General features: G+C 40.9%; 1 long non-coding RNA gene across 1 annotated transcript; it reads right to left on the minus strand.

Moving 5' to 3' along the window:
- Window positions 1–18,821: 18,821 nt before the first annotated feature.
- On the minus strand, window positions 18,822–50,387 carry LOC122539357. The gene is made up of 3 exons (XR_006309054.1): window positions 50,218–50,387; window positions 34,918–35,024; window positions 18,822–20,182 (listed from the first exon to the last, which is right to left on the minus strand). It is a non-coding gene; the product is annotated as an uncharacterized LOC122539357 (long non-coding RNA).
- Window positions 50,388–72,089: the final 21,702 nt, after the last annotated feature.

Raw genomic sequence — 72,089 nt, forward strand, 5'->3', positions numbered from 1 at the left:
GAATCCCTCTATAATGTATTCGCTAAAAACGGATACCCTCACAATTTCATCAACAGATGCCTAAGGGAAAGACAACGGAATGAGGACATGCCACAACCCAAAGGACTAGCCACGTTACCATACATCAAGCACATTTCTGAACTGACAGCCAGACTACTACGACCACTAGGACTCATAACAGCACACAAACCAACAGCCACTCTCGGACAACAACTCACGAGGACAAAGGACCCGATACCCAGCATGAGCAAAACCAACATAGTGTACAAAATCCCATGCAAGGACTGCACAAAACACTACATAGGACAAACAGGAAGACAGCTAACAATCCATATCCATGAACACCACCTAGCCACGAAACAACACGACCAGCTATCCTTAGTAGCCACACACGCAGCTGACAAGCAACATGAGTTCAACTGGGACAACACGACTATTATAGGACAAGCCAAACAGATAACAGCCAGGGAATTCCTAGAGGCATGGCACTCATCCACAGATTCTATCAACAAACACACAATATACTGGCCACTGCAGCAGACAGCTGGAACTGACAACCGGAAGCGGTAGAGACAAACCACTATAAATGCCAGAGGAAACATCACAGAAGCGCTTCAAAGGAGGCTCCCAAGCACTGAGGATGTCACCTAGACAGGGGACGAAATGTCTGCAACACAAATTCCCAGCTCGGCGAACAGAACCACAACAAAATCATATTGTGACATTGTATGGCAAACATTTTGATATTGATACGCAGACTGGGAAAGGAAGAGACAGTATACAAGCATAAAAACAAATTTAGCAAATAGGGTCAAAGGGAGAGAAAAATGGCAAAAAGGCAAAATTAATGCTATTTACGTAAATGTGTTTGATATTTAGAAGAAAATTAATAAACTAATAACACAAATGGAGGTTAATTATCATGGTCTTACAGCCATTAGCGAATATATGGCAGGTCAGAGTTAGAAGACTTCAGATAACTAACACATTTGTAGCGCTGTAGGAGATTACAATATTCCCTCTCTGTGGAAAAGAGTTATTGCAGAAATGTTGAGCTCACCAGAGAATCTCCACCAAAGCAACAGTTTCTCTCCATTGGGTTCATTTGAGACATTAATTATCCATAATGTTACTCATAAACTGCGGATAATCCAAACATATCGAGCACATATTTGTCTCCATCCTCATCATATCCAATTATGTTGCTGTCCAAGATCTCCATGCTTCTTGAGATTCTCAATAGTTCTGCATGTGCTTATTGTTAAGTTTCCTTCTATTAGTTGTGAGTGCTGCTGGCTAGGCCAGTATTTGGTGCCCATTCCTAATTGCCTTTGGGGAGCTGGTGGTGAACAATCTTCTCAAACTACTACAGTCCTTGTGGTGTAACTACATCCAAAGTGCTTTTAGGAAGAGAGTTCCAAGAGTTTGACCCAGTGATCTTGAAGGAAAAGCAATGTAGTTCCAACTCAGGATGATGTGTGGTCAGAAGGGGAATGTTCAGGTGGTGGTATTCACCTCAAACTGTTGTCATTGTCCTCATAGATGGTAGTGGTCAAGGGTTTAGACAGTTTTGTCAAAGTAGACTTGGTGAATTTCTGTAGTGCCTCTTGCAGAAGATATACATGGCTGCTACAGAATATCAGCAGTGATAGGAGTGTGTTGAAGGTGCTGGCTGAGGTGCCAATCAAATGGATTGCATTCTCCTGGATGGTGTCAAACCTCTCGAGTGTTGTTAGAGTTGCAATGCTCCTGATATATCTTGCACATGGTGGACAGGCTCTGGGGAGACAGGAGGTGAGTTACTTGACATAGAAGTCCCATCTTCTGAACTTCTTTTGTACCTACAATACTTACATGGCTGGTCCTACTCGATGGTAATTTCAAGGATGTAGATAGGATATACATTGTAGGTGTACGAGAAGAACAGATAATATAAGGAAAGTAGCAAAAACTGGACAAAATCATTTTGTTTCAAATAGCGAGACAGAGAGCAAAAAATGATAGGCATGTTGGACATGTGTGATTGGCTCTGATGGGTGAGTCAGTGAGGTAAGGGAAGATACATTAATGGGTTGAGAAACAGTTCAGTGCACTGTGAGAATAAGAAATGAAATGGTGCTACACAGATATAAATGACCACAAGAAAGAATCATGTGGAGCTAGTAACTGCTCCTTTAAAAAAACTCAACTTACACTGCAGTGATCCTGGGAGAATTTTACTTTAGCAGTAGATAATGTGTGAACCATAGCTTCACTTACGTGTATAATTACCAGATCAAATCAAAGACAACGTTACTTATGCAGCAAATGTTTTGATTTGGAACTGACAGCTTTTCACTTTTAGGAGACGGTAAGAACTCACCTGTATTTCATAATTCAATTAATGAAACTGATTACAAGCATTGGCTGACCACTAATTGGGAGGATCCTTGCTAGACATTCAGTGTCCTCCCAATACCAACAGCTTTTGCTAGATAGATTTTATTCCATTCCCTACATACAGAACAGATATTGAGGGATACTAAACTTTCATCAGTGATTAGCACTGCTGCCCCACAGCACCAAAGACCTAGGTTCATTTTCACCCTCGGGTGATTGTCTGTGCAGAGTTTGCACATTCTCCCCATGTCTGTGTAGGTTTCTCCGGGGTGTTCTGGTTTCCTCCAAAGATGTACAGGTTATGTGGATAGTCCTGCTAAATTGCCCATAGCATACAGGAATGTGCTGAGTAGGTGGATGAGCCATAGGAAATGTAGGGTTACAGGGATGGTGTGAGACTGGGTGGGATGCTGTTTGGAGTAGACTTAAAGGGCTGTAGGGATTCTATGGTACCTCATCCATTAGATCCACTTTCCGCTTATTTGATCTCTTTCAATTGTCACTTTTGTTATTTGACATTTTTAGTGATTCTGTCTTTTCAAGCTGGTCTCTTTCAAAACTGTTGCCATACCCACCAGCTTCTTAAAATACCCTCTTGTCCATTTTTCTTTATTTATGACAAGTCCATCTCCAACCTCGTCTTTCTCTGCAGAACTCTTAACCATGTTATCATCTTATACATCCTTATCTTTTCCATTGGTTCATGTTTGAATTAGTCCAATCAGGTTTCCACTTCACTGAAGCATATCCAAAACTACTAGTGGCATTATCTGTGGCTATAGTTTAAATGATTTTGATAAAATCCCATACAAGGGGTCAGCATGCAAAATTAAAGCACATGGGAATGGGGATAATGTACTCAAATGGATGGAGAACTGGTTGGCAAACAGTAAACAAAGAATAGGAATAAATGGGTGTTTTTTTTTTCTTTTCTGAGGGGCAGATAATGACCAATAAGCATTTGGTTTAGTTCAGTTGGCTGCATTGCTTGTTTATCATGTAGAGTGATACTAAAAGTGTGAGCTCAATTCCTATATCAGCTGAGCTCATCGTGACAGGTCCCTTCTTCAACCTTATCCCTCGCCTGAGGTGTAGCAACCCTTGTGTTAAACCACTGCCAGTCAACTCTCTCTAATGAGAGAGCACATTTATGGTGCTCAGGGTTCATGAAGAATTTGCTTCTACATGCTGCAGGGATCAATGCTTGGACCCCAGCTATTCACAATATAGGTAGATGAGGAACTAAATGTAATATTTCCAATTTTGCAGATGCCACAAAGCTGAAGGGTGAATTAAGACAAGGATGCAGAGACATTTCAGTGTGATTTAAACAAGTTGAATGAAAAGGTAAATGCAAGGCAGATGAAGTATAATGAGAATAACTACGAGGTTATACACTTTAGTCGCAAAAAAATAACAGTATATCATTACCTGAATGGCATAGGTTGGGAATGGGGGATGTTCAATGAGACCTGTACGTCTTGTGCACCAGTCACTGAAAATGAACTTGCAGGTATAGCAGGCAGTGAAGACAGCAAATATATTAGTTTTTAAAATAAGAGGATTTGAGTGAAGGAGCAGGGATGGCTTGCTGCAACCTTATAGGGTGTTCTTGAGGTCATACCTAGAGAATTGTATGCAGCTTTGGTTAGCTTATCTGAGGAAGGATGTTCTGGCTATGGTGTGAGTCCAACAAAAGTTTACCAGAATGATTCCTGGAATGGCAGGACTGATATACGAAGAAAACTTGCATAGGTTAGGACAATATTCACTGGAATGTAGAAGAATGAATGTGGATTTCATAAACACCTAGAAACTTCAAGCAAGACTAGACAGGGTAAATGCAGGGAGGATGTTGCTGGCGATGGAGGAGTCTAGAACCAGGAGCACAGTCGAAGGATGTCTAAGGATAAGGCGTAAACCAAAAAGGATTGAGAAAAGGATCAACTTTTTCAACCAGAAAGTGGTGAACCTGTAGAATTCCCTGCCACAGAAAGTGATTGAGTCAAAAAAAATTGAATGTTTTCAGGAAGGAGTTGGATATGGCTCTTTAGATTAAACGGATCAAAGGGTATATGGAGCAAGTGGAAAGAGGATGTTGAATTGGATGATCAGCCATGATCATAGTTAATAGCTTAACAGCTTCAATGGCCTGAATGGCCTACCTCTGTTATAAATTTTTATAAGTAGTCAATCTTGCCAGGTCATTTCAGGGATCAGTTCAAAGTCATCATATTGCTGGAGGTCTAGTTTCAGGCCATGGAAGGAAGGTAGATTTACCTCCACAGAGGACATTCATGAACCTTAGAGACTTACAGCAATGAACAATAGTTGTTCTGTCCACATTGCAGTGAATAACTTTACATTTGAGATTTATTAATTGAATTTAAGTTCCAACCATTGTTGTGGTGAGATTTGAGCCCTTGCCCACAGAACATTAACCTTGGCCCTCTGGATTACTAATCATACAGCAGTAGTTGCAGTGGCATTACTACTACACCACAAGTTTCCATAATCCTCTCAGAATCAATGTGGTCCTCTCCTCCAGACCTGATCATTCTAATATTCTCCTGGGCTGTCTCATTGTCCAGCTTCTGAAACATATCAGCTCTTCCTGAAATCTTATCTGTTCTGCAACAAATCCTGCTTATCAAATGCTCTTATCCCCACTGATCTATAGTGACTTCCAAGCCATAAACATATAAAAGTTAATGGTCATGGAAAGAACTGTTTTCCCACAGTCACAACACCCAGAGCATTTCCCAACCCTTCCATAGCTCCACTTGGCTCTCCTCTAAATTTTGGAATGACCCAGTGCCAATTTTGTTTGATTGTGCTGCTGTGGCAGGGCTGCAATGAATTTCTGCACTACAAAGAATAAATTAATGCAAGCCCAAATAATTACCTGAGAATATACTTTGATCCATTTTTCTGGGACCGTAGACAAATGTAAAATTAACCAAGTTGCTTCTGGCATAAGGAACCTGTTTCAATATTCCTCCTCTCGTCCTCTACTTCTTTCTCCAAGAGGTAAAATAGAGTGGATCATTGACAGGAATTTTCATATAGAGTTTGGATCGTAATATTGAGTGATTCATCAAGAGAATGCAGCATTCTAACTATCGAAATGGTAGCATTCTAAGCTTTCCCTGCTTAACACCTCAAAAGCCGTAAATGTCACTGGCTTTATCAGCTATTTAATGTGGGTAAGCAGCGTGTTCAAAAGCAATCCTGTCAGAACATTAGGTAATCACACACTGCCAGCTTTAATGGTCTTTAAATACATGATAGTGAAGATCATACGTACAATACACAAGGGTAAGTTAAGAGAGAGAAAAAGAATTCTGGATGCTCTATCATTTAGATAGAGATGTGCCAAGATGAATTTCTGTCTGAATTCTCCAACCTTACACTCGCAGGAACTATTGAAGTAAATGATTCAACACATGAAGGTGTTATTTAGCCGTTGACCAGAATCTTAATAATTAGCAGTACACAACACAAGAAAACCTTGAAATGAAAAAATAACTAACACAGAAGACTTGCAGGTCTAAAACAAAAAAGAAATCAAAAATCTTGCAGATTTTCAATATCATAATACGCATATAAGTGAAGAACTAGATAAACAGATGATTGATGTTTTGATTAAAATAGACCCTGGAAAATACTGAAGACCAGATGGATCTTGGTGTGCATATACACAGATCCCTGAAGATAACAAAGCAGGTAGATAAAGTGTTTAAGAATACATATAGGATTCTTGCATTTGTTAGCTGCAGTATACTAATGGAAAAAGTGTCATCTGACCTATCCTATTTCTGCCTCTCATGATTGTATACCCCTCTACCAGGTCCCCACTGACTCTCAGTTTAGGTTCTCCTGAGCCACTCAGCTCCTGACCTCCATTCAGCCTTAGTTCTAAAGTAGACAAGGCGAGAGTGAGAGTGACAGCCCTTGATATCAAGGCTGCATTTGCCCGTGAGTATTGATCTTGACTCTTGAGTGTCAAACAAAATTGGAGTCAATGGGATTTGGGGAGAAACCTCACACTGCTACATGGAAAGAGTCAACTCAGCTCCAGAACATCTCTGCCAAGGTTCCTCAGTCGAACATCTTCAGCTGCTTCTTCAATGATCTTCCCTCTACATAAAACCAGAAGTGGGGATGTTTGCAGATGATTGCTCAATGTTCAGCACAATTCATGACTCAGATACTGAAGCAGGCCATGTTCAAACACAACAGCAGCTAGTGAATATCCAGATTTGGGCTGACAAATGGCAAGAAACATTCATGTCACACAAGTGCCAGACAATGACCATCTCCAAGAAGAGAGAATCTAATCATTGCCCCTTGAATTACCATCACTGAATCCCTCAGTGTCAACATCCTCAGGTTTACCATTGACCAAAATTAAACTGAACTGGCCATATATCTTGTAGCCATGTAATTACAAGAGCATATCAGAGATTAGGAATCCTGCAGCCAGTAACTCATCCTGACTCCTCAGAGCTGTCCACCAGTTACAAGTTACAATCCAGGAATTGATGGAATACTGCCCACTTGTCTGGATGAGTGAAGCTCCAGCAACACTTCAAGAGGCTTGACACCATCCGAGGCATCGTGGCCTTCTTGATTAACACTGTATCCACTGCCTCTATCACTAGTGCTCGGTAGCAGCAGTATGTACCATCCACAAGATGCACAGCAGAAATTCACAGAAGGTCCTTAGGCAGCATCATTCAAACCAACAACCCTTACTAAGTAGGAGACTAGGCCAGCAGATACACGGGAACACCATCATCTGCAAGTTCCTCTCCAAGCCACTCACTCTCCTAACTTAAAAACTCAGGGCCTAAAAGAGTGGTTGAGTTAGAAACTCATCCATCCCAATTATTGTAGGAATGTACTCTGCTGAGTATTACCATCATCTACTTTTGTTACATCAAAGAACAACTTTGAAAGCCTCTGTTAAATTATCTGAAAGAAAAATTGGTGAAATTGCAGTAGTTAAGAAAAGTATTTGTTGGTGCCTTCTACAATCTTTCAATGTCCCAATGCTCTTTCAAACTAATTAAATACTTTATTTGAAGAGTAGTCACTTTTGTAAACTTGGTAATCAATTGGCACAGAACAAGATCCCACTAACAGCATCGAGACAATTCCAAAATAGTCTGTCCTAATAATGTTGATAGAGGCCAGGATGCCAGAGAGTTCTCCAGTGTTCAATGCCATGTGAAATTTTCCATTAATCTCTGAGGGCAGATTCAGGCATAGTTTAAAATTCCATTCAAAAACCTTGCTTCTGTCAAAGCAGCACTCCTTCGGTATAATCGATGTATTCATCCCATCTTTTGCATTCAAGGCTTCAAGCAGGATAAAGTAATAGTTTGAAATGTAATTCCAAACTGGATGCAAAGGTGTATCAATTAGCTGAGGATAATGCTCCAAAAGAAAACAAATTATAGGAGAGACGGATAGCTTTAGATTAGATTAGATTAGATTACTTACAGTGTGGAAACAGGCTTTTGGCCCAACAAGTCCACACCGACCTGCCGAAGCGCAACCCACCCAGACCCATTCCCGTACATTTACCCCTTCACCTAACACTACGGGCAATTTAGCATGGCCAATTCACCTAACCTGCACATTTTTGGACTGTGGGAGCAAACCAGAGCATCCGGAGGATGCTTTTATGTAACACAGGGAGAATGTGCAAACTCCACACAGTCAGTCACCTGAGGCAGGAATTGAACCCAGGCCTCTGGCGTTGTGAGGCAGCAGTGCTAACCACTGTGCCACCGTGCCACCCACTTTCAGCCCCTTATGTACATTCTAGCTCTTTGCAAGAGTGACTTAGTTAGACCATTCACCACCCTTTTCTTCATAGTTCTGTAAAGCTGACTATCCAATTAATTATCCAGGTCCTTTCTAAAAGACATGGTTGGATCTGCCTGTATCACACACTCTGGTAGTGCATTCCAGATATCAACCTCCTTTTGTTGCAACAAAATATTTTGTGCTCTTGTCACTTTTGATTCTTCTGCCATTCACCTTAAATCAATGACTTTCAGGTTTCAAAAATCCAAAGAATTGCAGATGCTGGAAATCAGAAACAAAATCAGAAATTGCTGGATAAACTCAGCAAGTTTGGGAGTATCTGCAAAGAGAAAACAGAGAACGATGGTCCAAAGGGGATCAGGAGTCAAGTCTGGGAGGAGGGAAGGAGGAAGCATGTGTTGAGTTGGGAATCAAGGATGGCAATGTGGTTAAACTCAAGTTTTAAGGGAGTGAGTATGCTGTGGAACATCAGAAAACTTGGTGAGTGGTGGAAGGAGAGGTTATTTATAGTGACCACAACCATGGTCTCCACAGGCAAAAAGTGGAGGACCAGGATAGATAACACTGAGGTAGGAATGTCAGAGGTCGGGGCCAAGGAGAAGAACTGGTGGCAATGTTCAGTGTGATGGGTCTCCACAGTGTGTGCACAGGTGGAAATGAGCTGTCCAAGTATTGTGAGGTAAAAGGAAGCTTGGAGAATTTCTGGAGAATACCTTTCGATCAGGTGGAGCCTGGTATTTATAGGGTACATTGCAAGCTGAGTTCCCTGCCATCACTTGTTGTTCACAAGACATGGGCTGCACCTGGAATATGCTGGAATATCCTCTGTCTCTATTGCATCTGTTCTGATGATGCCAACTTTGATGAGAGGGTCTCCAAAATGTCCACATTCTTCCTCAACTGAGGATTGAGTCATAGAGATGTACAGCATGGACACAGACACTTCGGTCCAACCTGTCCATGCCGACCAGATATCCCAACCCAATCTAGTCCCACCTGCCAGCACCCGGCCCATATCCCTCAAAACCCTTCCTATTCATATACCCATCCAAATGCCTCTTAAATGTTGCAATTGTACCAGCTTCAACCACTTCCTCTGGCAGTTCATTCCATACACGTACCACCCTCTGTGTGAAACAATTGTCTCTTAGGTCTCTTTTATATCTTTCCCCTCTCACCCTAAACCTATGCCCTCTAGTTCTGGACTCCTCCATCCCAGGGAAAAGACTTTGTCTATTTACCCTATCCATGCCCCTCATAATTTTGTAAACCTCTATAAGGTATCCCCTCATCCTCAGATGCTCCAGGGAAAACAGCCCCAGCCTGTTCAGCCTCTCCCTGTAGCTCAAATCCTCTAACCCTGGCAACGTCCTTGTAAATCTTTTCTGAACCCTTTCAAGTTTCACAACATCTTTCCAATAGGAAGGAGACCAGAATTGCACGCAATATTCCAACAGTGGCCCAACCAATCCCTGTACAACCACAACATGACCTCCCAACTCTTGTACTCAATACTCTGAACGATAAAAGAAAGCATACCAAATGCCTTCTTTACTATCCTATCTACCTGCCACTCCACTTTCAAGGAGCTATGAACCTGCACTCCAAGGTCACTTTGTTCAGCAACGCTGCTTAGGACCTTACCATTAAGTGTATAAGTCCTGCTAAGATTTGCTTTCCCAAAATGCAGCACCTCGCATTTATCTGAATTCTACTCCATCTGCCACTTCTCAGCTCATTGGCCCATCTAGTCAAGATCCTGTTGTAATCTGAGGTACCTCTTCGCTGTCCACTAGACCTCCAATTTTGGTGTCATCTGCAAATTTACTAACTGTACCTCTTGTGCTCGCATTCAAATTATTTATGTGAATGACAGAAAGTAGAGGACCCAGCACCGACCCTTGTGGCACTCCACTGGTCACAAGCCTCCAGTCTGAAAAATAACCCTCCACCACCACCCTCTGTCTTCTACCTTTGAACCAGTTCTGTATTCAAAAGGCTAGTTCTCCCTGTATTCCATGAAATCTAACCTTGCTAATCAGTCTCCCATGGAGAACCTTGTCAAACGCTGTACTGAAGTCCATATAGATCACATCTACCATACTGCCCTCATCAATCCTCTTTGTTATTTCTTCAAAAACTCAATCAAGTTTGTGAGACATGATTTCCCACGCACAAAGCCATGTTGACTATCCGTAATCAGTCCTTGCCTTTCCAAATACATGTATCTCTAGTTTCCCACAGAGTTCTAGGGTACTCCTGATCAGGTCCTGGGGTTTTATCCACGTTTATGCATTTCAAGACATCCAGCACTTCCTCCTCTGTAATATGGACATTTTTCAAGGTGTTATCATCTATTTCCCTACAGTCTATATCTTCCATATCCTTTTCCACAGTAAATACTGAAGCAAAATACTCGTTTAGTATCACCCCCATTTTCTGCACCTCCACACAAATCCGCTTTCTGTTTTCATTCTCTCTCTCTCCTTCCACAAAAGTGATGGAGTGCCCCTTGTACTTATCTACCATGCCACCAGCATCCACAGCCAGAGGACCATGAGCTGCTATTTCCGCCACATCCAGTGGGATGCCACCACCAGATACATTCCCCACCTGCTTCCCTCCTGCCCCCCACCCCCCAAACATCCCTTGTCAGCTTACTGTAAGGACCTTTACCTCTGGGACGCCCTGGTGTCCCCGTCCTTCACTCCCAGCATATCCCCACACCTCCATGGCATCTACCCTTGCAAACACAGAACATGTAACACCTACCTGTTTACATCCCTGTCCTCACTACCCAAGGTCCCAAACTACCTCCCAGATGAAGCAAAGGTTTACCTGCACTTCATCCAATCTAGTCTACTACATTCATTGTTCACAATGTTGTCTCCTCTACGTTGGGAAAATGAAGCATAGACTGGGTGACTGCTTCACAGAACACCTATGTTCTGTCTGCAAATAAAAACCCTGAGCAACTGGAAGTACACCACCATATTCCCTGGCCAACATTTCTGTCTCAAACCTGCTGCAGAGCTCCAACAAAGCACAGTGCAAGTTGGTAAAACAGCCTTCTCAACTTAATGTCGAGTTCAACTATTTTATGGCTTGAGCACTTTTCCCCATGCTTCTCCTCACCCCCACACACCAGGTCTTGTCATCACATGGGCTAGTACTACACACTACCCGTTGTCAGCTACTAACAGCGACCCCTGCCCCCCTCCCATGCCTGCCCCGAGCATCTATTCATTCCCCTAGGCTGACCTTTAACCATTCCTTTATCTGTCCAACTGTTTTTCTGCCTTTTTTGGCTCTATCTCCACCTACCATTTACTCTCCTCCCTCCCCTCACTCCATCTTCTGTATAAAAACTATCCATTTCTGAGCTACCATCAGTTCTGAAGAAGAGTCACTGGACCTGAAATGTTAACTTTTATTTCTGTCCACAGATCTTGCCAGACCTGCTGGGATTTTCCAGCAAATTCTGTTTTTGCTTCTTTCAGTTAATGATCCAAATGTATTGACTTTGTATTATCAGGCAAGTGAACTTCTTTCATACAAGAATACGTGAAGTTCTTAAGCAAAGCTACTGTAAGGAGAATTATTGGGCATTTTCTCTGATATAAATTGATGAATGTAGTAACTGGTTTGTTGCTTTTGCCTGTATTTCATGCTCTGATGCTGCATTTTCCCACATGATACTTCACTTCTGCAACAGGAATGAAAATTAGATCAAAAGAAGGAAGAGGCGATCTTCCTGTTACTGTTTCATGGGAGAAGTTCAAACATAACTCAAAGCTTGGAAAAATGTCAGGATTGGGTGAATGATTTGTATTATGTCCCACTCAATTTGTCTGTCCACTGAAGTTAATAAGTAATTTTGGCTTTGTTTTAAAATCAGAATTTCACCTGACTCTGTGATTCCCACTGTTTTCCATTAAAATTGGTATTCATGTGCCTATGAGTAACTCATAAATGCATGTCTTCACAGGCACCTTACATACATGTTCAGTATTGACACGGATTTTCCAATGGCCTCACAGTCACTATCCCAGAGTAGATGGGAGCTACTCATCGGGACCTTGCAGATTCTCCATTGTAGCAGGCACTAAAGGAATTGCCTGGGAAATTGAAGATTCCATTAGGCAATTTATCTGCATCTGCAATTCTCCAGAAGTATCCATTTGAATTGGAGATTTTGGAGGGTTTCGAGTAAAGTAAATAAATAACTACTCATGAACAGTTAGACTCTCAATACATAGTCCAACTGTTCCTGAGTAGATATTCAAAAGATTCCATACTTACCTCATATATCCGCCAACTCCACTTTCCCCTGACTCATGACACCCTCAACCATGACTTGGCAATCCCAGGGTCTCAATACCTCCCAGGCAAGAACGCCCCAGGTCACTTCACACCCAACTCACCATCGTTAACCGTATGCCTGAGACCACCACCACCGACCCACCCAAAGGTCCCATGTTGTTATCTCTTAACATGAGTTTCCCTATCACACCCCAACCCTGCTGCCACCACATCCACTCCAGACCTTACATCCACCACGTGAATGTCTGGTCCATTTTTTATATAATGGTAATCAGCTCCTGCTTCGTAGAAAAAATGCATGTCCTTTAATTCAAACGAAACATTTTTGTCAAACACTGGCAGTATATGTTTGTTCTATAGGTGAAAATTTAAATAAATGTGATGACAAGAAAAATTGATGCACATCTAAAAGTAAGGTTAGTTTGAAAATGCTAATTTCTATCTATAATTCAAAATAAGACAACTTCCTTTGTTAAAGTGAGAAGTACTTGAACAATGTTAAAACAGTAAAAGTATGATCATTGGACACCATTTGCACGAACAGCATAAGGCTGATTTCAATATGAATATTGCAATGTAATTGTCTGCTTTACACAGTTTTATGTGTTTCATGATCCTTATTAATTTTCTTCCCTTCCTTCAGCTTGTGACATTGTTAATTTTGTACGGGTATACAGCCACTGCTCTTCTTCCAGTGCCAGAATTGCTTTGACTAGGAGTATTAGAATGATCTTTGATCATAAAGTTCATCAAAACCATAGCCAATTGTATCATTGACATCATGTCTGAGCAGGCAAATTTACATCAAAGAATCTTGTGATAGCAATCAAGTGTTCAAACCCTAACAAATTTTATCTGCTCTAACCCAACTGAGGCAATTGGTTAAAATTTCAATTGACAGTGATGGTCTGAATACGTGCAATATTATCATCCAACATGATCTGAATGGATGCGTGAGGCCTAATGGAATGAGGGAACAAGCAATAGATATATTAATTAAGGATGGGAATTGGTTGTATAAAATATGGGAAGCAACTTGTCAGTGGGCTTAGAGTTTTATGGCTTGTGATTAACTGAAATAAAGCTCTCATTAAATATGTGGACTTGGACTCTACTCAAAACTAAATGTCTTTCTAGTGTAAAACATTGGTGTTAGAGAATGATTGAGTCAAAATGTAAAGTTCTGGGCTATGATTACGCACTTCTGTTTTCTGTAAGTGAGCCTTATGACCAGTGGAAGAATGAAGTAAGAGGAAACAATGGCCTTAGCACTTTTGTTATCATACAGAAGAAGGATATGAAGCGAAATTTATTTTGAGTTGGAGTCTGATAATTTGAATAAGGATGAAGGTTTCGACAGGTTAGGTTTCACTTATTTATTTGCTGTCATCAGATTTTGACAAATTTAAGAAAGACTGAGTAGATAAAGTATTGAAGAGTATACTGTGGAATTAAGTAGATTTTCTGAAGACCACAGAAATTTCATTTGGAATTTCCCTATTTGTGCTGATATTTAAGCTACTGGACTGTGCCAATGTATCAGGTATGATCAGCCTTCTAGTTTTGGCTGGAGTTAATTTTAGGCTATTAAAAATCATTTCCAGGAAAGCATTCCTTACAAGCTGTACTCTTGGAAAAAGGGAGCAATTGGTCATTACAACAAAAAATGGTGAACACGATGTTAATAACTTAAAAAGAAGGTCTAGATACAGGTTGCAGGTAGCAATGTGAAAGGAGATCTGTAACTAAGAAAATTGAGGACAGACATGCTTTTGAGAAGCAAAGAGAATTTAGGATTTACAATAAGAAAATGTACACCAGAAATACTCAGGGTGTAGTCAATTGATGTTTCAACTGTGATTCAAAACACATTACATTATAAACAGTCCCAAATAGTATAACAGAGCATTCAGAACTGAACATGAAATGGAAGGTTCAGAGAAGCTGTAGATACAGATCAAAGAGAAGGTATTGTGTTGGACATAGTAAGTTTCAGCCCAGTGACAAATTTGTTTGTGGCAGAATCTTTCAATTGTACAGCATTAGGAGGTGGAAACACATTTCCAATATGTAGACTAAACTGGTATGCTGCCTAGACTTTGACTAATAAGGATTGAGATGAGGTCAAATAATTTGAGAGTCCCATCATAGAAAAATTAAATAAGTGTTAAGGTACTAAAGGTGGCCCTCCAGCCCATTGAGATTGCATTTCTTCAAACAAGTATCATCACTGAGTGCCTTTCCCTATAACCTTGTAAATTATTTCTATCCAAGTAATCATCTACAGCCTTAGTGAATGCCTCAGTTGAACCTGTTTCTGTCACACTTGCAAGCAATGCATTCCATAAACTAATTAATCACTGTGTGAAAACCATTTTTCTTGCAGCATATTTGCCCCTTGCGCAGATCACTTTTAATCTGTGCCCTCTGGTTCTTGATCGGTTTCTCCCAATCTACTCTGTCCAGCTGCTCAGAATTTTGAAAAACTCTATCAGATCTCCTCTTAATCTTCTTTTCTCCAGGGAACCGTCCCATAATCTTCAATCTATTTTCATAACTGAAATTTCTCAAGCCTAGAACCATTCTTGGAAATTATTTCTGCACTCTCTTTAATGTGTTCACAAGCTTCCAATAATGTGGGGCCGACGAAAGTACACAATATTCCAGCTAATATCTAACAAGTGTCTGAAGTCAGTTTCAGATCAGTCTATGATGACATACTAAAATCTTTAAAGTGTGGTCATTCCTTGAAAAACAGCCAGAACCAATATTTTTCTTAACATAGTTGTAATGTCTAGTGAAATATTACTATTATTAAGTTGGCCATAAAATGAAGAAACACAATTGAAACTAGATATACGAAATGGTAAGGCTATCTTGTTTTGAGAATCTGTGAATTTGAAATTAACACAATTGGGACACTATGGTATTCCTTTAACAGAACACAACCATTCCATTGAAGAAATCAAGAAAATATTATTGACATCAGAGGGTAGAAATTTAGAGGTTAAAACATCAATTATATAAAAATTACTGAGACAATTTAACCATCTCTTCTATAAAAGGTTAAACGTTTAGTGTAAGGAAGCGGAAATAAGGGATGGGCAGCTGCCAGAACAGATAAGTAATCGATATGAGCTTTGTAAGAAATACTGAAAGACACTGTCACAGCATACAGTAAGTCTTCCCTTCGCAAGAGATTTCAATGAGATAGTGACTGTGGATTTAAAGATATGGGATAAATTAAAATAAATTTCCAATTGACAACCAGATTTTGTTAATTAACAGTCATATTTAGTAAAAAACAAGAAAATAATTTTGTCATGGAGAAATGGAAAAGGGACCACCTACAACATTTCTCACGAAGGAAGGTGGTGGGAATTTGTTAACAATGAATTTGGAACTGTGTCCAAATATGAACATAACAGTTTCAAACAGCACCATAAAACCTTTCTGGCAATAGTGTATGTGAAAGATCCTTGCAGCTATAGTCAAAATTGTTCATAAAATATTGGGAGATCAGCAGAGCTATAAATTATCATCTGCATTTTATAGGCTGTAAATACTAAGAATTCATTGCATCTGTTTGAAACTTATGGAGAGGAGTTGGTGAAGTGACGACTCCAAAACATGTAGCAGACTTATGCCGAACCTGGCCTTCACACAGGAATGATCATTCTCAAAGTTATCCAAGGTCAAAAAAATTCTTTGTTAGTGGACTAACTATTAGCCTTTTTGATTATTTTCTGTCCTTGGGGCATTCCTTTATGACCTGTTTGGTCTCTTTCTTCAGTCGGGCAGTCACCCGTTCCCTGTCCACCTGGGGAGTCCAAAACTAGAGGGCATAGTTTTGGGTTGAGAGGGGAAACATTTAAAACGACCTAAGCGGCAACTTATTCATGCAGAGGATGGTATGTGTATGGAATGAGCTGCCAGAGGAAGTGGTGGAGACTGGTACAATTACAGCATTTAAAAGGCATCTGGATGGGTATGTGAATAGGAAGGGTTTGGAGGGATATGGGCCAAGTACTGACAAATGGGACTAGCTTAGATTATGATATCTGGTCGGCATGGACGAGTTAGACCGTAGGATCTGTTTCCATGCTGTATATCTCTCTGACTTCATGACCTATATTCTATTTAGTTCAGTTATGTTTGGAGAATTCACGCCTAAGCTTTGCACACCCTAACTGGAAAATCTTAGACTCTCCTCGCTGTCTGAATGACCATGTGTGCAAAGGTTGCCTATAGCTGGAGCAATAGCACCTCAATTGCCATGTTTTTGGTTCTGGAGCAGCAACTGAGGCTACAATGGTGCACTCAGGAGGCTGATATTTTCATTCATCTATTGTTTCATTATGTGTTCACCCTGCAACTTATGGAAGAGCAGGTAGAAAGGGAATGTATGATTGCCAAACAAAAAAAAGTGACCAGACAAGCAATAAGGGAATTTCCCCAAGTGCATACAGGAACATAGGAACAGGAATAGGCTCTTCAGCACTGCCAGACTGTTCTGTCATTCACTGAGATAATGGCTGTTCTGTAGCCTAACTCCATATATAACTCCAAAAACTGTACATTGTACTCTATGTGTGGTCTCATCAACACCACATACAGTTAAAATAAGACTTCTCTGATTTAAACCATAAACTTGTAGCAATGAAGGCTAATATCCCATTTGCCTTAATTACTCACTGCACCTGCATGTTAACCTTTTGAGTTTCATATGCCTATGCGTCTTTGACCATTCCTGACTTCTATGCAATTGGCTTCTCCAAGGAGCAATAAATGATGTGCGTGGCAGCTCGGTTTTTGACTCTCAAATGTTTCAGGACAGTGATAAATATCATTTGTGCAACCTCATACTGGTTCACTTTGTTTTCCTGTGATGGTGCCAGTGTTGCAGCCCGAGCTGGAGGATTCAGAAACATAGCTGGCTTCCAAAGGAGCAGAATGTAGTTCATCAATAGGAAGGGCAACCACTCATTTAATATTAAATGGATCTGTAATCATTAGGTCCAATTCCTGGAGATGTGTGCCCACTATCCTGACAGCAGCTACAACTCCCACATTATGGAATATTCTCAGTGGGTTTAAGGTCCAGATGCCTTACAAAGCTGGTTACTGGGAGCAAGAACTACCCATGGTTGATATCATCTTGCACGACCCCATTCTTCAAGCAGAGCCATAGTGGAGCAAATTATGGGGCTGCTGAAGATGCAGTTCCACTGCTTGGGTCAGTCAGAGGGGATCCTGCAATATACTCCAGACAGTGTGCTGCATCATCTGAGCACAATGTGCTCTGCACAACTGGAGCAGGCTAGCCAGCAACAGGGGCAAGAAAGTGGAACAGTATATGTCATGCAACCTTCAGCTAAGTGATGTCAGCAGCATGTGTTTGTGGCTGTTGCACCAATACATTGCCAGTGAAGGGCAACTCTGGAATGCCAATGGTTAGTTATGTTTTCAGCCAGGGTTTGAAGATGGTATGGGTGCCATGAATGGCCATCTATTCCACTATATCCAGGAGAGTTGGTGAGTTACTACCATGAGTGAGAGAATCGGGGTTGTGTAGGATGAAAGTGGCACTATTTGGCTGTGATAGATAAGTAGTGAGACAAAACAGCAAGAAATCTCGGCTTCATGGAGCATCATCCTCCATTGAAATTGACAGAACCATTTGTCATTATGGAGGTGTGTGGTTTTAATTGAAAAATTGAAAAAGCTATACAGAATGTTGAATAAATAGATTTACACATATGTAAAACAGAAAAAAAAAAAACTTTTTTTAATATTCATTTGTGGGATGTGGGTGTCACTGGCTGGCCAGCATTTATTGCTTGTCCCTATTGCCCTTGAGATGGTGGTGGTGAGCTGCCTTCTTGAACTGTTCAATTCATGGTGGATAACAACAGCACAGAGTAGTTTTGTTGAAGGTTCGCAGAGCTATGGTTTGCAGTCACTTATATCTCTGACTTTTTAAGTGGTCTGGATCACTCCCAGCCCAGGTTCTGAACACTGGACATTTTACTTAGGCTGTAATAAAGAGACAGTAGGCAGGTGTTCAAGGGCAAAAGAATCTCTGCATTTATTTGTTTACAAAAAGGTAACAACAATACAAGAAATTTAAGAAAATTATCACTATAAATATACGGAAAAAGTAGTACTTTAAAACACACTATCAGTTAGATTACCACTATTAGAGTCACAACTATTTATTATTACACTGAAAATACACCAGTATTTAAATGCACTATTAATCAGAATTCCTACCAGTAGAATCCTAATTCACTAATGTCTCCTGTCTCCCACTGCTAACTGTGTTGGAACTTTGGGGTCTCGGAGTTTGTGCTCATCACGGAGATCACAGTTTTGGAGGTTCCTGGCTGTTCTGGCTTGCTATACCCAGAGCATAGTTGAGGACTTTTGAGCTGCACAACCCAAATTTGGGTTGTGTCTGTTGATGCAGTTAGGTGCGTATTACCTGGTTTTCTTTACCTTTTACTGGTTTGCTGAGCCCGGTTTTCAACTTAGGTTGTGTCTGAGGACTTGCGGAATTGGCTGAGTTGGTTATTGCTTCAAGCTGTCAGTCTTTGGTTCTGATGGTCATTTTTAAGGTTCTTGCCGATGGTGTTCTTGGTTTGGACAGACCAGTGTTCAGAAGCTCCCAGAAGCTGGTTTGGCCAGTTCTATTGTGGAACTCTTGGTTGGCTTCCCCTTCTTGGGTGTCCCTCATTCCAATGATGCTCTTGGTTTAGCTTCCCAATTTGGCTTCTCGGTTCAGCCTACTGATTCAGCTTCTCTTGGGTCTTGGCTTGGAAGCTGCTCAGGTGAGATTTGAGGTGACAATTATACCGATGGTGGGCCCCACGCCACATCTGTAGTCTCCTTGTTCGGTTGATATTGCCTTTGAGGTTAATTGGCTTTCCAATCTTTAGACAAGGTGTAAATGGTCTTTGTTTCATGTTGGATGCTGATATCTTTCACATCACCTCTCCAGGCTCTATAATGTCTGAGCTGTGTAGCCAAAGGTATCAAATCCATCTTGGGGCTAGATTCCTGTCGTTTCAGGTTGATTGTTCCAGAGAGGAGTTGTAAATTGGAAATACAAGCTACACAATGTCCCAATGGTAGAGAAGCAGGAGGCTGGAAGAACACAGCAAGTCAGGCAGCATCTGTGTTCTTCCGGCTTCCTAATTGACTACATTGGATTCCAGCATCTGCAGTTTGTTTTTGTCTCAAACAATGTCCTCACATCTGCTGGTGATTTTCTTTATCCCTTGCAGACTCATTAGTTTTGAAAAAGGTTTTTTAAAAAAAAACAGGGCTCTGTCCAAATCCAAGGGTCTGCTCATATGTTTTAATATTGGGAATTTTCGTACAATATTACAGGTTTCACGCATTGCACTCTAAGTATATCTAGTATTAAGTATCATATTAGCATCTTCTTTCCACCAACTGGTTTCAGAGTAAATTAACATTCAGTGCGCCTCCTGCCCAATCAGTTTATTTACACTTACAAACGCACTGTGAAAGTAATGGGATCCAGAATTCATCTGGCTGTTGGGTTCCCATTCCTGCTTTGAAAATCTAGTCCAATGTGTTGCTGACATAAAAGCAAAATACTGCGAATGTTGTAAATCTGAAATAAATACAGAAAGTGCTTGAGAAACTCAGGTCTGGTAGCATCTGTGAAGAGAGAAACAAAGTTAATGTTTTGAGTCCAGTATGGTACTTCCTTTACTGCTTCAGTTCTGCTGAAGAGTCAAAATGGATTTGGAACACAAATTCTTCCTTTCTCCACAGATTCTGCCAGACCTACTGAGTTCCTCCAACATTTAAAAACTGAAAGAACTGCGAATGCGGTAAATCAGAAGCAAAAACAGAAATTGCTGGAAAAGCTCAGCAGGTCTGGCAGCATCTGTGAGGAGAAATCAAACTTAATATTTCAGATCTAGTGACCCCCCTCCTCAGAACATTCTCCAACATTTAGATTTTCTTCCAAAATGCCACAGGCTTGGCTGAGAACAGAGTAGTTTGCAGGGAGACAGAAACTTATTAGTTTGTTCAATCATTTATTTAATAAACCCACAAAGCTATCTGAAAAACTGACAATAACAAAAAATAATGAATTGAATGAGTGAATCATTGAGAGGTGGTTCCACTGCACAGTAGTTAAGATCATCTCCACTACATCAGTCGTACAATTTTGCCACAAAAATTATCAGCATAGGTGCAACTCAATAAATCTACAGGGCAATTAACCTCTCATTGTTGCAAACCAAATTAGAAGCCATTGCAGGTTGAATCAATATTAATGCAATTTTTAAATGAAGCCTAGCTTGATCAGAGTAAGCCAATGTTTATCATGCCAATTCCCACCGAACACTTCGGTACAACTAAGAGCTAATTGGTAGTCTACACTTAAGCTCAAAGTGTGAAAAAATTATTGGTGCTGAGGGTCTGAATGCCTGCATGAATGCTGTATACTCAATCTTGAAAGGCTGTTAAGAGTTTTTTCATCTGATTGTTTAATCCCATTTCTCTAGCTCACGATATACTGAAATAATAAGGTTCTTTGGAAATCAGTTTGTTTAAAGAGGTGTCTCGCTCATGGTATATGAGAGTAAAATGGTTCTGTCACTTTCATTATATCTCATATTCATCATTTAGAAGCCCTACCACAGAATGGATTGAGAAACACATCTCAATCAGAGTTTATCTTCTAACAATGAAGGTCGCAGTATGAGACACAATGTGCGTGTTTATCTATCTTTAACCTCTCGGTTCCTTTCGGTTCATCGAGACACAATATTACAGCATAAGAAATGGCTGTAAAGCAAACATTTATTATCACAGGGAAATAAGGGAATTATTTTTTAAACTGGCTATAAAGTTTACTTTTTATTACCTATTATTGCCAGGACTGGTTGAGTCATGCATTGCCAAACTAGTTGGAAGCATTTAACGCAGTATCAAAGGAAGATAAATTGTCTTTTCTTATTATGGTGTTATTTCATTGGGTTTCTTTTGTAAGAGCCGTATGTGATGTTTTTGGTGGTTTTCCCTAGTGCAAACGCAAAGAAAAACTAAGCTGATCTAATTCTATGATATGGCTGTCTGCAGCTCCCTTAGTAGACATTAAAAAAAACGACAAATAGCCCTGCTTTCATTGTTAAATGAAGACAGACAATCTTGCTATCACATAACTTCTTGCTGAATTTCCAAAACAATGGAGTTCCATGTAAGCAGTTTTAAGGTTCCACTAATAAAGTTCTAGACACTCATACTCTTAAGCTTAGCTAAAGCAAATAGAAAATTCACTGACTTTTCAGACCAATTTATACAAGGACACTCTCTGGAGGAAGCAAAGAAACAAATAGCTAGCAAGAAGAAATGCATTTTGTTGTTTGCTATTCAGGTTTCACAGCTTTTAACAATTGAGGTTATTTTCCTCCTGATGTTTGTTACCCATTGACCTGCTCTTTGCTAGATTACAAGCCAAAACTTTCTGTTCTTGCATGAATGAAGTGGTCATTTTTCATGAGAACACAAGAATGAATGTTAAAGTCTAACTTTTAAAATATTTGTTCTCGAATGTAGACCAGTGTGTTAAGATAATATTATTGAACAACCCTGGTTAGTCAGTTGACATTAGGCACTGACGATTTAGTTTTGGACTGGAGTCACATTTTGGGAGTGTTATTAGGTACCTGTGAAGGGGTATATTAGTGAACTAGTGGATTAGTGTAACCATCCAACACTTTTATCGATCATCGCCAGGTGAGAGCCCAGATTTACAGAATTAATTTACATAAACGGTTAACCTGGCATTTGAACCAATGTTTGAGGTAATTATATGCCCGCAGGCAAATGCTAGAAGAATTAGAATGAGCTATGTCAGGTTGATGCATGTCTGGAAATAGGGGAGTATAATATTAAAGAGATTGCATTTTAACAATTGGCCATGAATGCAATAGACAGAAAAATATTTTAGAAAGATAATGATCAAAATAGAATTATAGAGATGTACAGCATGGAAACAGACCCTTCGGTCCAACCCGTCCACACCGACCAGATATCCCAACCCAATCTAGTCCCGCCTGCCAGCAACCGGCCAATACCCCTCCAAACTCTTCCTATTCATATATCCATCCAAATGCCTTTTAAATGCAATTGTACCAGCCTCCACCACATCCTCTGGCAGCTCATTCCATACAGGTATGACACTCTGCGTGAAAAAGTTGTCTCTTAGGTCTCTTTGAAATGTTTCCCCTCTCACCCTAAACCTATGCCCTTTAGTTTTGGATTTCCCCATCCCAGAGAAAAGACTTTGTCTATTTATCCTATCCATGCCCCTCATAACTTTGTAAACCTTTATAAGGTCACCTGTCAGCCTCCGACGCTCCAGGGAAAACAGCCCCAGCCTGTTCAGCCTCTCCCTATAGCTCAAAACCTCCAACCCTGGCAACATTCTTGTAAATCTTTTCTGAATCCTTTCAAGTTTCACAACATCTTTCCAATAGGAAGGAGACCAGAATTGCACGCAATATTCCAACAGTGGCCTAACCAATGTCCTGTACAACCGCAACATGATCTCCCAACTCCTGTACTCAATAAAGGAACGCATACTAAATGCCTTCTTCACTATCCTACCTACCTGTGACTCCACTTTCAAAGAGCTATGAACCTTCACTCGAAGGTCTCTTTGTTCAGCAACACTCCCGAGGACCTTAAGTGTATAAGTTCTGCTAAGATTTACTTTCCCAAAATGCAGTACCTCGTATTTATCTGAATTAAACTCCATCTGCCACTTCTTAGCCCATTGGCCCATCCTGTTATAATCTGAGGTAACCCTTTCTGCTGTCCACTAAACCACCAATTTTGGTGTTATCAGTAAACTTACTAACTATACCTCTTATGCTCACATCCAAATCATTTATACAAATAACAAAAAGTAGAGGAGCCAGCACCCATCCTTGTGGCACTCCACTGGTCACAGGCCTCCACTCTGAAAAACAGCCCTCCACCAACACCCTCTGTCTTCTACCTTTGAGCCAGTTCTGTGTCCAAATGGCTAGTTCTCTCTGTATTCCATGAGATCCAACCTTGCTAGCCACTTTCCCATGGGGATCCTTGTCGAATGCCTTACTGAAGTCCATATAGATCACATCTACTGCACTGCTCTCATCAATCCTCTTTGTTACTTCTTCAAAAATCTCAATCAAGTTTGAGACATGATTTCCCACGCACAAAACCATGTTGACTATCCCTAATCAGTCCTTGGATTTCCAAATACATATACATCCTGTCCCTCAGGATTCCTTCTAACAACTTGCCCACTACTGACATCAGGCTCACTGGTCTATAATTCCCTGGCTTGTCCTTACCACCCTTCTTAAACAATGACACCACGTTTGCCAACCTCCAGTCTTCCGACACCTCACCTGTGACTATCAATGATACAAATATCTCAGCAAGAGGCCCAGCAATCACTTCTCTAGCTTCTCACAAAGTTCTAGGGTACACCTGATCAGGTCTTGGAGATTTATCCACTTTTATGCGTTTCAAGACATCCAGCACTTCCTCCTCTATAATATGGACATTTTGAGGTGTCACCATCTATTTCCCTGCATTCTGTATCTTCCATATCCTTTTCCACAGTAAATACTGATGCAAAATACTCGTTTAGTATCCCCCCCCCCTCCCATTTTCTGCGGCTCCACACAAAGGCTGCCTTGCTGATCTTTGCAGGGCAAGAAGTGTAGCAAGTTTTTGCATGAACAAGTGAGGAATGGTGAATCAGCTTCCCCCCATCCCCACCATTTCACTTTGGTTGACTGCAACAAAAATTTTGAATTGTTTTAATTTCCAGCTTTATCGCATTTCAATTAAAACAGTTCACTCGTTCAAATTAAAAGGCCAATTGCAATGTTTTCTTGAGTAAAAATTAAAAGAAATTCTATTATTTAAGAACTTAGAAGTAAATAGAAATGACATCAAACATACACAAGCACACATATATAGTACAAATTTTAATGAAAGTGGACCGTGCCCAACGTAGACAGGAAGACAAAAGAATATACAGTTTAAATCTCCTTAAGAGTCTTTGAGATGTCAGGACAGCAATTAAATTGATGACTTGTATCCTCAGCCTTAGTGAAATTTGTAGGTACCTTTGACCGCCTGCTGATTGTGAAAAGCAAATTGAAGAAACATACATTTTGTTGTTTTCTGAGAGGCTGAGAGAAACAGCAAGAGAGAGATTGCAAACCTTCCAGTTCTGTTGTTACAAATTATTTCTTCTTTGTCAATCTGCATTTTGCCCAAAAACAGTTTTTCTGTGCATTCCCTTGATTGGCAGACTGGTCAGCTGCCAGATACAAAAGGCTTCAGTGGAGCACCATTGTGGAGATCACTGGAGATGTCCACCAGGAATTGGGAAACTTTGGGATATGGTTGGATGAGTTTCCACTGTGGTATTGAGGAAGGAGGGGAAAAATCTCAGTGAGGTAGGGGTGGAGGGACAAAATATTGTAGCTGGGGGCAGATTGTCAGGTGTCTGCTTTGATGTTGAGATACTAGACTGGTTTCTGTTGCTGAGGGAGAGCAGCATATCAATGCAGACATAATGGATCCAGTGTTTAAAGAAAAGGTGCAGGATGTAAGCATGATGGAGAAGTGGTGAAGAATGGGCAGGACGAGTGTGTGGTGGGAATTCAGGAATTCCAGGATTTTTTAAAACCTCATTAGCTTCAGTTCTTTAGATTCACTGGCATTTTGCCAGGGTGGAATGTCTTCCCTCCTCACTGCTGCTAGTTTCAAGGAGGTAACCTCTGTAGCTGTCTGGAAAGTCATACTTTAAATGCAATGAATAGGGGAAGGCCAATTTTGAAGCCACATTGGGCCACCTGAAGTAGATATCAGCTTTGCACCATGACGTTAATTAATTAACTTTCATTTCTGAGGGTGGCTCCATGCCAAGGTGCCCTTTCGATTCCCAATGAGATTTCTGAACTGCTGGCATTACGATTTATTATTAGCATCTCAAGTCAGATGGGAAGCCCAAGTGGACTCAAATGGAAGCAGTCTTTACTGGAATTACCAGAAAAGACAGGCTCGGGGATTCCCCCTCCCATTTGTACCCGACATCAGGATCCTGAAGCCCATGAGGAACTCATGCTGGATCCAGCATCTCCTGGCTTCCTCCATTTGTTGGCCTTTCAAACCCTGAAAAACTGGTCCACAGCAATCAAACTTAAACAAACGGTAAAATCTAAGGGACACCATAAGACTGTAAGAAATAGGAAGAGGAATAGGTCGTTCATCCCCTCAGACTTGCTCCACCATTCGATAAGATCGTGCCTGATGTGACATACCTCATGTTCTTATTTCTTCCCTTTACCCGTAACCCTTGATTCCAGTATGTGTCAAAATCTAGCTGTCTCAGCCTTAAATATTCACAAGGATCCTCTCTCCACAGCTCTCTATGGCAAGAAGTTTGAAAGACTCTCAGCCTTCTGAGCAAACAAGTTCCTTCTCATCTCAGTCATCAATTGGCACCTTTTTATCCTGAGACTATATTCCTTCTTTACAAATTGATTCCAATAGTTTTCCAACAATAGATGTTAGGCTAATTGATTTGTTTTTGTCTCCCTTGCTTGTTTTTTGTCTCCTTCGCTTTTTGAAAATAGATGTCACATTTTCAATTTTGCAATCCTAATATGTTTCTACAGAATCCAACATTTTTTGGAAAATTACAATCAATGCATCCACAATCTCTGCAGTTACCTCTTCTAGGATCTTAGGATGCAAGCCATCAGGGCAAAGGGACTTATCTGCCTTTCGCCACATTAATTTGTCTAATTCTGCATCTCTGGTGATGGTCCTTGATTCCTCCCCAGTATTCTTTAGTATTAGTGAAGTATTTGAATATTTTCCATCGTAAACACTGATGCAAAGAATTTGTTTAAACGCTCTGCCATGTCCTTGTTTCCCAAAACCATCTCCTCAGATTCATTTCGTCAGTGGCCTATGGACATTGTTTTTAACTTGTCTCAGGGAAGTGGTGGTGGTGATAGGCTAAGAATAGAGTGAACATTCCACTAAATGCTGCAAACTCATGGGCAGGGGAAGAACGATAATAAAAGGGAGGTTTGCTAGTAATATTCAGGAGGATTTAAACTAGTGTGGCAGGAGTGTGGGAAATGGAGCAGTAGGTCAGCATGTTCATGACTGAGAAGAAGGTTAATGTTAAGTTAAGTAAGTGTAATAGGAAGAACAGCAGGGCCAGGTTAATAAACACTTCAGGACTGCCAGTCTGAAATGTATTTAGTTTAATGCAAGGAGAGGTAAGATAGATGAGCTTAGAGCTTGGATTAGTACATGGGACTATAATGTGGTAGTCATTATGGAAACTTGGTTGGGAAAAGGGCAGGATTGGCAGCTCAACATTCTAGTTTTTGATGTTCCAGGTACAACAGATAAGGATCTAAAGGAGTGGGGGAGTTGCATTACTATTTAAGGAGAATGTCACAGCTGTACTAAGATAGGACACCTTGGCAGGTTCATCCAGGGAGGCCATTTGGGTAGAATATGGGAATAAGAGCGTGCAATGATATTATAATACTGGCTTCCCAATAGCCAGCAGGACATAGAGAATGGAAAGATGTAAAAATGTTGTTGTAGTGGATGATTTTAACTTCCCCAGTGTTGACTGAGACTTCCTTAGTGCCAGGGGTTTAAATACTGCAGAATATGTTAGGTGCATCCAGGAGGGTTTCTTGAAACAGTACGTAGATAGTCCAAAGGGGCCATAATAGACCCTGTATTGGAGAATGAGTCTGGCCAAAGTTTCAGTGGAGACAGTGATCATAATTGCTTAGGTTTTAAGATAGATGTGGATAATTATAAGACTGGTCCTCAGGTGAATGTATGAAATTGGAGGAATTTCACAGTAATAGGCAGGAACTAGAAAAATTAGATTGGAGGTAGCTGTTTGAAAGTAAATGTCCATCTGACAAAGACTAGTTGTACAGAGTTCAGGACCAACATACTCCTGTGACAATGAAAGATAAGGCTGGCGTGATTCAGGAACCTTGGTTAACAAGAGATATTGAAAGCTTAGTCAAAGAGCAGAAAATAATTCGAACAAGAAATTTGGAGGGCTAAAAGGGACCAGGAAATATCATTGCTAAATATCATACTCTAATCATGCCATGCCTGAGGAAGGAGCTGAGCTCCGAAAACGTGCAATTTCAAATAAACCTGTAGGACTATAACCTGGTATTGTTTGATTTTTGACCTTGTCCACCCCAGTCCAACTCCAGCATCTCCATATCCTTGCCAAGTATGTTTAAAGAGAATCCCAAGGCATTTTATATGTTTATTAGGAACGAGAACATAACGAGGGAAAGAGTGGATCCAGTCAACTAAAATGGAGGAAATTTATGCATGGAGCCAGAGGAAGTGGGTGAGGTCCTTAATGAGTACTTCACATCAATATTCACCATGATAAGATTAGAGAGGGTTATTTTGATATTCCAGGTTTTCTAGTTATTAAGAAGGACAAGGTGTTGGATGCCTTGAACATATTAAGGGTAGTTAAGTCCCCAGGTCCTAACAAGATCAGAAGGATGCAAAGGAGGAGGCTGCCGGAGTTTTAACAGCGATCTTTGTCTCCTCTTTAGCCACAGGTGAAGTCCCAGAAGAATGGAAAATAACGAATGTTGTTCCTTTGCTTAAGAAGGGCAACAGGGATAATCCAGGATGTCATAGCTGGTGAGTCTTACATCAATGGTAGGGAAATTATTGGAGCAGATTCTTGGGGACTGGGAGGTGGATGTGTTTTTGTGTGTACATGGGTTCCTGATTATTTGTATTGCCACAGTGGAAATTATTTGTTCATTATGTTTCAATTTAAGATTAGTTTCCAAACAGTGTTACTCAGTTGGAGGTCAATAAAAAACTCATTCTAGAAAGACAAAATTCAGAGGGGAGATAATAAAGGAGAAAATGTTACTGCAATGTTTCTTAGTTTGACAGAAAATTGAACTTTTTCAAAAAAATACTTTATTACATTAACAATCTAGGAAAGATAAATACCCCAAAAACTAATTGAAAGAAGCTGTCAGAAAAGCAAATACCAGTTAAACTGCAGAGATTATAGAAGAATAGTATAGGTCACAAAGGCCAGATTACAGGAAAAACAAACAAGATCAGAAGTATAGAAATTTGCTCTATCAGAGATAGTCAATTCACAAAGGAAACTATTAAAAAATACACTTAAAATGTTAAGCACAGCGTTAAAAAAACTTCCAATACCATTAACAATAAAAATGGAAGTTGGATTAGAAGTTAAAGTCATAAAAAGTGACATTAATTTCAATTTCACTGCTAATGATCATTTCAATATTTCCACAAATTAGATGCATGAATTGAACTAGTTGCAAGAGATACCAACTTGTCATCTAATTTCTTCATTGCAGCTTATGCACGAGGGGATATGCGATAGAGACATTTGGTTAAAAGGGTTCCTGGCTAACAATTCTTCTTCATTATATTGTTCAGTTCCATGATCATTGACACTCAACGCTGTAGTCTGACTATTAACGCACAGGAGCAAAAAGCAAATCTTGCCTCAACTCACAATCAGCCTGTAAAAAAAAAATCAAAGATGTTGGGTGCAACTGTCAAAATATTGGAAAAAAGACCACCCCATATTTTTGTTAGGAGAGTAGTGAGCGTGCAAGAAGGGTGTGCACAAAATGGAAAACATCAGGGCCATGACCTACAGGACATCAGGCTCAAGTACATTTTCCATGTTCTGATTAATTGCTTTTTGACTTGGGTAGCTGTGTAATTTCCTAAATGCTGGGTTTGTATGGCACATTTGGAAACTTGTACTTTGCCAATAAAATGGATTTTTGGGGGCTTTAATCCAATCATAGGAAGATGGGACAGATTTGATGACAATATACAAAATTCTGTCAGGCCCCATTTGGATGATGGGTCAATATGGATGGGGATGGTCCGTGAGGTGCAGAGGTCCAACCAGAACTTCATGGTCAGCTCCTATAGCCTACAATTTCTCCCTCAGTCCCTATCTCTACAGGGTCTTAGTGAAATATCCAAAAACAAAAGGCTTTACTAGAAGTGAAAACAAAATAAACCCATTTAGTATCTAGTTGATATACATTATAATGGAGTGCAAGAATCAGTTATATCTGTTTTACCTGTTGTGAAATTAAAGCAGAAAAGATTTAAATAACAGCTCTGCAATGAATTTTCCATGAACCTGCTCATAATAATAAAGATGGAGTTCAGAGCATGAGTGTGAGGAGGGTCTCAAGCAGTCCCAAGTAGTCCAGGAAGTTATGAGATTTGTCTGGGGGTTGTGATCACTATGCATTGAAACATCAGGCTGGTAAATTGTCAACTTGTCCTTCAGACATAGAAATTGTAATATTGATTGTCACATTAAAATCACTGACTTCCACAGGGCTGATCAGTAATCCGGCACATGTTTCTGTTGCTCACTGTCATAAAACAAGTTTTCTATATTGAAAGCATAGTTTTCTCACTGTAGCTAATACTATCAATCAGGATTGAGGACTGGAATTCCTGTGAGGCTGTCAATACTTGCAGAGTCTAGCTTATACTGGATATTTTGAAAGCTGCCACAGTCACTCTGGTATTTTAGTATTCATGCTATAGTTCTGAAATAATATTTTTACTGGCTAAAGGTTTAATGAAAGTTTATAGGTTTGAAGTCCCAGTCTCAATGCTCATAATGCATCTATTTCAGGAACAGTTCTTTCTAATTTGCAAGAATTCTTTGCACAGAGTTTTCGACCATGTCGGGTCCATATCAGTGATAAAGTTTTAAGTTTTCAAAAATGTGTAATTGATATTTTAATAAAAATCATGATGGCTCAAATGGGGAAATACTGAAGTAAGAATTACCTCCTCCAAACACGGATTCTCTTTTAAACTAAATAGATTAATGGTGCATGGGTTCTAATGATCAATTTTCATAGACCCTCACACTGTGATAACTTATTTTTGGTCTCTTGTGGAATAGAGACTGGACAGGAACATACAGTTAAAGCCCAAGATCAGCCATAATCACGTTGAATGTCAGAGCAGGCTGTAATCCTGCTCCAATTTCTTTTGTTTCAGTGTTATGAAATAGAGTATAATAGTGAAGGATTTTAAAATGGACATTGGGATTATTGTAACTTTTACATTCTGATCTGTAGGAAGTTTCAATTGATTTCCTCACACACAATATTAAATGCAGACAATGGTGAAAAGAGCATTGAAAAGTTGGACTTGGAGATTTTAATGATAAAACCCTCCACAGTTTCCGTATTCGTGGCAATTTAACTTAAAGGACTAGATTTTCCCAAGCCCTGAGCAATGTGGGCAAAGGGGATTCAGTTGGAAAAATAGGGCAAGATCAGAAAAATTAGATTCACAATCTGAAGTTCAATTCTGCAAACAGGCTTTGAATACCAAGATGAGAACTGAGTGGCAATAAGCTGAATTATGTGGGTTGACATGTCATCAGTAACAAATTTCACTTAATTTATTTGTAATTCTTTTATTCTCTCATGCCAGAGACAAATAAGGTAGCAGCAACTCCAACACAAAAGTTAGACAGAACCAGGCAGTCCAGCTTGTCACATGCCTCCACCTTGCACAATCATCTACAACATCTCAAGATGTGCTTCATGGGGAGTGAATCCATTTCCCCTCCATTCATGGAACATGGTATCAGATTTATAGCAGTTTCACCACATCGTCCGAGCGCATCTGCACTTACAATGCAGTTTTCCACTTCACACCAGCTGAGGTTACTGTGAAGGACTCTCCTTCTCAACTTCACCCTTTGCCTGAGACATAGTGACCCTCAAATTAAACCACCACCAGTCATCTTTCTCTAAGGAGAGAGCAGCCTTATGGTTTGGTGAGACTATGATGACCTTACTATGCGGGAGTGCGCTGACTCTTTTAATTGTAATGCTGCTACCAGGCCATTTTGCACACAGTGATAGGCATCTACTTGTATTTAAATAAAGAAATCACACATGGATTAAACCAGGATATACTTCAGAGATTGTGGGTTGCTCTGAGCACTCACTCACTTTACACCTATTTAGATAGCCGCAGCATCTTTGCATTGCCTTTTTTTTTAAACACTTTGGCATCTCATTTAGGACTTACAAACTCACAATTATTCTAACTTCTCTTGCTGTTCAGTGTCATCTCAATGTCAGGCAGCTTTGTCTTTGTTGTCAGCAATGATTATTCAAGGGGTAGAGGGTAGATAAGTTTCTGTGCAGTACCGTGCTGTGTCAATGTCACAACCACATCATGTGACAGCAGCTTTTGCAGCAAACATACTGCATGAGACTTTAAACTATTACCAGAGGTCTATATCATTACAGTCCAGAAAGTGGACCATGGCCAGTCCTTTAGGTCTCTCATTCAAATATCCTAGGAATTTGTGATAAGTCAGTTAATGAGATGTATAGAGATCAATCAAGTCAAAGGGATGAAAGGAACATTGAATGTCAGGGAGTTACTCTTGATAGTCAGGCTAAACTTGGGACTCACTCTGCCAAGCACAACTAGCACTGTCTTCTGTCCTCATCCAAATTAGGAATGCACAATAGAAAGGCAAAATGGTTGCAACCACACCAGGGATAGACAGAATAATTTTTTGTTTTCAACTGCATCAGCACAAAGGGCTCTATTGTGAGATCTTTCATGGGAGAGTTACAGTAATCCAGACACTTTCACAGTACAGGCTGAAGACATCTGTGATCAGAGCACCCTGTGTGCAAAATGCATTATAATGTCTGGCTGCAGGTATAAATGCTGGTTACAAGCCTCCTTGACCACATTATTTATCATTTTGATGTTCTTCAAATTTCAAGCAGAAGCAATCATAGGTGACTTAAAAGTCTCACATATGGACCACAATTCACAAAGACAATCTAAGGTCTCAAAAGGTACACAAAGACCCATAGGTGACTTTCTTGCACCTGCAAATGGAAGAATTTCTCACCTTGTCTTTCTTGGGTGATGGTAGAGATGAAGAAATAAGGTGTCAGGCCTACAATCTACTGGTATATTTGCACAGCATGGCTAGAGCTGCATACATTAGAACAAGGTCCCCTCATCACAGTTCCTTGTACAGGAATTCCATGCCCCTCCTGTATAGATGACTATGCAAAACTATAATTTATGTTAAAAATCACAACACCAGGTTATAGTCCAACAGGTTTAATTGGAAGCACACTAGCTTTCGGAGCGACGCTCCTTCATCAGGTGATGCTCCTTCATCAGGTGATAGCAACGCTCTTTCATCAGGTGATAGTCTATCACCAGATGAAGGAGCATCACCTGATGAAGGAGTGTCGCTCTGAAAGCTAGTGTGCTTCCAATTAAATCTGTTGGACTATAACCTGGTGTTGTGTGATTTTTAACTTTGTACACCCCAGTCCAACACCAGCATCTCCAAATTATAATTTATGTGTATGTGATGTGAAGTTTGGCTGCTCACATTATTAGGGTCCAATTCAGTTTCTGATATTCCATAACCAATCATGACCAAAGGATCCAGCCACGACAGGGGTCATTGTCTGTGTGACCGCAATGCATTAAAGGTGGAGGGGAATGGAGGAGAAATTAATGCACCAGCAAACACATGCCATCAGCAATCTTGAGCTGCCAAACAAGCTCCATGTGAAGAGGTCACAGCTGAAGGTCCCCTTAGAGTGAAGATATGGTATAGAAGACTCAGCCTGTATTGTCCTCAGCACCATTTCCTCCAGATGGGTGAGGTGCAAACAAAGATGAGTTATTTGGGAACCAAGGGTTACCCTCTGTCACTGTGGCTGGTGATCCTTTTGCACACCTTCTGATTGAGCCTAAGGTGAGATAGAATTCATTTTCAACCACCCGCATTGTAACTAGATGAAGCTCCAGTGTGGATAGATCTGGGAGGCCTTGCAATTCATTCCAGCTGCACAATCCTGGTATGCTGTGGTCTGCAAAACTGGATCAGGCAATAGATAGGATTAATGGTCAGTGTCTTTTCGTGAGGATTGGGGAATTTCAAGACTAGGGAGCGTACTCTTAAGATGAGAGGAGAGAGATTTCAAAAAGATATGAAGGGCAAATTTTTTTTTACACGTAAGGTGTTTTGCATGTGGAATGAATTTCCTCGGGAATGAGTGGATGCAGGCACAGTTACAATGTTTAAAAGACATTTAGATAAGAACATGAATAAGAAACACCAGGTTATAGTCCAACAGCGACGCTCCGATTAAACCTGCTTCCAATTAAACCTGTTGGACTATAACCTGGTGTTGTGTGATTTTTAACTTTGTACACCCCAGTCCAACACCAGCATCTCCAAATCATGAATAAGAAAGGTTTGGAGGAATATGGGCCTGGATCAGGCAAGTCTAGTTTGGGACGATGATCGGCATGGACTGGTTGGACCGAAAGGTTTGGTTTCATGCTGTATGACTTTATGAAGTGATTTGTTAAAGTAAATCTCAGATGATACTTTATTCCTGAAAACCTCAGGAGAGATCCAGAGTGCCACCATTGGAGTCTGGCAGTATTCCTGTGGAGGCACTTCCCCGATGTATCTCTGAACATTACAAGTAAATAACATTTTTTAATATCATGTTCGAGTATAATTGATACAAAGGAATCTGATATCACAGGACAGAATACAAATCTCGTTAACAATGTGTTTTCCACTCAATAGCTGGAGATCACTGCCTTTCTGTGAAAATATTAAACTGCTCACAGAAACTTGTAACTGTATTGTTCTCAATCTCATGCTAATTGATAAAAGGGTAAATAATAGGTTTTAGTATCAGTGGTGTGGTTAGTCTTCACATACACTTCCTTGCCAGTTAGCAAGAGTATGAATGGATACTGGAGGTAGCGAATGGGATGTCTGATCAGAGCTGATAGTCCTATTCAAAAAGTGAGTATCTTCGCACAGGGCTGGGTGTGAAATACACACATATGGCTCCAGACGGCTTTGGTGGTTCAGGGGCAGCCAGACCCTGGGTCTCTGCCTGTCACTGGACAGGTATACAGTCGAATACATAGAGAATTACTCCAATAGGGGACCTTAAATCCTTGAATTCCCACGGCCTCTAAGCACTAGGGGAAGCTAGTGAAACAGAATGTTTTATGTTTCGGGGTACACAATCTTCATCAATGTGATGGACTCTCAAATCTGGGAGAGCAGCAAAAGGCTTCCAAGAAGAAAGATGAGGAATTTAAGGAGGAGGAACTAGTATAGGACAGAATCAAGCCAGATAGAATTTAATTCATACTCACTTCCAATAGATGGGAGCAGGGATCATTCATTGACTGTAGCTTTGTTGTTGCGAAGTCCTGTTTCTCCCAGACACAAATGCAACTTTTCTTTTCCAGTTTGCTTTTTGCTGTTGTTAAATATAAAAGTTACATTTACAACCATTTGAGTGTTTCCCAGTATGTCATTTTCCCATCTTGGACAATGATAAGATCGCTGAGCTGGAAGGTTCATTTTCAGATGTTTCATCACCACCTCCGGAGGTTCACATCTGAAAACAAACCTTCCAGCTTATCGAACAAACTTACATCCAAAATGATAAGATGTTATGCTACACTGGGCATTTGGGAAAGTGCAAAACTCCCTTAAAAAGGATTTGATGATGGAATGATGCTTGGGGTGGCATGGCCTGTGTAGTTTGAAACTTTATTGCTGGAACAGCACAGCAGGTCAGGCAGCATCCAGGGAACAGGAGATTCGACGTTGCGGGCACAGGCCCTTCTTCGGCCTGTGCCCGAAACGTCGAATCTCCTGTTCCCTGGATGCTGCCTGACCTGCTGTGCTGTTCCAGCAATAAAGTTTCAACTTTGATCTCCAGCATCTGCAGACCTCACTTTCTCCCTGTGTAGTTTGAGTCTTGGTACTGATGGAAAATAGGAATACAAGCTTGGGTTTGTATTAAATTGTCATTTATTCTGCCTTCAAAACATGTTTTTTTCTATTTTTGTTCCCAGCCCACCAGGTGCACTGTGAAGGTATTCTTGACCAAATGAGCAGCAAAGCTTTAAATATGGTGCTAGAGGCAGAAATCAAAGCAGGTTCTCATAGTGACAAGCATGTCGTTGCAGTGGAGCGTACAATGGCACTAGTGGGTTGCCATAAGTTTGAGTGAGATGTGGAGAATTATGAAAGAACTCATTGGAGCTGGAGGAAACTCTTATCACCTGTGTAGTTTGAAACTTTATTGCTGGAACAGCACAGCAGGTCAGGCAGCATCCAGGGAACAGGAGATTCGACGTTGCGGGCACAGAATTATGAAAGAACTCATTGGAGCTGGAGGAAACTCTTATCAGCTGGAAAAAAACTGACAACAGACAATTTTTGGTAACTTTCAACCCAATGAGTTTCATCTAAAATAAAAAAAATCATGTAGACATTGGGATTCTCAAATAAAAACAAAGTTCTGGAGAAACCCAGCAGATCTGGCAGCATTTGTGAAAGTAATTTAGAGTGAACATTTTGAGTCCAATTGAATTGAAGAGAAGAATTAGTTTAAAACTATTGTACCTAAATTAATACAAGTCCTAATGAAGGGTTACGCATGTCTCAAATTGAATGCTGTAAATTAATTGATATTTCTCTGTTACCCTCTGTTGGAAATCATGTCTTCAGTAGAGTTAACATAGCAGGAATGAAGTAAAGTATCTGCAAGTTATTGGAATTCAGTCGGCAAAGCCTGAAAAAAAAGTCAAGCAGATGGAGGTACCAGTATATCTCAGCTCAGCGTATAAAGTCTGTGAGGAAACAGAGACATCAGAATGTCAGAACTGAAATGCAAACTAGTGATAGTTAAAACCTGCCCATCCCTGATTTTGTCATAACTGGTTAAACATGAAAAGCAATTATAGATTAGATTACTTACAGTGTGGAAACAGGCCCTTCGGCCCAACAAGTCCACACCGACCCTCCGAGGAGCAACCCACCCAGACCCATTCCCCTACACCTAAACACTACGGGCAATTTTAGCATGGCCAATTCACCTAACCTGCACATTTTTGGACTGTGGGAGGAATCCAGAGCACCTGGAGGAAACCCACACAGATATGGGGAGAATGTGCAAACTCCCCACAGACAGTTGTCAGAGGCAGGAATTGAATGCGGGTCTCTGGCACTGTGAGGCAGCAGTGCTAACCACTGTGCCACCGTGCTGCTCACAAATATGATGTTGTTGTATTAGTTTCAGGTTGATATGTTAACTCGAGATTGAAATCAGTTAAAAAGAAATACTTCCACCCATCTCCTCAAAAATGTATGAGGAAGAATGGGTCAAGGAGAATGGTGAGGAGGAGTAGTTGGCAAGTAAGTGGGCCAGAGTCCATGGTTTCTCTCTTGGGTCCTGCTGACCAATGTATCAAAACTCCTTGATTAAAAAGCTCTTCGTGAAACCTACCTCTGTAACTGTTATTCTTATCTCCCATCTACATCAAGGAACTAAAGCTCACAAAAGTCATAGTTGGCTTCTTTTATCTGAACAAAAATCTTGCAACAAAAATTTCTAATGTTTCACCACCGTTGTTTCCAAGGTGAGTGAACAGTGACACTATGAAGGGAATGGAATCTCTTTCTCTTCCAGGCAGGCATCAAGATTGAGTGTACAGTAATCAGCTAAACTCAAATGAACCAAATGAAGATGGTTACCCTTGGCACAATGTGTTTTGTTCATTTTGCACACCAGCCATTCCTGTGGCCTGTCAGTGTGAGCATGACAATCAGGGGGCTGCGTTTTAAAGACTGCTGGGCCATAAGTGCAATGAGAACATGCTTTAAGATTGCTCAAATATCTGTCCAAACAGTATCCTTCAAGCCAGCAGAGGGGAACGAGAATGTCTCTCCTATAAGCCAGGCCTTGGATTAAACATGGGCTGCGGACACTTCTCCCACCTCCAATACACCCCATCCACCTGGACACCCCTTACTGGCCTGTTATCTGCCCGAATTCTCTTCATTTCCAACTGCCGCCATGACTTTGACTGCCTCAACCTGTCCACCCCCCTACCCGACTACAACCTCTCACATGCACAACGCGCAGCCCTCCACTCCCTCTAGTCCAACTGCAACCTCACCATCAAACCCACAGACAAGGAGGGGTGCAGTGGTAGTTTGGTGCACCGACCTTTACATCGCTGAAGCCAGGCACCAACTCGAAGACACCTCCTCTTATTGCCCCCTTAGCCACGACCTCACCTCCCATCACCAAACCATCATCTTCTAGACTGTACACAACCTCATCACCTCAGGGGATCTCCCATCCACAACCTCCAACCTCAGTCCAGGAACCCCACACTGCCCAATTCTCCTACCTAAAATTCACAAAGCTGACTGCCCCGGTCAATCCATTGTGGCAGGAGTAGGCTGAGACATCGAACGTATCCCTGCATACCCTGATACTGTCCTGTCCCCCTTAGATATTGTGCGATGGTCATGTCAGGGTGTGACGCCTTTGCATCCCTGTGCGGAAAGTACTTTTGCAAATGCATGCAAGCCAAACATATCCCTGAGAATCATGGATCTCTACAGAGTGCAATCAGGCCATTCAGCCCATTGAGTTCATGCTGACCCTCCAAAATGCATTCACATGCACACACTATCCCTCTAGCCCTGCATTTCCCATGGCCTCTTATCTAACCTGCCCATCTTTGGACTGTGGGAGGGAATTTGAGCACCCAGAGGAAACCCACGCAGACATGGTGAAAATGTGCAATCTCCATGCAAAGAGTCACTTCAGGGTGGAATCGAACCTGGGCCCGTGGTGCTGTGAGCCACCATGTCACCCACTAAACACCAAAGTAAAGCCCTGAAGGATTGAAGTGGATTCTGAGTTGGTGCAACTCAGCCATGTTAGTGTAGTGAGACTGGTTGTTTACCAGTACCGACTTTGATGGACTTCAGACTTTGCTGTCCGTGGAGCAATAAAGAACATGTTGATGAAGGAATGTTCAAATCAAGGCCTTTGGAAGTGAACAAAGGGCTGCTTCTGTCAGGCAATCACTCTGACTTACAAGTCAGGAATTGTCACTGTGTAGTTGCTCAGATGTGGAGGGGAGAATTGTATGCTGCATAAAAGTGAGGTGAGTTGGGTCTTAGTAAGATGGAAATGCATGGAAATTAGGTAACCTCTGCTTATCAGCAATATTCTGACCTTGCTGCTAAAACCTGAGGTGAAAAATGGAATTTTATTTTCTTGGCATCAGGAATCAAATTTGGTTTAGTCTTGTCATGTTTTGCCACATTCTTATCATTTCCCATGACCCTTCAGGAAAGAGAAAGTTCTATCCATTTTATTACCTGTATATTAATTGGTCCAATCTTATGAATGTGGCAGTGTTATAGACCAGGCCAGGTCCCCTCAAAATATTTCAAGAAAGTAGCCCAGACCCTAACTTTGCTCGTTGTTTTAAGCAGGTGTAATGTGGATATTCAGGAGAGGTGCAGTTGATCAAATCATGTGGTTTTAAACAAAACCAAAATTTACAAGATTACTGAATAAAACACAAACAAAAAAACTATCTCTCTTTCTCCCTCTCTCTATCTCACGCGCTCACTCTCTCTCTCTGTCTCTCCCTCTCCCTCCCTCCCCCTCGCTGTCCCACCCACAGCTGCCTGTGTCCGGGAACCTGTTGAGCATCTACACCACCCAGAACCTGACCAATGCAACAGTCACCATCAGCAACTCGTGTCCTGCCAACCTCCCGAACGGAAAAGACAGCGCAGGTACCCGGGCCAGCGGGCATCGCCTGCGTTTCTCCTTTCTTCTCTTTGCTCTTTCTGCTCCTTCTCCCAGCCTGCACCACGGTTCCTGCTTTACACCGCACTCCCGAGCTCTCTCTCTGTCAGCTTGTGGCTCAGCGATGGACACTGACATCTCTGAGTCTCTACGGTTCCCACGGCACCTCCCACCCTACGACCTGAATTCAGTCGTGACGCTGCAGTGCTGAGGGTTTGCTCTCTTGACTCTCTTGTAGTTGTGACATTAAACCAAGCCCACCCTCTGCCCGCCGATGGTGCGGTTACAGGGAGCGGTGGTGGATTTATGGCGAGGGTCTTGGGTCTGGTATTTACCCCTTGATCGTCATCACAACAGCAAATGATCTTGAGACGGAGAGCTGTGCAAGGGTGGAAACAGACCCTTCGGTCCGACTTGTCCATGCTGACCCAGATATTCGAACCTGATCTAGTCCCATTTGCCAGCAGTCCCTCCAACCCCTTCCTATCCACGTCCCCCATCCAGATGCATTTTAAATGTTGCAATTGTACCAGCCCCCACCACTTCCTCTGGCAGCTCGTTCCCCACACGTTTCACCCTCTGGGGGAAAAAGTTACCCCTTAGGTTACTTTTATATCTTTCCCCTCTCACCCTCAACCTATGCTCCTTAAGTTCTGGGCTCCCCCGCTCCAGGGGGAAAAGACACATCCCTCAGGGAGTTTCTCTCTCACTGCAACTCCCAGGTCATTTCCTCAGCCCTGAAGCTACTCTATGCCACTCTCTCCCCGCCCTCCTCTAGCTTATCTCTCCACGCTTCAGGCTCTCTGCCTTTATTCCTGATGAAGGACTTTTGCCAGAAACGTCGATTTTGCCTGTCCTCAGATTTTGCCTGTCCTCAGATGCTGCCTGAACTGCTGTGCTCTTCCAGCAACACTAATCCAGAATCTGGTTTTAGCATCTGCAGTCATTGTTTTTACCTATACAGAAGAACTTAACCTACCCAAAAACCCAACTGATCACCCCAAATTAATGATGCTCTTCAAAATACTTGCAACAATCCCCATAAACACCCCTTGGCACGAAAGGTAAAACCAAACACAGGTCTTACAGGAGAGATGTCAGTGAGAGATTTCCAGCATGGACCTGCTGCTTTGGGTCCAGCAGCTTCTTCAACTGCCTGACTGCTTTCACAGAATAGCCAGACTGCCAAAAACTAAACCAAAAGCTGAGCCACTACCCATTCATTGTGCAAGTGTTTTTTGTTAAAGCTTGAAAGCCTTTTGTCTGAGATAATATCAAATTAGCCCTATAACCCTTCAACATAGGCTTTTCAGGGTCTGTGTCTTTATGACTTCCCTGAAAAAAGACAAGGACAACATAATCTTGTTAAAGAAGCAGCATCGCCACACCTCTCTCCTTAAAAAAAAATCAATATCCAAAGTGGGCTTCATTTTAAAAACTCTTAATCATAAACTGATTCTACTTTACACCCCACATATACATTACATTGATAATCATGCAAACATGCAGTACTGCATTCTGTTTCAGTCTGTTTTACTCCTTCCACCGAATACTTCCTCCAACAATGTTCCGGCAATCATGTTTTCTCTTCCTGCCACATGCACAATTTTAAACTGAATGGCTATAACAACAAGCTCCATCGAAACAGTCATCATTAAAAATTTGTCCACAAACGTCAATGGGTTATGGTCAGTGTATATGATTGTCTCAAAGACATCACTGGTAACATCAACTTGACGTGTTGTAATACCAACACCAAGCTCAAAGTCTCCTTCTCAACTGTCAAATACTTCTGCTGTTGAAGGTTCAGTTTCCTGAAGGTTCAGTTTCCTGATAGGTCAATCTTTTAGTTGTCTTCCTGCAAGAGCACAGCACTGACTCCCACATCACTTGCATCTAAAGCCACCTTGAATGGCTTTGCATAATTAGATGTGGCTAATATCAGGGGAGTGGTTAACACAGCTCTCAGGCTGTCAAAAGCCTGCTGGTTGTTTGCTGTCCACTGAAACTTCTTGCCTTTCTTTAGCAATTCAGTGAGTGGAGCAGCCATACGGCTGAAATGTGGCACAAATTTTCAATAAAGTCCACTCAATCCCAGGAATCATAGTACTGCTCCTTTTGTCCATGTTATAGGAAATTCCCAAATTACCTTTGTTTTTGCATCTCGTGGGGCCATTTGTCTGTGTCCAATAGCATTGTCCAGGAAGGTGATTTGGGTTTTGGCAAATTCAATTTTTGCCAGGTTTATCACCAAGCCTGCCTTCCGAAGCTGATTGAACATGCCTGATAAATGTTGCAAATGTTTCTTCCATCAATATATGCAACACAGTTGGGAAATTTGGCAATGACCTCATTGGTTAGTCTCTGAAATGAAGCTGGAGCGTTTTTCATACCAAATGGCATAACTTTAATCTGATATAGTTCATTTGGCGTAATGAAAGTTAAAATTTTCTTTGCTCTTTCTGACAAAGGTAGCTGCCATTCTTGGAGCAAGTCCAACTTAGAAATAGAAGTTGCTTTTCCCGCCTTTTCAACACAGTCTTCCAAACATGGAATCGGATATGCATTAGTCTTTGTAACTGCATTGTCTTTGCGAGAATCCACACAGAACCGTTGGGTACCTTTTGGTGTTGGCACCATTACTATGGGTGAGCTTCAGACACTAATTCACTTCCATTTATGTCATCTTGGAGCAAGCATTCAATTTCCTTTTGAACCTGTGCCAACTTTAGAAGGTTATGCCTATAAAGATGTTGCTTATTCGGAACAGTATTTCCTATATCTACATCATACACAATTAGGTTAGTACTTCCCAGCTTATTTCCACATATCTCCCCATGTGATAGTTATAACTCTTTCTGGTCATTTTCATTTTCTCCCAGAAGGTATCTCAATAATTTATTCCAATTTTTGACAACCTCCCCATTGTCCAATTTAATTTGAGGAATGTCCAATTCATAATCCTCTGAACTTGGTTCTTCCTTCTGTGTTGTAACCAAAAACACAGTCTCCTTTGGTTTTCCTTCCCTGTCAAAATACCTTTGAGCATATTCACATGGCACACAGATTCCTTTCTGCCTGGTGTCCTTATCAAGTAGTTCATCTCACTCAATTTCCTTTCAACTTGATAAGGTCCATTGAACCTTGCTTTTAAAGGTTCACCTATCACTGGAGACAACACTGACACTTTATCCCCAATAGCAAAATGGCAAGTTTTTGATTTCTTGTCTGCTTCCTATTTCATTGTATGCTGTGATATGTTTAAATGCTGACTAGCCAACTCCCTGCTCTATTTATTCATTCCTGAAAATTTGACACATAGTCCAAATATGTGGTCTCTGAATGTTGACTTATCAATTTCTACTTAATTTTAACCCTAAAACTTCGTACTTCATACCCTAAAACTAATTCAAATGGACTGAATTTGGTTGATTCATGTGGTACATCTGTGATCGCAGAAAGCACAAATGTAATTCCCTTTACCCTAATCATCTGGATAGTTTTGACTATAAGCCCTCAACATGGTCTTTAATGTCAGATGCCACCTTTTTCGTGCTTCCTGTGACTCTGGGTGCTAAGCAGTAGATCTGAATTATTTTATTCCTAAGCTGTCCATAACTTTCTTGAACAATTTTGATGTGAAGTTTGACCCTTGATCTGATTGTATCTCTGCGGATAGTTTGTATCTAGTGAAAATGTGGAGTAACTCCTCTACAATCCTTTTAGCTGTGATAATCTGTAATGGAATGGCCTCTGGAAATCTAGTGGATACATTCATTATTGTGAACAAATACTGATTCCCACTTTTTGTTTGAGGCAGGGGGTCCTACATAATCAATTAAGACTTGTAAAAGGTTCCTGAAATGCAGGAATAGGTATAAAGTTCTGGGTTTTATTACTGCCTGTGGTTTTCCAATTACCTGACATGAATGACATGTCTGGAAAAATTCAACTACATTCTTGCGCATTTCAGACCAGTAAAAATGTTTTTGTATTTTAACTTGAGTTTTTCTCACTCCTAAATGGCCCCGTAGTTGTAGCTCATGCACCACTGGCAAGACCTCCTTCTGATACCCCACTGGTAATATGACTTGACGAACCTCTGCCCATTTGCCATCTGCTTGAATATGTGATGGTCTCTATTTCCCAGTTAAGACATCATTTTTAAGATAATAACATTTAGGGATACATCCAGATTATTTGTGTGTATGCCTTTTGATACAAATTGTGTCTTTCTTCTGTATCTCAGTTACTTTATCGGAGCTAAAAATGTCTGCATTCATATCTATCTGCTCCTGGTTTGTGTCAACCATCTGAGCAAACAGGGTCTCTGCCTAATTCCACTTGAACTTTCTTATCTGTACTCTGATCTCTCCTGTTTCAACTGGTGACTTTGTGATCTCGCAACCACACAGTCAGGAAAAATCGCAGGATATGCTTCCTGTAATAACTCAGTTGCCTGAGTTTCCACTGGCGTTTTAACCATAATAGACAGCACTCCTGCCTGTGAACCAGCTATAATCAGTAACAAGGACAATTTGTATTCCTGGAGCTAAGAGTTTGTCTAATACTCCTAGCATGACTTTTCCACTCTTCCCTGGATACTTTAACCTTACTTTACATAACTGAGTGCTTCTTGTCTCACCGTGAATTCCCATTGCTAGTATTTTTTCTGGCAATAGTCATTCAGAAGTACATATTTCCTCAACTTTCAGCATCAGAGATTGACAGGATCCTGTATTTCTTAATATTGTAACCTCTACTTGCTGCTCCTCGCCTGTGCAAATAGGTTTTACCTTCACAGGCATATGATTTCAGAAGATCTGGCACTTCCTCCTTAACCAAACTTCGAATAGCTTGTACATTTGGGTGCAGCTTTTTAGCCTCCACTGTGCTTTTTGTTACCACTCCCACAAAAATTCACTGGCTAATCCTATTTTCCTACATCTGGTTTCCTTGTGCTTTTCTTAACCCACCAACACTGATTTAAATGTGGCCTATTTTATTGCAGTGAAAAGCTGAGCTTTTTAACTTCAAGAGAGTCTCCTTCAAGGGTTTCCTTTTTACGCTGTGGTAATTTATCCTTATGAGCTTCGCTGAGATCTACCTTCCCCTTTGCATGTGAGGATTTCTCTTTTCCCCAATCCCTTTCCCTCAGGGATTGAAATTGATTTTGGAAGCCAGACTTTGATTTATGGACCAACTCTTAATCATCAGGCATTTCAGTTGCTGATCTTGCCGTTTTAACTCTCTGCTCTTCCACATGAGTTTCCCTACTTCAGAAAGTGAATTTTTGAACTCCTGTCTAAGTGCCAATTTCCGAAGTTCAAACTCCATCTCTTTCTTCATTTACTCTCTCTCCTTCTCTCCCTTCTTCCTCTTTTTGTTCTACATGAAGCAATTTGTTCTTTTTCTTTCCTCTGATTTCAATCGCAGTCCAAATATTTTATTTCTGTCGCCCATTCTTTGTCTTTTGCCTCTAACTCAGGTTGCTTCATTTTCAATTGAATTTTAACCATCTCTGAAGATTCTGACAGTGTTTCCAGCAAATGTAAATGCTGTTATTATATCTCCTTTCCTCACGGAAGGAATCCACTCCAACTCCAGATTGTCTGTTAATTCTAGCAGATTGGCCTCATTTTGTAAACCCCCAAAGTCACTTCTTCCACCCCCAGGAAATGCTTGGTGACTGAAAGAGCCATTGCTATCCCAAACACTGTTTAAACCAACCGAATTCAACACCTCAAACAAAAAATACAAATACCTAGCACTCGCTGCCTCTGAGTCCAACAACCCTAATCCCAAATTGGAACTATAGCGCAATTCCTGCAAAGAGCCCCCATCTGTTATGGACCAGGTCAGACCCCCTCAAAACATTTCAAGAAAGTAGCCCAGACCCTAACTTTACTAGTTGTTTTCAGCAGGTGTAACGCAGATATTCCAACAGGGATGCAGCTGGTCAAGCCACTTAGTTTTAAACAAAACAGAATTTATTTACAAGATTACCAAATGAAACACCAACAAAAGAGAACAGAAAACAGAATAACTTAACCTATCCAAACACCCAACCGGACATACCAAATTAATGATGCTGTTCAAAATACTTGCAACAATCCCCATAAACATCCCTTGGCACAAAAGGTAAAATCAAACACAGGTTCTTACAGGAGATATCAGAGAGAGGAGGATAGCATGGACCTGCTTCTTTGGGTCCAGCAACTTCTTCAACCGCCTGACTGCTTTCACAGAATAGCCACACTGCCAAAAACCAAACCAAAAGCTGAGCCACTCCCCATTCATTGTGCAAGTGCTTTTTTTGTAAAGCTTAAAAGTCTTTTTCCTGAGGCAGTATCTTTATCTACAATCAAATTGGCCCTAAACCCTTTCAACCTTAGACTTTTCAGAGTCTGTGTCTTTTACTACCTGTCTAAAACAAAAGTGGTTAAAATAACCTTGTTAAAGGGGCAGCATGTAAAACTACTGATTCACTAGTGTCTCTAATAATGTAATAGGTGGAAACATTGCATTTGAATTAGGAAATGTGTTTGTAATTGTGCAAATAAATGGTTATTAACCTGTGTAAATATTGGCTTCAGTTCATTCCTTCATCACCCAACTTTCTGCATAAGTGATGGTCCACATGGAATACCAGAGAAACGTTTGAATATGTTAAGACAATCTTTCAGAAAGACATTGGGTTGACAGCTGAATGAAATAAGACAGCTGTCAAAATTATTTAAGTTGTTATTAGTGGATTATTGTCACCTTTTGGCATTCAAATAATTTTCAATTCAAAAATAGCTTAAGGCCGATTACGCATGAATGAGTAAAAAGACAGGAAGGCAAAAGCAAAATTGTTCATATGGGAATAGAGCAAGTTTATTTTCATTTGCTGCCCAGTTGTTCTATGATCACCATAACTGCCAACATGTTGAAAGCCTTCAGTGATTTATGTCCTGAACATGTAAAATGAACAGGTAATAGTCTAAACATTAATGTCTCATTAACAGAAGCAGCATTATTCACACTTGGCTCCCATTATTTTTCCTTGGAACTGCATTATTCTGTTCAAGGAATAGATTTGAGCAAGTAAAGAGCTAATCACCTCACCATTCAAGATTCTGGTGTTTCAAGTTAAACTGATCCAATCTATTTCTTTTAAAAAGGTTATTTCATTATTCAAACCTTGAGTATCTTTCCCAGTTCCTAAACAACTATTTAAACTTGCATTCAAAATATTAGCATCCTTAACATTAAATCTGAATAGTATTTAATCAATCTGGAAAATATTTCAAACAGTATAAGATTTGCAGGATGATGGTACCTGGCTTTCCAGACACAAATTCCATTCCTTTGTCACTGGATATTCCTCTTCCTGACCACCATCTCAAACTGAAACAGACATTTTGCAAACGTCGCATTCAATTCAACACATTGTGCCACAAGACTTCAATATATGGGACTGCATGGTGTCTTGGTGGTTTGCATTGCTGCCTGACACAGTCAGGACCCAGGCTTGATTCCACTCTTGGGCGATTATCTGTGTGGAGTTTGCACATTCCCCCCATATCTGCATGGGTTTCCACTGGGTACTCTCCGCAGTCCAAAACTGTGCAGATTAAGTAGATTGAACATGTTAAATTGTCCATAGTGTTCAGGGATATGCAAGCTAGGAGAACTAGCTATGGAAAAGGCAAGGTTACAGGGTTAGAGTTTGGTGGGTTTGGGTGGAATGCTTTTCAGAGAGTTGGTGTGAATTTAATGGGCTGAATGGCCTGCTTCTACACTGTGGGATTCTATGATATGTGGCATTGCATATTATTAACTAAAGACACAATGATCCTCTCCGTAATACGAAAGCAAAAATATGTAGATGCTTGAAATCTGAAATAATTGCAGAGAATGCTGGGGAATCTCAGCAGGTTTGGCAGCTTACATGGAAAAAGAAAAAAGGGTTAAATCTTTCAAGTCCAATATGATTCTTCTTCAGAACTGCAAGCAACATTGAAGTTTCTGTTATCACTATGCATAGGCTACAACATGCAAGTAAAACAATCCAGTTGCCGTAGCAACTGAGTGAACTGCAACATGCCCTCTCTGTCTATGTCAGATAGAGAACTGACCCTTTCCTTAATGGAAGGTGGCAAATTATAACAACTTTACTTCAAAATAGCTCTTGGATCATTTTACTTCCTCTTTGACTGCAGATTCTAGAGGACCCAGAAAGAAACATAGATTGCTTTTCCTACAAAAATTGGAACTTTTCTCAGATGTAATAAGAATAACAGGTATACCATTGTTTAAAACATGCATTATGTACATTTTTTATTAAAACGTGGTGGTTTTTAAATGGTATTTAAGATTCAGTCAGATTGTGCAGATGTAGAACCACATGAAGGTCAACCCGGGTAAGAACAGATTTCCTTCCCTAAATGACTGGATGGGTTTCACAACAATCAATGATGACTGTATGGTCGCTATTACTGAGACCAGCTTTCAATTTTCAACTTATTATTTCAATTCAAATTCCATCAATTGCTGTGGAGAGATTTGAACTTATGGCCCAGAGCATTAGCTGAGGCTTCTGAATGACAGACCTCGCATCACTTTCGTGGATTAGTTACTCAAGTCTCGCATTGAAAATTTGAACCTCTTGATTCCATTTCTATCAGGTTAGAAGTTTCCTTCTGAATGGATTACCACATTCAGATTCCCAATACAAAAAAAACGAAGTACAAGAATTTGGTTGTATTTGACTCAAGAAAATCTGGAACAACGGTTTCTGAATACAGATTAGGCATGAACCGGAGCAAAAAAGCATTTCTTGGTTGTGGAATTTAGCTGCCAATCTGTTTCAAGCAGCTTTCAGTCATAAGAGATAAGGAAGGCTTAAGGCAGCAGTTGAACAGTTCTTGACAAATATCACCATGTGGTGTGCTATTTCATTAGCCAGGTTAACTTGTAATGCCTCGGACAGAATGTGACACATCACAACGCTTAGTGTTCAGTTAAGTGAAAAATAAGCTCATGGGAGGCTGCCGAACAATTCCACCATTTAAGAAATAACACTTCAGACAGAAAGTATATGTTGATGCAGAGAGAAGTAAAGTGTGCTAAGCCGAATATTTCTACTGGCCCAGTTGTTGTAAGCTTGCAATGAAGTATACAGTTTGTAAGATTTCATTCATTAAAACCCTACAATATTTCACATTGTTCTAAGTATATAATGTGTTGAGCAATACTTATATGATAGTTTTGGTCAGTATGTGGAGCTGCCCATTCATGAAGTCTTGTACAAACTGAACTAAATATTGCAAGACAAGAGCAAGTTATTTGGTTTAATTGGTCTCGGTCATTACCTTCTATAGGATTCTCCTAAGACTTCAACAATTATCCTTGTATTGCTTTCTCTCTCTTGTGTCTGTCAAGCTTGCCCTCAATTGCATCTTTTGACTGCTCCAAGTTTCCACATTCTAACCACTTTTTGGGCAAGGAGTTTCTCCTGCATTCTTTATCAGAGAGGATACATATCCAAACTTCTGCTACATTTTAATTAGTATCTATGACCAAGGGGTCCCTGTGCGCACAATGCCTTGCACTGTTCTTGCCTGAATTGACCTACATGTCTGGATAGCCTGTATTCAAGTCCCAGCTGCTCCAGAGGTCTGTTAAAATCTGTCTGAATAGGCTGATTAAAAGTATTTAAGAGATCAGGAACTGTGCCCAACAATCTAATGATTTGGGAGCCTGAGGGTATTGGAAGTTGTGGAATTAGTCAAATGTGACAAAATGGCCGATGGCTCTCATGTAAATCATTGTTGGATAGAAAATAAAATGCAGTGCGGGCCCACCAATGCCAACAAAACCTGTAAGGTCAGACTACAGTATCTAGGTAAAGCCCATTATACGGTTTGCCTAAAACCGCAGCTCCAAGTCTGGATTCAACTAATTTAGACCTTTGTACATAATATATTCATAAAGTGACCCTCAGGTCAAACCACCAGTCACCTCTCTCTTATCCTTTGTTTTCTCAATTTAAAGCCTTATTTTAAAATTCCAGAGAGCTCCGAGAAACAAATAGATTTAGAATAAAGAATGCTTCAGAAATAATAGGGATATGAAATAGGATAAGTGCAAAGATGATTTGGAATATATGTGCATGAATGTACACAATGCAGTAAATACACTTGATGAGCAGCAGGCAAGCATCACTCTATTGGCCTATTATAAAGTGTCAACATCAGAGATCCAAGCCCAATTTCATGATACCTTAAAACCATAAGAAATAGCGTTAAAAATCAAGCATTGAGCCCATTTGTAGGCTAAATACCAAGTGAAAAATGGGATTGACAGAATGAAGCCTGAAGGTTTACTGAAGGTGCTAGGGTTGATCCACTCCAGCTTCTACTCGCCCATAAGGAGCGCTCTTAAAAAAATAATTAACTGTTGGATGAGACTGTCAACAACTGTTGATTACAGATCAGTCTTTCAGTTAAGTATTTTAATAAGTATTTTAATTACTGGGGCTTGAGTTACTTTTGCATAGAATCAGCAAATACCTAACAGGCCTGAATGGCCTCTTCCTTTGCTTTTAATATTTTACAGTTCTACCGATTGCAATCTCTGGCTATAAAAATTACAAAAGACACATACTTAAAGGCTTCAAGAGGTATTTTCTCTGCTTTTAATTCCTAACTGCTATCCTTACTCATCTTCTCCTGCTCATGGTATGGATTTCATATGGGCTCCAGCTAAAATTTCAGAAACAGCAAAAAATTTTCAAATGAGAATTTCATTGCTCAGTGGCCTACGCCCTTACCTTTGAGCAAGAAGACTGCGAGTTGAAGTCCCACTCCAGAGACATGAACATAAAAATCTAAGTTGGTGCCTCAGTGCATTCTTGAGCAAATGTTGCATTGTAAATAATACTCTTTTATTCTGAAGTCCTGTCTACTCTCTCATGACATAACTTTAAGAAAGAGGAGGGGAGATTTCCCTAACATCACAGCTGATACTTGTCCCTTGATGAAATCAGGAAGAAACAATTGCTCCTTCATTATTACATTGTTGTTTGTGGAGCTTGTTGTGTGTAAATTGACACTCACCTTTCTCACATGATATTAAGTGACTACACTTGAAAGTATTTCATTGGTTGTAAGGGATTTTGGAACATCGCAAGGTCATGGAACATGCTAGAGAAATGGAAGTCTTTCTTTTAACTATATAAGGAGACTTCGAGTTTTTACATGGAACCATGACCCACCCACTGAAATGCGTGTGTGTTCTTTATCTGCCATGACAATTGATGAACAGTTCGGATGACTGTGCCAAACAGCTTACATCATTGTCCATCTGTTTTACCTTCCAGGGAACAAAGCAGTTTATGATCCAAACCAAACCAAATGACGCCTCACCAAATGCTAACTCAGCCTGTCATGATAGAGATTAATGAGCCAGTCTCAATCACAAGGGACTCTTGTTGTTACACTGCCTCCTGTTCCACTGCTACATGACCAGATAAAGGGCAGACAGAGTCAACTTCAACAAAATAAAAAGCAGACGGCCAGATTACTGAAGGGAATGACTGACATGATCAATTCTGAGACAATGCACATGGCAGACTTGAATTTACAAAGAATCTAATCTTCAAACTGCTTATCTAAGTGATAGCAAGGATAGACATCTACCCACACACAAATTGGCTTATTCAAATATCCAGTTTCACCTTGCAACTATCCATACCCAGCCTCCTGAATAAAACCAGATCACCTGGATGTTAGACTCGGCTAACCAGAGACTATTCATTCGTCCCATGAAAGAACAATTCTATGGGCTAATTCAACTAAAGCCATGTTACCAAATTAACAATTTTGATCCTTGCAAAAAAGAAAATGGGCTTTTAACTAAATACCTGGAAAAAATTACACTTACTGTCAACACTTACTGTCCATCTGAGACCTGCCAAAGAAAGTTCTTCTGGCAGAAGCTTTTCGATTCAGAGGAGATAGAGTTTGGATGGCTAGGCAAAAGTCATTTTGGGCATTTGGCAGCTAAGTGGCAGCTTCCTTGTAATGATCGAGGATGCCTTGAGAGGTGTTGGGGTGGGGTTGGTTGCCTTCAAAGCAAGATATTGAAAATTCAAGGAAGAAGACATTTTCAGAGTATACCCAACCTCAACAGTATCCCCAGAGGGATTTCCCACTCACATCCTTGGCCCCGTAATGTTTGTTAAACTTATCTGTCCAAGTTCCTAGGTTTCCTTGCCTGCTTCAGCTATAACTACCTCTCCCACTGGTGACACTTAGGCTTCAATCCTGTGATTGAACATGGGACCTGTGAGTGGCCAGTCCTGTAGTAAAATTGTTGACATGTTTCAGTAGTTGACAAGTACAGATTCTGGATTTGCTTTTTGCCAAAACGTCAAAGTTTGTTGTAAAACTGAGGCCAAATTTGGACCTGAGTGTGGGAAATGTGACATGATGTTCCTCAAAGTGAAAATGAGATCTGTTCCTGTCTGCTCATAGAAATATATAGCAACTACATGGAACTCTCAGGGCCAGAGTTATCTTGCAGATCAATTTTGATTGATAAAGGAGGTCTGAAAGGAAGTTCCTAAATTTGTTTTCTCTTGGTTTTCAGTCTGTCTTGTCCTGTCTCCCAGAGGATCAACATGGTGAAGCAACTCTTACATAAAGCATGACAATCATGTAGGCAAAGCTGGATGGGCTGCAGCAATCTTTCTGCCCATCTTACTTATATATTCTTCATTGTGCAGAACTGGATGGGAGAAAGTGAGGACTGCAGATACTGGAGATCAGAGTCGACAGTGTGATGCTGGAAAAGTACAGCAGGTCAGGGAGCATCTGAGGAGCAGGTGAATCAATGTTTGGGACATAAGTCCTTCATCAAGACCATTTTCTGCTATTCGTTCAATATCGTCTTCCTGATGGAAAACTGGATGGGCCATCTGAAATAGTTATCAGAGATTCAGACGATTGTAAGTGCTGTTTCTCTCTTCTGTTTTCAAATGCACAATGCTCTTTATGTCTGACTTCCAGATAGACTATGTGTGGAATTAGGTTGAAAGTGTAAAGACAGGAGCAATGTGGCTTGCTCTGCTGGTAAGACAAACATATTTTTGCATGAAATTTTGATTCTGATTGCTGATTACCATAAATTCAACTTGCCCGGAAATGCTAACATCAAATTCCACGAGTTTAGTACTCAAGCTTGAAGCCAATGTTATCCAATACCTGTGCTACACCTGTTCTAACTTTGGACCAAATCCCATTTACAAATCATCCTGCCTTTGTTGATTTACACCAGCTCCCTATTAAGCAATGTTTTCATTTTTCTTTTGCTTGAAATCCCACCATGGTTTGCCTTCTTTCTATGTCTGTGAGCTCTTCCTGCCAGGCAACCTTCTTTTGATATTAATTCAGTGTTTAATGATTGATTGATTGTATTAACAATTGATGGTCACCTTGTTGGGTTAAGCCTGAGTGTGGATCGAGAGAAAATTAAACAAACTGTATAAGTAGTGGGAAGCATAAGGTAGTTTTGCTATTCCTTTTCTTAATCTTTTCCCCTCCTTAAATGTATTCATCCTTTAATCCAATCTCCTTCACCAAACGTTTAGTCATCTGATCTAATATGTCTTCACATGCCCTGATGCCATGCTCCTGTAAACCTCCCTGGGATATTTTATTATGCAAAAGGTGCTATATAATTAGTTGTTTAACTGTACAGAATTTGAGTTTTATATTAAAATGCTTTTTCTTCCTCTTGCACCCATCAGGATATTCGCAAGAATACAAACGTGAAGAATATCAGCTATTTTTTTATGCCATGTGAGAATAGTGTTCTGATCAGTTGGCAAATGAACTTCGATTAGCAGGTGTATCAGTCAGATGATGCCTGACAATTAATAATAAAATTTTGTCTAAAGTAACCATGCATTGCCCTGAAGTAAGAACTAAAGAAGGGCTGTTGTCCATTTTAAGTAGAAACAGTCATAAAATGCATAGATGTTATTTTTGTCCACGTTAAACTCTTGTTTTGTTCTACATGGTTTTTTTTGCAAATCTCCTGATGAGTGCAAGATAACAAAAACTCTGACAGTGTTTTTTTTAGTAATACTATATAAGTTGTTTTTGTTTATAACAATGCAGTGAGGAAATAGGACATTTGGGATTGTATTAAATTGCTACAACAATAATCAGCTAAACCAATATTATTTAATTATTAAAAGATGAAACTAAGAAATGGTAAAGGGTATTAGGTTGGATTGCAGTTAATTGAGGTATAGAAAGAGAATGAAGGCCAGATTAGATTAAGCGGCAATGAAGAAACTGAAAGAAAAAATAATAATTGAAACGATAATATTTAATGTACGTTTTAAAATATCTGGCAGATCAAATTACTGTCTGCAAGAAAAGTCCAATGTTTCAGTTGCTCCTTTTATTGGCTGGAGAGTGTAGTGATTATAATGAGGTCAGCCAGGTAGACTTCATAGAATATAAGTTCCCTGATTGGGGCTGTTAAACTGGTCAAATCGGGAGCCCTGGCTGATGGATAAGAACAAGAATGTCAGACCGCCTGCTCACTCTTAGAGCTAGCTCTGAGGAAGCTGGATCAGTGTCAAGGACTATACATATGTAAATAAAGGTTGACTTGGTGATGGAATACCACCCATGTGGAGATGTTTGAGACAAGACAAACAGGAACATCCATCTCACCATTGAATGGCTCCTTAATTCTTAGAGCATCCTGACATTCTTCTGGGGCAGCTTTAGTTCTTTTTTTTTCTAAAAAAGAAATTTTCATTTTCTCACGACTCATCTGAATTTGAAGGCAAGCTGTCACTCTTGTGAGTCTAGTGATGGACTGGCTCCACGCATCCACAATGTCAATGGTGAACTGCAGTTCATGGCACATCTCTTCCTTGCCAACAATGGCTCAGTAAATATCTGTAAATAACAACATGCACGTTAAATTCACAACTTATTTGTCCATCGAATGTGTACATCACTGGAATTGGTAGCAAACAAAAATATTTGAAAATGTGTGAAGATAATTAAATACAAGTGTAAGGAGGATTATTTCCTTTCTTTTAGTTCATTCATGGGATGTTGGCGTAACATTCAAGGCCAGCATTTATTGCTCATCCTAAATTGCCCCGAGGATACTAAGAATCGACCATACTTCTGTGTATCTGGACACATGTAGTCTAGGCATTCCTAGGTAAGGCTAGAGGACATTAGTGAACTGAATGTTATTTTACTATAAACAACACTATTTACATGGTCACCATTAGGCATTTTTAAAAGAAATCTAGTTATCTGTTGAACAAAAATTCCACCATCTGCCATGTTAGAATTCAAACCCTTGATATCAGAATTTTGGCCTAGATCTTATATTGCTAGACAAATGAGATTATCACTATCTCACAGCCTCCCAGAATCAAATACTCTCTCTCCAACACTCTAGTTGGGAGATGATAATCCATTCACTTCAAGATTGCAGTCAGATAGACATATTGCCCTTAATAATGTAATAGCCACAGATAGGACAAACAGATAATTAAATGTTCATATTGTGTTTTTTTTTTCTACGTTGTCATGTATTTGATGCTAACTGGGTAATATTTGAATTGATTGCTGGGACAGACATGACCTTTTACACCACAACAACTTTATTAAAGTTTAGTTTAGCTTGAACTGACAATGAACCTTTTCACTGACTTGAGAAATATGTCAAATTTATCAAACTCTGGACAGAAGGGAGCGATTGTCAGACCTTAATCAAAGCAAATACTTCACAGCAAAAGCAAATATCATGACACAGACTGACCATTTTACAAGATTATTGATTTAGAGTTAATTCTGGGATGCTATTCACTTTCATGGTCGGTTTTGCACTCCAAGTGATAGACAAGGTGAATACCAAAGGGGTTATTTAGTTCCAAATCATTCCCTATCTCTCTGTATACCCGAATATGATGTTTAATAAAGGAGTGCAACATGGCACTATTATTTTAGATGATGTTATTAAATTCATGGAAAATATGTCTTTAGTATTGGTGAAGTCTTGGCAAAGTCTTCAGAGGTCAGCTTAGCTTCAGCAGAAAGTGAGCATGAAATGCTTTAAAAGTCCTTTTCATGCACAGTGTTAAGATCCACATCAATGCCATGCTTATTCCCAAATCACTGGGCAATTTTAGGAGAGTGAGTTAGATTTATCTATAGTCAACAAAATGAATGCAACCTCTTTTAATGAGAATCAGTAGGGATTTTAATTGGTAACAATGAACTTCAAAGTAGCCACTCCTAATCCAAACTTCAACTCTTTATTATGATGGCATCTTCTATCTAATGTGGACAAAACTGTTGCTTAAGCTGAAGGCTCCATTTTATTCATCTTACATAAATTTTAGCAACTGAACCTGTTGGCAAATGTTGCCTGATTTCTAAGAATCAATCTGCCATATTCCCTTAAAATCTTCATGAATCTTCACAATCAACAGAGATGGAGTGTTTTGCTATCAGCTGTATATTGTTTGGAATTGTCCATACCCAAAGTCTGTCGACGGTTCTGTTGTTGCATATATTCAAGGAACACATTGTTAAGTTTCTAGATAATAAACATAACAAAGGACCTGAGAATAGATAGGAAAATGGCTTTGAAAGACATTATTAACCATGTTCTTGTTGAAAGGTAGAGCAAGCTTTAGGGCCTGAATAGCTACTCCTATTTCCTTTGTTCTTTTCCTCATTTGTAATCCTCCCACCTCCACAGCTCATTTCATTAACCTATTTCATTTTAGACAGAAATGATCTTTGAACCTGACCAATAACCTTGCGGGGGCTATGTGTTCTGTAGTGAAATAACTGTATTGTCATTTCTGTAGCATTCAGTATTTTGAACACTTACAAAGAGATTCAATGGAAAATGTCATTTGCACTTTTCTGACTTGTCTCACTAAATACCTTCTACTTATGTTAATGGCCTATTGAATAATTCTCAATGTTCGTGTGAATGTATTAGAAGCTTACGTGAGAATGTAACCAGAATTGACATGCTTAACTAAAAGTCTTATTAAAAATTTTTTGAAGGAACTATCGAGTTTGCAGTGCTGTGCTGGGAGTGGAGGCAGGAGGTGGTGGATGTTCCTGCTGATATAAAATAATAGGGACTGCTTACGATACACTTTCTCCAAATTCAGTGGGAAAGAGTGGCAGGCAGTCGAGAGTGTGGTGCTGGAAAAGCACAGCAGGTCAGGCAGCATCCGAGGAGCAGGAAAATCAACATTTCAGGCAAAAGCCCTTCATCAGGAATGTAACTGGGAGCCTCAGGGGTGGAGAGATAAATAGGAGGGGGTTGGGACTGGGGGAAGGTAGGTGAGAATGCAATAGGTGGATAGAGGTGTGGTTAAAGGTGATAGGTCAAAGGGGTGGGTGGAAGTGGATAGGTGGGAAGGAAGATGGACAGGTCATGAGGGTGGTCCTGAGGTGGAAGGTTGGAACTGGAATAAAGTGGGTGGAGGGGAATGAGTAAACTGGTGAAATCCACATTGATGACATGGAGTTGGAGGATCCCGAGGCGGAAGATGAGGTGATCGTCCTCCAGGCGTGGGGTGGTAAGGGAGTGGCTATGGAGAAGGCCCAGTATGTAGATGTCCTCGGCAGAGTGGGAAGGGGAGTTGAAGTGTTCGGCCATGGGGCGATGTTGGTTGGTTGGTGTGGGTGTTCCGGAGATATTCTTTGAAGCGCTGTGCGAATAGGCATCTTCTCTCCCCAATGTAGCGGAGAATGCATCGGGAGCAACAGATACAGTAAATGTCATGTGTGGAAATGCAGGTAAATCTCTGATGGATGTAAAAGGCTCCACCTGGTGCTTCCATGAGGGGGATAAACAGCTCATCAACTTCACCTTCACATTCCACCCCGAACTTAAATTCACTGGGCTATCTCTGACACCTCCCTCCCCTTCTTGGAACTCTTTATCTCCATCAACGGTGACCAACTCAACACTGACATTTTCTACAAACCAACCAACTCCCACAGCTACCTGGATTGCACCTCCTCCCACCCTGCCTCCTGCAGAACTTATTCCCAATTCCTCCACCTCCACCGCATCTGCTCCCAGGACGACCAGATCCACCACAGAACACACCAGATGGCCTCCTTCTTTAAAGACCACAATTTCCCCTCCCATGTGGTTGATGATGCCCTCCAGCGCATCTTATCCACATCCTGCACCTCTGCGCTCAAACCCCACCCTTCCAACCACAACAAGGACAGAACCACCCTGGTTCTCACCTTCAACCCACCAACCTCCATACACATCGCATCATCCTCCGCCATTTCTGCCAGCTACAAACTGATCTCACCACCGGAGATATATTTCCCTCCCCAACCCTATCCGCCTTCTGGAAAGACCATTTCCTCTGCAACTACCTCGTTATGTCCACACCTCACCAACAACTCACCCACCACTCCCGGCACCTTCCCCTGCCACGCAGGAATTGCAAAACCTGTGCCCACACCACCCCCCTCACTTCCATCCAAGGCCCCAAAGGAGCCTTCCACATCCATCAGAGTTTTACCTAGGCTTCCACACATTTACTGTATCCATTGCTCTCAATGCATTCTCTGCTACACCGGGGAAACAGGACGCCTACTCGCAGAACGCTTCAGAGAACATCTCTGGGACACACGCACCAACCAACCTCACCATCCCATGGCCGAACACTTCAACTCCCCCTCCCACTCCGCCGAGGCATGCAGGTCCTGTACCTCCTCCATTGCCACTCCCTCACCACCTGAAGCCTGGAGGAAGAACATCTCATCTTCTGCCGTGGGACCCTGCAACTCCATGGTATCAATATGGATTTCACCAGTTTCAACAATTCCCCTCCCCCACCTTATCCTAGTTCCAACCTTCTAGCTCAGCACTCATGACATGTCCCACTTGTCCATCTTCCTTCCCACCTATCCACTCCACCCTCCTCTCCGACCTTTCACCTTTACTCCCACCTCCATCTACTATTGTACTTTCAGCTACTTTTCCCCTAGCCCCACACCCCCTCCCATTTGTCTCTCCACCCCGAGGCGCCCAGCTTCATTCCTGATGAAGGGCATTTGCCCAAAATGTCAATTCTCCTGCTCCTTGAATGCTGCCTGACCTGCTGTACTTTTCCAGTACCACACTCTTGACTCTAATCTCCAGCATCTGCAGTCCTCACTTTCAGCTAATAGTGGCAGGCACTCAAATTATCACCATTTTACAGTTTGCACTCTTACACCCCAGTGACACATTCTACTCAAGTCGTCCTCTCACTAATGTAAAAGATTCTTCACAGAAACATCATCTATCAGCATTCAAAGTTGTTATATCACCGGAGAAACATTCAGGTGGAGAATCCAGTATAAATGATTTTAAATCTTTAAACCCCTCCTGAGTTATTAACCCAGCTATTTATTATGAATAACATTTGTTATAAACATTATTAACCTTTATGGTTCTGTCTTTTTTAATGGTATGTGCACATTTTTGTATGAAGTAGTTTACCAAATACTGGTGCAATGTTGCATCATCTCTGACAAGATGTTTGATGTTCATTTTGTGTGACAGTGCATGTAGCTAGGCTGCATTAGCCATGATCTCATTGAAAAGCAGAACGAGCTTGAGACACTAAATGGTCTACTTTCGTTCTTGAATGTTCCTAATGTAAAAAGAATAATCGAGAGTTGTCAGCCCATTTTTCATCTTTCGTTGCTGTCTTTAATGGAATTAAAAATGGAGGAAGACAGAAAATAAGCTGCTGACTCATTGTCACCTGTTTTACACTATTTTATACTATTACACTATCAGCAAAAATCCACCCAACACCTCTGATTTAATGAATAAATCTACACTGTCTTCGACAGCTTTATATTTGGCAAGAATGCTCTTCTAAGAGAGAAAAGTAATTTCTCGTTCTGCAAATATGCATTAAAATGTGTTCTGTTAGACAAAAAAACATCCAATTAAGGGAGATTACTTTTTCAATTACTTTTTGCTGCCTATAATCATGCAAAAAAAAAGATTTACAAGTGCTGGAGGAACACTTTATTCTTGAGACTGTTTGGGTGGTAGGTAGTTACAGTATGTCAAAGTATCATCTGTTTTTGCTGAAGTGGTATGCAATATAGAGAAGCAAGCTCTGCCCAAAAAAAACATGCACAGGAAGGAATTTAAGGCAGGAAGATATGTACAGTCTGAGAAAAGGGAGAAAGTGAGGACTGCAGATGCAGGAGATCAGAGCTGAAAATGTATTGCTGGAAAAGCGCAGCAGGTCAGGCAGCATCCAAGAAGCAGGAGAATCGACGTTTCGGGCATGAGCCCTTCTTCTTCTTCAGCCCTTCCTGAAGAAGGGCTCATGCCCGAAACGTTGATTCTCCTGCTCCTTGGATGCTGCCTGACCTGCTGCGCTTTTCCAGCAGCATATTTTCAGTCTGAGAAAAAGCCTGGTAAACACTATCTCCTTCATTACCAACAAAATGTATGTCCCAACTTCATACAAATGGCTCCATAGATATATTAGAATTAACAAAGATGGCAATTTCTTTAACTTTTCAAAGAGTACTACACTATGATTCATAGAGCACCCTGACATAATGACAACATGCTACATGTCATGTGAGAATAGTCAGTCAAGAAGTCTTAAGTGCAGGATCAAAAAGCTCGTGTTAACATGAAACATAGTGAAAATTCTGAAAAATATTAGATGACATTAGGTTTTTTTTTGTCTAATTGTTAAGTTTGTTCAAATTTGTGAAATATTTCTTGCTGTGAGGCCTAGCAAGATTTCTTGCCCTATGTTACCATACCTGCCTCACTAACTCCATATGTTACCCCAATGACACACCTCTCACCAGATGCTGACCCCACCTCACCACATACCATTCCCAGATCAATTTGCCACTCACCAGGTATCAACCAAAAGACTGCATTCCTGGTGCCCATTCTGACTTTGATAATTCACTGTGCACCCACACAAGTATTGGAAATCAGGTTTTGTTTCACACACCAACAGCATCATTGGCGCATGCAGCCAAAACACCATACTGCTCAAGGCACATAGCACTCCTTTATATATACACCCCTATTCTCTCACCATGCTCAGTGTTTAACAATAAGGCCAATCAGTTCACCTGTCCTTACCTTTTATTTACAGCTAATGAAACTATGCAGAACCAAAACAATGGAGGCTACAGTTTGCCACCACGATGCAAACCTCCACCAGCTAGCAACATGATCAACTGCTATTCCATGTTCCATGGTGATCTTCTGCCCTTAGTTTCTTTGTACTGGGACCGGGTGTCATTCAGGTCCTTTCTGGTTTATAGTGCTTAATGCAGCTGAGCTATATCATGTGCAAGGACAGCTTTCTCCTCCCAACATCCTTATTCTTCCTCTGGGATGACTACTCCCATTCTTGGCTCTTTAGCATCCATTACTGCCTGCTCCAATTATACAGATCAAGGTGAGGCAGCACACACTGTCCAACTATTTAGGAAACCCACCGAGACCTGGCCATGCAACATAATTGCACCTCTGGCAGCCCACTACCCTGCTCCACCAAGGCCCCAGTGAAAGTGCCACACCAGTTGAATGATCAACACATTCCATTAAAAAGGAAGATCTTGCAATGCTCCAATCCTTCCCTTTCCCAGACCTACATCACCAGTGAAATTTATCATTGAATTCAGCAGAGTCTGTTGGAATATTTATATGACAAACAATGCAGCAATGTTCCCTTCCAATGGCATGATACAATTTGTTTTCACCAACTTTCAAACAGTAAATATGTTTACTCTACATGCAATACAAATGGATGGTGAATGATTGGAAATGAAGTATAGCTGCAGTTTGCAAACACACGCTTCAAGCATTTGCCGATTCAAAGTCCTAATGTCCACCAGAAGGGGATCTCATGCTTTCACACATCAAACTGACACTTACTCCACCCACCCTGGGCTCTGTGCCAGCCATTAGCTGGTTGCAATTCACATTTGGAGGATAGAAAATACTGGCAGTTCATGGTGGACACCATGATTACCAGTTTTCACCTGGTTGCTATGTAATCCCCCCCCCCCCCCAGAGCTGCCATGCCCACTTTTATCTTGATAACCCTGACAGGCTATTTCCAACCATCCCCTCTCAATATTGAGACCCACCAAATTCAACTTTACCATCACAGTTATCCCTGCCCCTTGACATTTATGATGCCCACCTTGATCCTCTGTACTATCCTTGTGGTGTCCAAGATGGTGGTCACTGCCAATAATTCCCACCTTCTGTAGTCTACCATGCCCTCCAATATTGTTCAGCATACAGTCACCATATACCTTGACCTTCTTCTTGTATCATCTTTGTTCTCGTCTAAATACTTGCCTCTGTTTTCATTCCAACCTTAATAGCACATGCCTTTCTGCAATATTCTCCTGTTGCCTTTGTATCCTCTCCTTTAGACCATAGTGAACAAGCAACGTCTGGACCCTGGCACTGTACCAGTCTCAAGCCTCGGACTAATTTTGATGAGCAAACCTTAGGCATGGCTGACCACACCCTTACTGCTGTCTACGAAGCTTCGCAATTGACAAAACATGTCTCGTCTGACTGCTACTGCTGCAGGCTGTGCAGGGAAGACACTGACTGTAGTCAGTCACATCTCCTGGCTGTGCCTAAGCCCCTGGACTGAGTATGGACTGTGACATGACAGATATTATTTGAACCCTTTGACCAAACGCACCCCGTCTTAACCGTACAGGACTATGGACTAACTCACACAGATTCTGACGTGGGTCCATTTAGTTAAGTGAACATTTGGTGTGTGTGCTGCGCAGACAGCTGGCGTATGCTACACGTGTTAGGACAGCAAGGTAACTTTTTCCTTCAGACAGATTTCAACTGACAAGCTCCCTATCTGTGTCTGTGCAGCACAGCACATCGAATATGGCAGAGCTGATAGCTTTAGGCTCTGGCTGAAGCACTAGTGAACTAACAGGCAAAGCAAGGCAAGGCTAGAAAGCTGTGAGCCTGCAGGTAGGTGCTAGGTGAGCGAGCGCAGAAAGAGCAAGTGAGATGCAGCCTGGTCCAGTCTGCCAGCTGAGTGCCTGTCTCAAAATATAAGATGTTTTTACAGCAGTCTTTCAGTGTTACTTGCCAGTGCACCCTGAAGTGTAGGTCTATGCCTTTTCAGCATCCTGTAAGTAGATCGGAGAGGTGCCATGGGGATCCTGAAGGGCTGGCGAACATGAGATGCCAAAGTCTGAGGATGAGGGGTGCATGCAGCTGGTGCCCACAATCATGCCCTTAGTTGCTGATGGTGAGCAACCTTGCAGATTGCTGTGAGCTGACAGCTCTGACTTTCATAATGCAAATTCTCAGCATTCAGTTTGCTTGGCATGCTTGATAAGATAGGAAACTGAGTTGAGATATATAGTTATACCGCATTTAAATGAACAATAATCTGCCATAGCAGACAATTCACTACTGCATGATGAGAAAATTGCCTCAACATACGGCAGGAGTTTAACAGATGCAGTGTTAGTTTGTTCAAATTTGTGAAAGATTTCTTGCTGTGAAGCCTAGCAAGATTTCTTGTCCTATGTTGCCATATCTGCCTCATTAACTCCATATGTTTAACAGATACAGGGACTTGCTCCTGCCATCAAGATAGGTCTCACCAAACTTCCCGCGCAATTGCTCCACAACTCCTGTTATAGCCCACGCCATTCAGGCGCCTATGAGATTCTACCCAGTTTGTTATATTTTTACATAGTCCACAAGGCACATTCCTCTGAAGCCTTAAGTTAGACCTTAGTCATCTGAGAACAGTTGACATTCAGCCCTGACTACCTTTGGCAGTTTTGTTGCTTTGCTGGTGGTGCTGTTCTACTTGGGAACAAACTGATGGCACGTGTTTCTAGCCCTGTAACAGCAAAGCTCCCAACAGCTGAGCTGCAGATCTGTGCAGATCATTAAGGTTATGTCCTCAATAGGCCCTTTGAAGGGGCTGGTAGCAATTTGCGTGTTCATGAGCTGACACTTAAAATGTTTTCAGCACAGGACACGACATGTCTGAATGAGAAATGGGGGCCATGTTAGTTTTGAAACTACTCCATACATTGAGCAGCAGACAAAGTAGGCATTCCGTCTGAGTTTATGTCGAGACAAATCACCTAATTTTGGACATTTGGATTGAAATCTTTCTCCAGATTACACAAAAGAATGATGCGAAAATTGCAAAATGCCCTGCACATGCACGTTGTCATCATAAGCAGTTCTGCCATTCTGTCTCAGCCTTTCACGGACTGACAAGCTAACAGCTGCAGATTTCACACAACCACTGTCACCAAGATAGATTTGATCTTTCTTGGATTATTAGCCCAGCTTGGCAGGGAAGCATCTGACTTAACACAGTTCGCTTCACTGCCGCATGATGGGTACAGAGTTACTTTTGCGAATGCGGAGAGAAGTGAGTTCAAATTCTCATGCAAAGTATTGGAATTATACATTATTTAACTCCTGCAGGGTTGGAGGTGGTGTGCTTTCTTTATCCATACCATGGAGAGAACGTATCAGCAATCTATTCATGCAGATCCACAGAATGGTGCCTAGATGATGACCTGCAATACTGTGAATAGGGCGGCATAGTGGCTTAATGGTTAGCACTATGCCTCACAGAGCCAGGCACTCAGGTTTGATTCCTACCTCAGGTGACTGTGTGGAATTTGCACATTCTCCCCACATCTGTGTAGGTTTTGTCCAGGTGCTCTGGTTTCCCCCTACAATCCAAAGGTGTGCAGGTTAGGTGAATTGATCATGCTAAATTGCTCATAGTGTTCAGGGATGTGTAGGTTAGGTGCATTAATTCGGGGCAAATGTAGAGTAATATGCTAGGAGAACAGGTCTGGGTAGGTTACTCTTCAGAGGGTTGGTGCAGACTTGGTGGGCCTATTGGCCTGTTTCCACACTGTGGGGATTCTATGAATTTCAAAATTCTTAAGACCAATGAATGAAAATCCTGAAGACATGACTAAAAATGTCTAATGGAAGTGTAAATTATTTTAGATTTAAATCCTTTATCTTCCTCCTCAACTCCTTTTGTTCTTGCTTCCCAAGTTCTCTTTATAATTCCTTTCCTTTCATCAACGCTTGAGCATGTTTATGTGTGAATTTGTGTGTGTATGTGCGTGTGGCAATGCAGATATTTGTGTCAGTAAGGAAGGATGAGATTGTATTGCTGATCCCTCAGGATTGGCTGAGAGTCTGATGGAGCGTTAAAGCTTGTAAATGAGTCATGTTAGCCTTCCTCATTAAATCCGTAAAGTTTGCTCTTAAACCAAGAAAACAACCAGCTTGAATACATAAGACTAACAATTCTGTGCTGTACTGAAAGGGTGCTGAACTGTCAGAGGTGCCATCGTCTTGTGGGGATATTAAACCAAGGCTCAGTCTGACCTTTTAAGTGAATGTCAAAGTTCCCATGGCAATATTTTGAAGAACAGAAATGAAGTTGGCTCTATCCTGAACAACGTTCCCGTACAGCCACTCCAAGGATCCACACTTGCCGATCAACATGCTGATGTTGTTCCCAACGTGGACTTCCGGTTTTGGTAGTCATTGCTGCAGATTGATCTCAGAGGCCCACGCAGAAGAAAACTACAGAGAAAGTAGTTCCTGGTCAGTAATTATTTCTCAACAATCACACTAAAACAAATTTTCATCAAAATAGGTCATTATCTCATTTTGATTTGTGGTAACATGCTGTGTGCAAATTAATTGCCTTGTATCAACATTAGATCAGTGCCTATAACCTATGATCTAACAGCTTAAAAAGAACTCTTCATTCATATAATGGTTAGTATTCCCTGCCTGTCACATGCAAAACTGGGGTTCAATTCCCCAAAACACAGTGACTGATTTCAGCGTGATGGGTTGCGTAATAAGTGCGTGGTTTTTTTGTCTGCAGCCATACTAGTCTGAAAATGTCTGTTCTCAGAAACTAAATGGATTTAGGCCTGGTTAAAATGTGGATGATAGATCACCAGGGAATTTCAGATGCATTAGACTAAAATTTTCCTTTAATGTAGTGACACTGTCCCGACTTCTGAGCCAGCAGACCCAAGTTCAAGTCCTGCCTGACCTTGAGATGTGTAGTAATATCTCTGAGGAAGAATATATTAGCCTTGAAAGGGGTACAACAAAGGTTCACAAGAATGATACCCAGACTTCAGTGGTTATGGTTTTTTTGGAGAGATTATGCAAAGTAGGCCTGTTTTCAATAGAATTTAGATGCTTAAGGGGTGATCTTCAAGATATTAACAGATAGATAAAGATAAACTATTTCCTACTGGTTGAAGATTCTAGAACTAGGAGGCATAGTCTAAAAATTAGTGCCAGATCATTCAAGAGAAATGTTAAGAAGAACTTCTACACATAAATATTTGTGGAGAGTTTGGAGCTCTTTTCCACAAATGGCATTTGATGCTAGATCAATTGTTAATTTTAAATTTATGCGACTGTTTTTGCTGAGCAGAGATTAAGGGATATGCACCAAAAACATATGGAATTAATTACAGATCAGCCATGATCTCATTGACTGACAGAACAGGCCCAAGGGCTGGATGGCCTACTCCTGTTTCTGTGTTCCTAACAATTTGATTAGACAATATCTACTTCAACGTACTTAATTGGTTGCAATGTACTTCAGGATATCTGAGCTTCCAAATGGTGCAACGTCATTACAAATTTAAACTTAACTTTTTTTGATGAACATGGCTATTGCACAAATTAAGGTATGGAGATCAAATTCTCCTTCCTGACTTTTTAATACAGATTCCAGATAAAATCTTCAATTGGAGCATTAGACGGTGCTGTTTCAAGACTGAAGTTACAGTATCATATTAGGCCAGACAGCATGGTCAATGTGCCAATTGCAGCTGCAACTCTACATTAAAATTGAGGGCAGGAAGGTGAGTGTGGGGTCGAGCAGCCACATGTACTCACAGTGCTAGCTGATTCTCCAGCACTATTTACAGTGCTGTCACTGAGCTTTTTCACCTGAGATTGGGACTGGAAGAGCTGTCAACTCCCAAGTGGTTGGTAGCTGATAGAGGACAATTATCAGAGACAAGCTCAGATTTCTCAGTCATCCTGCAGCCTGAGGATAAGCCATCGGCTGCGTGGACGTGGCATCCCATTAGCAAACTGAGGAGAGTGCAGGTTGGGGAGGTAGGCAGGGATAGTCTTCCTTGGAGGTATTTGAGATAATTTAATATTAAATATCTTTACAATTTGGGTATACACAAAGTGCATGGGAGAGGTGGTACGCTTGATCTCCTGCAAAGCTGTACACCTATGACAAGATGGGTAACTGTATACTCTATAAAACCAATACTCTACAACTCCTTAGCTCTCAGTCATGACTCCAAGAATTTGAGGGTGTTTGAATCTCAACTTAGAAACCATGTAAAATTAAGTGAGGGAGCCATCGTCTTCCACCAGTGTGATTGGGGTTCATCACTCCAGATAAGCACACAAAGACTGGCAACAACTAATGACCCTAAGACATTCATAAGAAAATGGCTCAGAAGGCAGGGACCAGCAGGATGCGTGACACAATCGAGCACAGAGCTTTGGTGCCCAGGAAGGCAAAGTGTCCAATTGCCTCTGAACACTCTGGGACCTCACACAGTATAAGTTCCATAGTTAGTCATGAAAAACTTGTAAGGGGGAGCTATAAGCCCCACACAAGAGTCCCACACAACAGAGAAAATCAATCAATAGCAAAATGAAGAGGATTTATTAGGACATGAGACATTTTTTTCACCCACCAGGGTGGAAGTGGTCCTGAGAGGTAGAAACTCTTGCCATATTTAAAAAATGTCCTTGGATATCCACTTGAAGGGCAGTGATCTACCTGGGATATGGGTCAAATGCACGAAGTGTAATAGACTGGTCAACGTTTTATCAGCTGGTATGACCATGATGAGCTAAATAGCCTCCTGTGTTGTATGTTTTCCACGATTTCCACATATCATGAATGATCAATAATCTGTTTGGTTGAGGAGTGAGTATTCACAATCATAGATCTTCTTGAAATATCTTTTGCAGCTCACAAGGTAGGAAGGAAGGCCCTCAGTTTGCAATCTAAATGTTGGCATCTTCAACAATGAAGCATTCTTCCAGCATAGAATTGTCAGTCTGCATCATTTACTCAATTTATGCATGATTTGGAGATGCTGGTGTTGGACTGTGGTGTACAAAGTTAAAAATCACACAACACCAGGTTATAGTCCAACAGGTTTAATTGGAAGCACTAGCTTTCGGAGCGATGCTCCTTTGGACTATAACCTGGTGTTGTGTGATTTTCAATTTATGCAGTGCACTTTAAAAACATAACTTTCTAATTCCAATATAAAGGTATCTAAATTGACATTTGAGAAAACAGCATATATCAACTCTGGAGCCTTTGCTTGTAAGAACACTGAGAGGTAATAGAATTTGAATTTGAGAATATCTACTGCACACAATTAATGCAGTCCATGACTATGATTATCTTACAATATGATCATGATCAGCTTCTCAGTTCATATCACCAGAGCATTTACAGGTTGACTGGGGACACAATGGTAATGGCAATGGACAAATTAAGGTGAGGCCCAGCCAAATGATCTGGGTCCATGGATTCAAATTCAATTGAATTTATAAATATGGAATTAGAAATTTACTCTCAGTGATGGTGGTCATGCAACCATCAACAATTGTCCTGAAAACATATCCGGTGTACTTTTGGGAAGACCGTTTGTCAATCTTCAACTGATCTGGTCCCCATGAGAGTCGATGCCCATAGCAATGTGTTTAACTCAACTGCCCTGGCCTTGTCATCCACTCAGATGTATCAAACTGCTACAAAATCTGAAAACAAATGAATTAAGTTGAATAGACCACTTGGCATCAACCTAGACATCAAAACTGTAATGACAATGCCAACCATGTTGACCCTGCAAAGTCTTCCTTACCAACCTGGGGGAACGATCCAATGTCAGAAGATCTGATCCACAGACCAATCAAGCAACAAACTGATAGAGTCATACTTATAAATCATACCCTATAATATCCTGGACAATATTGTCACCACCATGGTTGTGTCTTGACCCAAAGGTATGACAACACATTAGAGATGGTGGTTAGTGGTATAGACCAGAGAAGGAGTTGTCCTGAGGGTTCTCAACATTGACTCCAGACCTCATGACATCTAATGGCACCTGGTAAAATATGGGTAACAAAACCTTTTGCTGATTTCTGCCACCTACTGCAACCACCTACACATTCCTATATGTATTATTCCACATTACTGACCCATCTAACTGAATGTTAAAAGATGTGACTTTTAGGTCTGGATGTGTGGCAGGTGATGGGGGAACTACCATGACAGAAAAAAATCTACTCAACATCATCCTCATTATCTATCTGACACAGATGCATCTGTTCATGACAGTATCGGTAGGAGTGACCACTGCAAATTCCTTGTGAAGACAATGTTCTACAATCACATTGAGGATACATTCCATTGAGTTGCCAGTGTGATAATTGGGGGATCAGTTGGTTCCGTAGGCAGGCACTGAAGAGGGAGATGTCGCTGTGGTAGCGAGTCTGTTTCAGGACGCGGCTGAAGACCTTCAGGGCAAAGGAGATGACCTGGGGGTTGCACTGAGAGAGACTCACTGAGATCTTTGTAGAGAGAGGAGGAGAACTTCTTCAAGGTAGGCATCCTTGGAAGAGGATTCGCAATAAGGTTAAAATCAACTGGGCAAAAGTGAGGACTGCAGATGCTAAGGTTTAGAGTCGAGAGTGTGATGCTGGAAAAGGACAGCAGGTCAGGTAGTATCCAAGGAGGAGCAGGAAAATCAATGTTTTGGGCCTTTTGCCTAAAATGTCGACCTTCCTGCCCCTTGAATGCTGCTTGACCTGCTAAGCTTCTCAAGCACTATACTCTTGACTCTGATCTCCAGCATCTGCAGTCCTCACTCTTGCCCACTATTCTTAATGGGGCAGACATCAAATATATTGAGCAGCTCAAAACTGAAAATCCAGAGCCTGCAGCAGTTCAGGAAGGCAGTTCATCTTCATCCAAAGGCAACTAACAATGGGCTATACATGCTGGCCCAGTCAGTGACACCTAAAACCTGATTTGCATATAAAAAAATCAATTTCATTTTTATGATGTTAATTCTCTGCTGGTCAGCTTTGAGCCTGCATTCATCATATCAAGTCTTTCAAGCATCATTGCTTGCTAGATCTAAAAATTGATTATTTCTCCATATGGCAACAAATACAATGCCACACCTTTTGATAACATGTGACTGTGCCACTTACTCTGGAAGAATAGGTCATTGATCCGTTATCTGTATTGGCTGCTGAATCTCTGGTGGACCCCACTATTGTCTACAATCACTGCAATTTCATTTCAGGCTCCCTTCATCTGAGGAAGGGTCTTATGCTTCCATTTGTGGGAAAAGTCTCCTCCTACAGGCCTGGTGGAAAATCTGGCATCACTAAACTGATCTCTGTCTGGGCTCAGACTTTTTTTTGGTTGAAGTGTCTTGGATTGAAAGCGGACAAGAAATCTGTGACCATATGTAAAGGATCTTTTGCTGTCTGTTCATGCCTGGCATGTTGTCACCTGATGGCAGGACCCAACAAAACAAACATTCCATACTGAATCCAGATTGCAAGAAGTGGTGCCTTACCCCTGTTCTACTATTGTAATCTTTCTGTCTCGTGTTCCAATGCTCTGCACCATATCTCAAAGTAATTTTATGCATCTTAAAGAAGTAAAGTGTTTTTCATAGTTGACAATTTACAAGCAAAAGAGCAATGTACTAATCTCTTGCTATTATTTTCCTATTATTTATTATTGCAACAATTAACCGAGAAGGAGCTGCATTCCTGGTTTGATTTATACAAATGGAGGTAGGTGAAAGAACAACATTAAACTTTAACTGCAGATGCCTTGATCCTCTCTTCTGATGAAGTACTAGTGGCAATTTGAATTCAAGGGCTGCTTCGACTCCATGAGGTGAATGACTGCAGCAGTTCAAAGCATGTGTATTGCACAGGCCAGAGAAAGACTTACATTCTCTGGGCATCTTGCAGCTTAATGATTAACAATGACACACTTTGAAAACCAGTCAATGTGCATAGTGCACGATCCCATAGCCAGCAACAAATTAAATTGGAAGAGAGCAGAGAGAGGTTGGTATGCTGAGGAAGGATACTGTCAGGTCAATGAGGTCATTTGGAGAGAATTATTAAGAGGCGAGACTGGGAGGGGGAAAGCAGAAAATGCTTCAATTGGAGGGTGTGTAGACTTCAAACTGGCTGTGGAGCAGACAGTAATAATCTTGCTCCTCCTGGTTGACTATTCTGGTTGACTAGGTAAGAACCTGTTGTCTTCTTTAAATAACAACCTCTTAGTTCTATTAAACTCTAAATGAACTTTCATAATTGTTCTTCCTCCTTCCTCAACATTCAAATTAGAGATTGGAAATTGTTTTTAAAGAGATACTTGAGAGCTCGTGATGTAATATTGAAAGAAGACAATCATGATAGTTGAGGAGAATGATTGACAGCGAGATTTCTAATCACTTTAGGCAGCCCTTTGTGACTCAGTACTGTTCTTCAATTTTAGGGGTCCAGAATATTGGCAGGAGAGTGTTGTGTACCGCAAGTTTGTTGTATATTTTATACTGTTGGTTAACCTCAGAGAAATGTAGATATGGCACTAATTTATAATTATGCAGTAGATTTATGTGAAGTGCTGTCGAAATGTCTCTGTAATTACAAAATATCATAAATGTACCCATTCCTAAACTATCCCAGCTTTTTAGGACTGAATCTTGCATTTTGTTTTGGCTAAGTCCAACATGTGTTGACTTTTGTGAAGTGTTTATCGCCATGAGGCCGAGCACATTTTCTCACCAGATCTTACCACACTTGCAACATTAATTGTCGTCTCCATCCCTATTTGTCACATCCGGTTTCTGCTCCGTTTAACAATGAACTCTTCCTGGAACAACTTGCGTCTCATATCTGCTCAAAAATTGGAATTCCCTGCACCAGTGCCATGAAGAATATCCCACTGTGCACCCACACAAGCATTGTCATTCTGCACATGTCCTGCTTCTTGAAGGACTTATCCACAAGAGGTTGGAGAGCAGAAAGATGACACTGCTATTCACTGACATGGACCTGGAGGTCCTGATGGAGGGAGCAGTGCAAAGAGCCGTGACAGAGGAGACTGCAGTGCCACACCCTGGCAGCCTTGTTTGAGATCGCTGAAGGATCACTGCCATCACTAGGGTGTGGAGGAATGGCCAGGAGTGCCACCTAGTCAATCACCTTACCCACTCTGTTATGGTAAGTGTCATATTCTTTTTTCTACTATCTCACATTTATTCCACCGAGTCACTGCACACATCTTCCATCGAGGCTCCTACCCCAGTATTCTCTTTATTGTCTGTGATGTTGTCCGTCATCCACTCGTTTCCCTCAGCTTCACATGCCACTAATCCTGCATGCCGTCAGTGCTGCCTCTTCACTAATGCTCAACATCTTTTCCTAATATGCACTAGC

The sequence above is a fragment of the Chiloscyllium plagiosum genome, chromosome 2, assembly GCF_004010195.1.
Source record: "Chiloscyllium plagiosum isolate BGI_BamShark_2017 chromosome 2, ASM401019v2, whole genome shotgun sequence".
Taxonomy (NCBI): domain Eukaryota; kingdom Metazoa; phylum Chordata; class Chondrichthyes; order Orectolobiformes; family Hemiscylliidae; genus Chiloscyllium; species Chiloscyllium plagiosum.